The sequence below is a fragment of the Lactuca serriola genome, chromosome 5 (assembly GCF_051521515.1).
Source record: "Lactuca serriola cultivar US96UC23 chromosome 5, Lser_US96UC23_V15, whole genome shotgun sequence".
NCBI classification, from domain to species: Eukaryota; Viridiplantae; Streptophyta; class Magnoliopsida; order Asterales; family Asteraceae; genus Lactuca; species Lactuca serriola.
The window spans coordinates 193344448-193416536 of record NC_136412.1 but is presented as its reverse complement, the minus strand read 5'-3'; the positions used below and the strand labels follow the sequence as shown (position 1 = coordinate 193416536).

The window sequence follows — 72089 nt, the reverse complement described above, 5'->3', positions numbered from 1 at the left end:
AATGACTTCTCCCTTTCTTTTTTTAAAAATTCTTGGTAATCAAGAATAAAACGCAACAATCTCTTTTTAATCATATATTGAGCTTCTGTTTCCCTATGACAGAATTGTTGGTAGATATAAGATTGAACGCAGTGGAGACGTTAGAATCTGTGGCTAGGCTCGCTAAGCTCGTTGAAACACCGCCCCTAGCAAGATGTAACAAGAAGGACTTAGTGAGCCCCCTAAGTCCTTCTTGTTACATCCTTGACGAGATGAGAGGGAAAGAAAAGGGAGACTGTAATTGGTAAAACGATCCAGAATCTTTCCACAAAAACGATCCAGAATCTGATTCAATTTCCGGTGATTCAAGGCCCACCGACGACAAGTTCTCAATCTCCGGCGATTCAAACCCCATTCAAACAAACCACGACCCACTGATTTTCGCCGATTAAAGGTCCACCGTCTACCACCTACAACAACGTATACGACAATGGAGGCGATGGTAGTTGCGGAGAATATATGGTGGTTTCAGTGGTATGTGTCCTTAAATCACAACAAAAAAACAACAGAAACCTAGATCCAAGAAATCCAAATCAAAAAGGAAGTTGCAGGTGGTCGGGGATGGAGAACTCGACGGAGATGGAGACCTCGTCGGTGGGTCTTGAATCGTCGGTGATGGAAAATATCAGTGTCACAGTGTATCTAAATTTTCTGAAGATGATGAAATCAATAGCAATGAGTGATGATTTTGAAAAAAAAAGTTCTTGAAGGAAAGGTTAATTTGAAGAGAGATAAATGAGAGAAAAATTGTGAGAGTATGAGAAAAGACAGTTTCAAAAAAGAATATTTCAATATTAATTAAAGTTAGGTAGAACAGTGATTTCTCAATATTAATTAAAGTTAGGTAGAAAATTCATTGAAATAAATTAAACTAAATAATAATTAGCACCCTTTAAAAAAATATAATTTAATTAATTTTGAAAAAGAAAAAAAAAATATTACCATTCCCTATGAAATATTAAGATTTAAGTGCTAAGATAAAAAGATAACGATGGTGGACAAAAACATAATTGACAAGGTATTAGGAGTTTTACCTTTTCTGGCCGAATGACAAGAAAATAGCCATCAATTAAATATTAATATCTTTCCTCTACTTACTTCTCTCATTATCTGTAGATATAAATGGAGACCACAAATCACTTGAAAAAAACTCGATGGCAGCTTTTAATATCAAGATTTCTTCCAATTCAATGATCTTAATTTTTCCTCACGTACTTTTGAAGCCAATACCATAGACATTAATTTCAACTTTAAATTCTTGAACAAATGTCATTTATCTTTGTAGCCGTTACAATCCCCAGTGCATTAGATATTCATCAAATGTCTTTCAATCTCTTAGTATAAGCGTGGGATTTACTTCAACATGTCTCCATGATGTATGAATTCATATTTATGGACCAAGAGACTTGAATTGCTTCATTAATTACAAGAATCAATTGAATTCTTTCTCTTTTCATAAACCGAAGCTCATTTTTGTTTACCATACTTCGACTAAACATTGACTTGATATTCATGGAATGATTTATATTGTAACTAGGCGAATCCCTGCGTTTTGCGCGAGATTCGAATTATATAGTTAAAATAATAATTTTTACCAAATTATTATTTAATATTTCTACTTTGAAATAAAATGTTAGTAGTAAAACGAACATATAGTTAACATATTGGTTTTATTAAACATTATAGTTTAATTTTTAAGTCATTGTGATATATACAATTATGTGATAATTTTATAAACCGTTTAAAATTGTGTAAATTATATATCAAATGAATGATAATATAACGGGTAACAAAAATATGAACTGCAACTTTTAGTAACATAAAAATAAAAAAAACATCTATTATAACATTCGTATTAAAAAAGATATATATACAACGAATAATAAAAAATATGAAAAATAAACACTATAACTTTTAATAACATAAAAACACTAAAAAATCTATTATAACATTTATATTAACACTTCATATTTAAATCACAAATCTCTTCAAATACATTAATGTTTTTAATGAGCAAAACTTTACAATCTTATAAAAGAAATGAAAATAAAAAGTTATTAGTGATTACTAATTAATAATCATAAGTTAAAAAGTCTTGAGTTGTAACTAATAAATATACATAAATTAGAAAACTCTTGAGTTGTAGTGTGAGTTTCAAATGAATGCGGTACTTGGAAATGTATTATTATTATTATTATTATTATTATTATTATTATTATTATTATTATTATTATTATTATTATTATATTCGTCTAAATAATTGGTTTTGATACATCATTTTAATCCCTTCAATTATTAAACACAAAGATATTTAATTATAAATTTATAACATATATAAGTGCATATACATGTTAAACAAATCACATATAATATATATATATATATATATATATATATATATATTCGTAAATGTTATATGTAATTCTTGTCGTAGTAATATGGATAAATTACTTTCATATGAAGAACATATCTTGATAATACTATCATAATTACATATCAAATGTTCAAAATTATGTTATCTTTTAAATATTGTCTTTTAAATATGTTGTGTAGGATAACCCAACAAAAAAATATTAAAAAATAAACATAATCAAAATAGAAAAACTACAATCAAATAAATAAGAGCATTGGGTGGTTGAATATATAAATAAAGATGTTACATAAACATACATTTAAATCAAAAGAAAAAACTAATATTCGTCAACTTTGATCAAACAAAAAAACCTATATCCATTTTATGAATCTTCTTTCTTCATTTAACACCATTCAACCATAGAAACTTGATGACAATTCTTCACTAACCTACAATCAAAATATTTTTTTGAAAAAGAATAATTAGAAAGATATTCCAAGCAAAACATTGATGTTTGGAGAGTGACATTCAAGATTGAGTAATACACACAAATCACATATAAAGATTAAATGAGAAACTGAATATAAAGAAAGAATAGAAAAGTTTCATTTGTTTTGGTTGAAAGAAAAAAATCATATTACAATTACCATCGATGCGACATAACTTATTTCTTCAAATCATCATATTTGGATCGTGATCCTTCAACTATATGAAAACTTTGCAATCACAATATCTTCAAATCCTTCTTACATGTAAGATTTTATATGACACAAAAGACACAAAAGATTGGCCTTTTTGTAGTAAACTTTTCACTAAATGCTAATTTAACATAACATAAGTTAAAAAACTTTTGAGTGTTAAATCATAATTAAGAAAACTTTTGAGTTGCATTAGTTAAAAAGGGGGGTTTCAAATGAATGTGGTTTGAGAAAGTTAAAAAAGAGGGTTTCAAATGCATTAGATTCAAGAAAAAATGCTAGCTTTATAAGTATGTATGATAATCTCTAATGTCTCTCCTACATTGTATACCACAACTTTTATTAAAGAATTTTGAAATTTTACCTTTCTTGAGAGAGCAAAAAATATGTCGTCGACTTTATCTCACTCACTTCTTCAGCTTTAATAAATACTTTTAGTAACCCAACCTTGCTTGAAAGTTAGAAAGTTGCTTCTGTAAAACTTTTGATGTTCAGAAAGACTCTTCCTCTCCCCAAAGTGATTACTCCAAACAATGTCATCATTCAACATAATCTGAATTGTTGGAGTCTTATAGCATCTATTCATGGAGGTTAGAAACTTCATCAAATCTTTTATCCAAAGCTAAGATAATTGAACATATTTCTTCTTCCAAATTCTTCTTTCATCAAACTTTTCGTAACACATTTTTCGTACTTCTGTGCTTGTCTTTGTTTTAGATTCTGTAGATTTTCGTTTTGGAACCCAAATTTGCTTAGGTTTACCGTTCTTCTTTTTCTTGAACTTCATGTATCTTGGCTTAAAATACGAATTTCCAGTACATGAAGATATATACGGCTTTCTGAAACAGTTTTCACATCCCCTAGAAACCAATAATTTTCAATTGTGATACACTTTGTCTTCATTAATCACTGGTTTTCTGTAAGGTTTTGTCTCATCAAAAGAATTATTTGATCTGGATGAAATATCAGGAGGTACTGTCTTTGATGTATCACCAATATGAAGAACCTTAACAATATCTTATTTCTTTTCAGGTATATCATCATGAACTTTGGTGCATGAATCTTCAACAACATTTGAAGAACATGATTCATCAGCAACATCTTTCTCTTTCTTTGTTTCTGGGGATATTTTTAACCATTTTTACTTGGAGATTTTTTATATGAATCTTGAGCAGCATTAACACTTTCTTCTTCTTTTTTATGTTTCATTTTCATTTCATGTTCTTTATTTTTCACTATCAGATGGATTCCATTCAATTTACGTACCATAAGTGTATCACTCTCCATAGAATGCCACTTTTTGAACATGTCTTGTACACATACATCCTTAGTAATCAGACCATTCTTCATGAGATGATATATTTCATGAGCAGTAAATGTTTCAAACTCATGAAATCTTTGAATGGGCCATGCATCAGGAAAAATGTTTTCACAAAGAGTAAATGAAGCATCAAAAAAACATAGATCTGACATTATCTTCGATAAAACGGATTTATAAGATAATGAATGTAGATATGATGTGAGAAAATACGGATCTAAAAAAAAGTATTCAAAAACCCTTTAGATCTAGGATGTTTCTTCATAAGTTGTTCAGAGATCTGATGTAGATGTAGCAATTTTCGAGTATAGATCACAGAATAGCTAGAAGACTTACATCAGATTCGTGAAAAAGATTCAAATACGAAAACATGTCACCTCTAATCTTTAAAACTTGAAAGAATGGATGATTCCTCAAGATCAAGTTCTGATACCAATTATAGAACCCAAATTCACACAATATAAGATGACAATGCGGAAATTAATAACAGTAGATGAATCAATCTCAAATAAATAAAGACTCAGTGAAATATTTCTTCATTCATATATATATTATCATCGGGTCTGATTACAATGGAGAAAACTCACATGAAAAAGATGAACTCTCATTTTCTCTGTCAATGAGAAAAATGAAAATTAAAATAAAAAGGAGGTTATATCAAAACAAAAAATGACCTAAAATATTCATAGCCCTAGGGTTTAACATCTGAAAAACCCTAAAACTACTAGGTCAAAAATAAAAATTCATTTGTCAAACATTTTAATATCTAACGATATATATATATATATATATATATATATATATATATATATATATATATATATATATATATATGAGACAGTTCAGTTGAGACTCAAAACACAATAAAGATCTTGAGATTCAACAACAACCACGCATTTCTCATTTGTCGCGCTAACGAATTAGCATACCGGCAACAACGAGGTATGCCTAATCATAATAATTATACAACATAGAGGTATAATCATATATGATTTTACATGTTTATACATATATACTTAATCATAAATGTGTAACAATGTAAATTTTCAAAACAATTATTCATTTTTAAAACATACATTTTCTCATAAAATATTGTCAAAACATATTGTATCAAATGTTATCATCACAAAACATCTCCCCAGAATCTCAAACATAAACTCCAATGCATGTGTGTACGAATCATGTTGGCGCCTTCCCGCGCTCATCACTAGTACCTGAAACACATAACACAACAACTGTAAGCATAATTGCTTAGTGAGTTCCCCAAAATACTGCATACAACACATACGCCACTCGAGGCTATAATACGACCCTCCGGTCGATGTGTCTCAGCGGGACCCTCTAGTCCCGTAGCTCGTTGAACCCTCTGGTCCGGTCATAGCTCGTTGGGCCCTCCGGCCCGGTCTGTATCATTGGACCCTTTGGTCTGGTCTATAACATCATACAACATACATATAACACATAGCACATAATCTCATACATAACACATAAGAGCCTCTGGTCCACACAATATACCACTCTAGGTAACGTATAGTGAGAAGACTCACCTCGGTGTCTCGGTAAATATCTGACTCGGTAGGAATGTGATTTAGCCTCTGCCTAATCACATAAAGTAAATACTCTCATAAATACAACTGTACTCAGTCAACGGTCAAACTTTGACCCGACTCGTCGAGTGCACTAGGGCGACTCGGCGAGTCTACACATGTCCACTGACTCTCTTAGTCCCTCTATTGGCACGTCGAGTACTTCCCCTAACTCGATGAGTTCCGCCTGGCATGAATCGTGGGGCCACCACGACTCAACTCGCCGAGTCTTAAGAACAACTCGGCGAGTTCCAACTTGAACTCAGTCCCCCCTGACTCTCCCTGACTCACCGAGTTATTCCCCAACTCGGCAAGTCCACTCACTGAGTGATTTGTGGGCAACCTTCATACTACTCGCCGAGTCTGTTCTTCGGACTTGGCGAGTTCATGCCATGCACAAACTCCATACAACTCCTGAGGTCAGATCTGTTCCATACATTCATAGATCTGGCCTTCCCAAGCATGATAATCATGTAAAGTTCGGACCTTGACACTCATATAACATCTAAATGGTCCAAAATGGTGATTTAGCCCCAAAATGACATCCCAAGCTCATGGCTCCCAAAATGACTCATAAAGCTCCAAGGGTTAAGGCCTCTGGACCTCTTTGGGTCCAGATCCATAACTCAAACTCGAGAAGGGACCAAATGCTCCACTTAATCAACCTCTAAAAGGGTTAGAAAACCCTAACACTAAGAATCAACACCAAAACTGAAAAAGGTCCGAGAATAATACCTCAATACAATCTCTATGAGCTCAAAACCCACCAAAATCGCACCTCCTTCAGCCTCCTCTTGCCTTGGTCACTTCCTTCTTGCAAAAACACCCACAAAAGGATCAAGAATGGCCTCTCCTTCCTCACAAACGCTCTAGATCTCTTAGGGTTTCTCTCTGGGGGTTGGTGGCCGCAAATGACGGCCCTAAGGGCTTTTAAATAGGTCTCAAACCCTAGAAATTAGGGTTTCATTAAACAGCGTGGACTCGCCAAGTCCACTCGTGAACTCGCCGAGTCCAGCTGTGAACTCGCATACGAATCCGCGACCTTACTTGGCGAGTTTAGACGCCAACTCGTCGAGTCTCCCCACAACATTCAAAAATAAAAGAACAAAATATAATACCTGGGAACCCGGATGTTACAAAATGATTATACATATATGTTTGTTCACAGATTGAATAATCATATATGATTATAACGGTTGGTGGCAGAAGAGGTAGTGATGGCAGAGGTACCGATAGGATAAGTGATAGAGGTGGTAGTGGTGGGGTCGGCTGGTGGCAGAGGTGGTGATAGTTATGGTAGCAGTTATGGTTGTGGTGGTAGGGAAGATGGCAGATGTGAAAGGAACAAGCGGCGCTACATAATCATTTATGATTATGTACTGACCCGCCGCACCGATACACCGGAGGGTTAGAGCGATAGATATGAATTATATGGCTGAAGTTAAATCTCAAGATCTCTATTTTATTCTGAATCTCAACGGAACATACCCCCCGCCCTCTCTCTCTCTCTCTCTCTCTCTCTCTCTATATATATATATATATATATATATATATATATATATATATATATATATTAGCTCTTTTTTACTTAATGCTAGAAAGAACAAATTAATAAAGAAATTTGGGGAAACGAGTACTTCCACATATTAAGACATAAATTTTCACAATTTGTTTTTGACATTGTATATGAGTAGTTTTTTTTACTTAATTCCAGAAAGAATAAATTAATAAAGAAATTTGGGGAAATGAGTATTTCTTCTTAAGACATAAGTTTTCAAAATTTGTTTTTGACATTAATAGCCAATGCTTATGTGAAATAGAAATTGTTGGAACTTTGATTACAAAATTACAATGTGGGACTTATCCCACATTGGTGGAAGAGAAAACCTTCTCCCACCTTATATGTCTAGTCCCACTCATTTAATCAAATGGGTCAAGTAATGGGTTAAGCATATTGGGCTTGGGTTGTGGTGGTGGATTAGCCTAATTGGACTCAAAATGGGCTAATATCAAGAGAATATTTAATGGTCAAAAGATATTCTTTATTTTTATTAAATTCGTAATTACTGAATGATAGGTTTTGACAGTTATTTTCGGTTTTGACAGTTTCCAACTGTCATAACTAATACCTATAAATACTTGTTTCATTCATCTGTGAGGGGTTACAGAAATCATTTTCACACCACAAAATTCTCTTTCAAATTCGTTCTTCCAAAATATGATGAAGGGAACATAGGAATTTCGTCATATTCAAGATCACTTCTTGGATTGATAGTTGTATCCTCTTGACAGATCCCCACCAGGGAAATTTCTGTCTTAGGACACTGCATAGCAGGCCTCAATCTGTACAATTTCCTGATTATATCTCCTGAGTAATCTTAATACAAGTATGTTTTCTGTATATTGATTCTTATATTTTAGATACATTTGAATTTTGTTTGTTTTATTTCAATTAGAATTGTTGATTGTATACTTCTGTCATAACATTCTAAGACAGAAATCAAAAAGTGGAAGAATGGATCAACAATCCATCATCAAAACACATGTGGAAAAGCCTGAGAAATTCAAAGGCTCGGATTTTCGGAGATGGCAACAGAAGATGTTGTTTTATCTAACAACTCTTCATGTTTCCAATGTTCTCACTGATGATTCTCCCTCTCCTCCTACTGGTATGACCACTGCAGAAGGAACAACACCACTTAGTGAAGCCCAAATGGCAGAACATCAAAGGGCTGTGGAAACTTGGAACACAAATGAATATAATTGCAGAAATTATATTCTGAATGCCCTGGATGATTCTCTCTATGATATCTACTCTACCATGACTACTGCAAGAGAGATATGGGAATCACTAGAAAAGAAATACAAAACAGAAGTGGCATGTTCCAAGAAATTCGTGATTGGAAAGTTCATGAATTTCAAGATGGTGGATACCAAATCTGTCCTCAAACAAGTGGAGGAAATTCAAGTCATTGCACATGATCTTGAAGTTGAAGGTATGGGTATAAACTCTAACTTTCTTGTTGGTTCGATCATTGAAAAACTTCCTCCTTCTTGGAAGAATTTCAAATTATATCTTAAGCACTTAACTGATGACATGAGTTTTGAGCAACTTGTGTTGAGAATTCGTGTGGAAGAAGATAACAGATTGAATGAGAAGGCAGATGCAAATTCCTTGGAACCAAGTGCAAACTTTGTTGGAGAAGCAAGTACTTCAAGGACAAAGCACAACAACAAGAAAGGGAAGAAAGGCTCCAAAAACACTTCCAAAGATGGCAAAAATCACGGCCCTAACAAGAAGAATTTCAAGAAGAATTATGGTCCATGCTATGTTTATGGCAAAAATGGACACAAGGCCAAAGATTGCAGATTCAGGAGGGGTCAAGGAGGAAACAATGGAGGAAATAATGGAGGGAACAATGGAAACAATGGTGGTAATTCTGGTGGAGGAAATTCTGGTCAAGCCAACATGGTTGAATCACCAAATCAATTTGTTGTTGTGATTCAAACCAATATGGTTACCAATTGTGTGCATTGGTGGATTGATACTGGAGCCACAAGGCACATTTGCAACTCCCGTACCATGTTTTCCACATACCAGAAAGTCTCAGATTCTGAACCAATGTTAATGGGGAATGGCTCTACTGCAAAAGTTGAAGGAAAGGGAAAAGTGAAGCTACAACTGACTTCTGAAAAAGAACTTGTTTTAAGTGATGTCTTGCATGTTCCTGAAATTACTAAGAATTTGATTTCTGGTCCTATTCTTAGTAACAAAGGTTTCAAACTTGTATTTGAGTCTGATAAGTTTGTTCTCACCAAGGGTGGGGTGTATGTTGGAAAGGGATACCTTAGTGAGGGTCTCTTCAAAGTCATTGTATTACCTTTGTAGTATGGTGTTGAAACACCAAACAATGATGTAACCAATGTTAATGCTAATGCAATAATGGGCACTACTAACCCCTCTTCTATGTATATGCATGATCCTTCATTTTTGTGGCATTCTCGATTGGGACATGTCAATTTTTGCTCTATTCAAAGAATGGAAAAACTTGGCATGTTACCAAAATGTTCATTAGATAAAAACACAAAATGTGAGGTTTGTGTAGAATCAAAATTTTCACAACATCCTCATAAATCAGTTGAAAAAACTAATGAAATACTTGGCTTAATCCACTATGATTTATGTGACTTTAGAACAACACCTACAAGAGGATGAAAAAATTATTATATATCCTTTATTGATGATTGCAGCAAGTATTGTTATATTTATTTGTTAAATACCAAGGATGAAGCCTTGAATTCTTTTAAGAACTACAAGGCTGAAGTTGAAAATCAACTTGATAAAAAGATCAAAATTATAAGGTCTGATCGAGGAGGAGAATATGATTCCAAAGACTTTTCTGAATTTTGTTCTTTAAATGGTATTATACATCAAACAACTGCTCCATATACTCCACAACAAAATGGAGTTGCTGAAAGGAAGAATAGAACATTGAAAAACATGATAAATTCAATGTTAATAACTTCTAGAGCACCCCATAATTTGTGGGGAGAAGCATGTCTTGCAGCAAAGTCAATACTTAATAGAATTCCTCATAAAAAGAGTGACAAATCACCCTATCATATGTGGAAAGGGAGATTACCCTTTTACAAAAGGATGAAAGTGTGGGGTTGCCTGGCTAAGGTACAAGTACCTCTTCCAAAGAGGACTAAACTTGGACCAAAAACCATAGACTGCATCTATCTTGGCCCTGCCATGAATAGTGCAGCCTATAGGTTTCTTGTGTATAAATCACATGTTGATGAGATCCATAACCAAACCATCATGGAATCAGCAGAGGCTGAATTCTTTGAAAATATTTTTCCGTTTAAGGATAAAGGGAAAGAGGCTACCTGCTCTAGGAAAAGACCTCTAGATGATGGACTGAATGATACCATTCCAGACAAAAGTTTACAATCAAATGAAGAGAATTCTTCAAAGGTTCAAGAAGAGAACTTAGAACCTAGAAGAAGCAAACGGGGCAAAATAGCCAAAGATTTTGGACCTGATTACATGACCTATGTAGTGAATAAAGAACCACAAACTTATAAGGAAGCTATGGACTCCTCTGAAGCTCCTTACTGGAAAGAGGCAATCAAAAGTGAGATTGACTCCATTGTGCAAAATAACACTTGGAAATTGCTAGATTTGCCACCTGGGCAAAAACCAATTGGGCACAAATGGATATTCAAGAAGAAGTTTAGACCTATTGGTACCATTGAGAAGTACAAAGCTCGTTTAGTAGCTAAACGGTATCGTCAAAAAGAGGGTCAAGACTTCTTTGACACCTATTCACCTGTTACAAGAATTACATCAATTCGCACATTAGTAGCAATTGCAACCATTCACAATTTGGAAATACACCAAATGGATGTGAAAACTGCCTTCTTATATGGTGAACTAAATGAAGAGATATATATGAATCAACCTGAAGGGTTTGTGGTTAAAGGTCAAGAAAACAAAGTCTGTAAGTTAGTTAGATCACTTTATGGACTAAAACAGGCTCCAAAGCAATGGCATGAGAAGTTTGACAACACACTACTCTCTAATGGATTTAGAATTAATGAATGTGATAAATGTGTTTATGTCAAACAATACAAGAAATCTTGTGTCATCATATGCTTGTATGTGGATGATATGCTTATAATGGGTACTAATTTGGATGTGATCAATCAAACCAAGAAAATGCTACACTCCTCCTTTTCCATGAAGGACTTGGGAGTAGTAGATGTGATCCTTGGTGTAAGAGTTCAAAGAAGATCAGATGGTTATACTCTTACTCAGTCCCATTATATTGAAAGTGTACATAAGAAATTTGGACACTATGATGACAAGCCGGTAGTCACCCCTTTTGATCCTTCAAGTCATCTTAAGAAGAATAAAGGTGACAGTGTAGCTCAGTTAGAATATACTCAAGTTCTTGGCAGCTTAATGTATATTATGAATTGTACTCGACCATACTTGGCTTATAGTGTAAGTAGATTGAGCCGCTACTCCCACAATCCTGGGAAAGATCATTGGTATGCATTAGTGAGAGTGCTTAAATATTTAAAGCATACAATGAATTATGGATTTCATTACACGAGATATCCTCCTGTTCTTGAAGGGTATTGTGATGCAAATTGGATTTCCAATACTTCAGAGGCAAAATCCACAAGTGGATATGTGTTCACTCTTGGTGGAGCTGCTATCTCTTGGAAATCATCTAAGCAAACTGTGAATACTCGTTCTACAATGGAAGCAGAGTTTGTTGCTTTAGACAAAGCTGCTGAAGAAGCTGAATGGCTTAAAAGCTTCCTAGAAGGTATTCGTCTGTGGCCTCAACCTGTTACTGCCATTGGCATACATTGTGATAGTATGGCTGCTCTTACTAGAGCACAAAGTCAGATATACAATGGCAAGTTGAGACACATTAGGCGCAGACATATTACAATAAGAGACTTGCTGAAGAATGGAATCATTTCCAATAGTTACATAAAGTCAAAGGAAAATATAGCTGATCCCTTGACAAAAGGCCTTAGTAGAGAGCAAGTTCTCTTCACATCGAGGGGAATGGGCTTAAATCCAACACAATGAGTCACCACCTGGCGGAAACCTAACCTAGCAACATTGGAGATCCCATGGTCTAGGTTCAATAGGACAACTAGTTAGGGAAGACTCAAAGAAGCACTAACACAAAGGTATGCTCACTCCTATGATATTTATTTTGTGTTTTTCCGTTGATGTTATAGGGATGAATTCTTTATTCTTAATAATGCTGATAGCTTTTATAGTGGAATAAGTACGGATTGTTCCAGATTAGCATTACCTATGTGAGATGGATGTGAGGTCGCATCTTTGGGAGCTGATATGGTTAAAGCTCTCTAAAAGTCTCATGAAGAAAGGATCGTTCATGACCGAAATGAACACAACGGTAAGAAATGATCTATGCTTAGATATGATATGTGTGATACTTCTTGTTTTTTATTCTACTATAAAAAGTGGTTAGTTCAAGACTCTAGTTCACTACCCACAAAGTAGATCCAAGTAGTACTCACTATGAAAGGTTCAAGTTTTACAACACCTATTCAGATGCATGTCATATCTTACTTCCCTTATTTGAATATCAAAGTTCACTTATTTTCTATTCAAATGTGGGGTATTCTTGGAGTTTGAATAGAAAATGTGGGGTATTGTTGGAACTTTGATTACAAAATTACAATGTGGGACTTATCCCACATTGGTGAGAAAACCTTCTCCCACCTTATATGTCTAGTCCCACTCATTTAATCAAATGGGTCAAGTAATGGGTTAAGCATATTGGGCTTGGGTTGTGGTGGTGGATTAGCCTAATTGGACTCAAAATGGACTAATATCAAGAGAATATTTAATGGTCAAAAGATGGGCCTTGGGCCTTGGGGCTCTTGGGGTCTTCTTGATTAATTAAATAATTTTTAATTACGAAATTAATTTTTATTCTTTATTTTTATTAAATTCGTAATTACTGAATGACAGGTTTTGACAGTTATTTTCGGTTTTGACAGTTTCCAACTGTCATAACTAATACATATAAATACCTATTTCATTCATCTGTGAGGGGTTACAGAAATCATTTTCACACTACAAAATTCTCTTTCAAATTCGTTCTTCCAAAAGATGATGAAGGGAACATAGGAATTTCGTCAAATTCAAGATCACTTCTTGGATTGATAGTTGTATCCTCTTGACAGATCCCCACCAGGGAAATTTCTGTCTTAGGACACTGCATAGCAGGCCTCAATCTGTGCAATTTCTTGATTATATCTCATGAGTAATCTTAATACAAGTATGTTTTCTGTATATTGATTCTTATATTTTAGATACATTTGAATTTCGTTTGTTTTATTTCAATTAGAATTGTTGATTGTATACTTCTGTCATAACAGAAACAACTATTTCACATAGCTTTAGCTTGTGTTTTCAAATAAAAAGAAAAAGGGTTTATTTGATCGTTAAGTTCATCAAAGCACCTAGATTCGTAATAATCTGATGACCATGAAGAGACACATGAAAATGTTTATTTTACTTTTGATGTCTTTTAATTTTAAAATATCCAATATGTAAACATTTGATATATATTTGCAAGAAATACCAACATACTTTCTATGATACGTTATTTATAACATTTAATTTTTTTGTTCTTATTGTAGCATTAATTAACTATGACATTTTTATCCAATTAGAGCTTCCATAGCAATTCAATTTATAGCATATTGACTTTTCTCATAATTCCTTAATTAGACCCTACGGTGCACCAAGTACCACGGTGTGTGGTATGTTAGGTGGAACTGCCATGTGCGGGAAACACCTTACCAACCCCCCTTTGAAAACAATGGTATCCTTGCCGCACGAGATGGTTTTATCGCAACGTCTTTTTTTTTTTTGACCGTTGGAATTAATCCATTGGGTATTTTTATATTTTTTATTATTTATTTTTTTTTTTTAAAAATCCTTTAAATTAATACCTAGATCTCATTTTATAATAACACAACAAACATAAAACTCTCTCTATACTTTTCAAAAAAATATTTTAAAATGTCTTCATCTTTGTCCACTTCGTTCAATACGTTGGCGTTACGGAAAACGGAATTTATCGGAGACGTCATGCATACGACACTTGTTTATTTGCAAGAAAATTAAGGCGAAAGTTTGTGCCCAAAAACAAGAAATCCTCATTTATGGAGAAACCGTAAAGCTAGCACAATCAAGTTGTGAGCAACTACATTGTCGATGATGTAGTGTACGCGGAAAAATTTATTTGTCGGTTCCAGATGAGTAAAGATATTGTTTTTACACATTGTTGATGATATACAAAATTGATTTCCATATTTTTGGTGGCGGGTTGATAGAAGAGGTAAGCAAGGTTTCTCTACAATTAAAAAATGTGCAGCTACAATTCGTCAACTATTATTCGACATGGGACCAGACTTATGGGTGAGTATTTAAGGATGTCAGAGCGAAAGATGTGGGATTGCGTATACAAGTTTGTTAAAGTTGTAATTATCCTTTATCATGGTCGTTATTTACGCAAGCCTACAATTAGCGACATCAACCAAGTATATATAGCACATAAAAACAAGCATGTGTTCCCTGGAAATTCTTGGTACTCTAAATTGCATGCATTGGGGGTGGTTAATGTGCCCTGATGTGTGGCGCAGTCAGTTTATGCGAGGTGATCAAATGTAGCTGAAAATAATTTTAGAAGTAGTGGTATCGTATGGCCTTTGAATATGACATGCATTTTTTGGTCCATCGGGTGTCAACAACATCAGTGTTTTAGACCAATTGTCGATATTCAACGACATTTACCTTGATAAATTGTATGATTTGCTATTTCAAGTAAATGGGCCATCATACAAACATGGATATTACCTTACTGTTTGAATATACCCCGAGATAGTAATATTTGTGAAATCATTCTCATGACCAAATGATGACTAGTGATTAAAGTTTAAGGCGACACAAGAATCCAGTTGTTTGACGATATAGATGTCGAATCATAAATGTTTGAAGGAGATTTGGGAAATGATTATGATGATGTGGTGAGTGATGATGATTAGACGTCACCTATTATTAAACTAAGTTTCGATTATGTTTTTTTTTTAATTTAGTATGCATTTTGTTTAATTAAGGAAGTATTTTCCTTTTATTAATTTTATACAATTACATTTTATTCAATTATAAAAACAAATAAAAATATAAAAGTATGGTATGACACCCAATAGTTTTGTGGGTTGAGGGAAAAAATAAAGTGTAGATGATGTGTATACAAAAGTGTGACATGACACATACAGGCGTGAGTGGCCATTTTTTTGTCTTTAACAATACATATTTGGGAAAATTTCTTTTATATCATTCTAAACTTTAAGTATTACATCAATATCTTTGTAAATTTTGAAATTTCGTATTCGTTATTCTAAAACTATAATTTTACATTTATATCCAAACCCATATTTTAATTAAAATTAAACTCATTTAATATCAACAAACTTATCTAAAATTCAAAATTATATGCGATTGTACAAAAATACCCTCCCCCTTCCAGGTCTCTAAATTTGTATAATCGGTAACAAATATTCGAGTTTAATTTCATTTACAAACTGGTGAAGACAAACGATTCTTTCTCAAGTGCATGTGTTCTTCATTTCTTAAATAAAAATAATCGTTTAACCTTTATTCCTCAAGATTCTGATTTTATCACAAAATAAAGTCCTTCTCAGATCGATCTCCAATGCAGTGTGGGTTGGGGACACAATAGACTTCATGCTTAACTATTGATTTCTTTAACGTATGTTATGTAAGTTTTTCATGCTCAAGTAAAACGATTTTCATTTGTCTACCAAGTATTTTCTAGTACAGGTGAGCATATTAACCAAAAAATTGAATCAAAATCAAAGTAATCGAAACAATCAAAACAATGTTAACCGAACTATTACTAAAAAAGGTGGTGCGGTTTCTATTTTTGATTAACCAAATACATGTGGTTCGGTTATCGATTTTATCCAAACCGAACCACTAAAAACTGAAACGAACCAATTATATTAATAAATGTTTTTAATATTATAAAATAATAAATATATGGTATGTCATTATATTTGGAATTGAAAATTTAAACGGTAATTATTTGGAATTAAATGGGATACCTAACCTTCTATCATATTGACAAGGTTATAGGCACTGAATCGTTCACTTCTTTGTTTTTTTTAATAGCAATGTGCTTTATGTTTCTCAGTTTTTATAGCAAAGTATTTTTTATTGTTATCCCATTTTCAACTATTATGATTAACCAATATTAAGAATTAGCCAAAGTCAATACTAACCAATACCTAATGTCTACCAAAATGCATTAACCACACATTACGGTTTGGTTTTTGCTATAACAATGTATTTTATGTTTTTTAGTTTTTATATCAAAGTTTTTTTTTTTTAATTTTTATCTCATTTTCGACCAATATGATTAACCAATATTAATCATTAACCGCCAAAACTGTTAAGCAAAACCAATATCAATCAATGCCCAATGTCTACCAAAATGCATTAACCACGCATAACAGTTATGGTTCAGTTTTTGCTATAACAATGTACTTTATGTTTTTCTGTTTTTATAGCAAAGTATTTTTTTTATTGTTATCTCATTTTTGACCATTATGGTTAACTAATATTAACCATTATCCGACAAAATCGTTAACCAATACCCAATGTCTACCAAAATGCATTAACACACATAACGGTTATGGTTTGGTTTTTGCTAAATACCGAGTCAAATCACCCCATACACACCCCTATTTTCTAGAACGCCTCAATGAATTTATTGCTCTTGTGTTATCCCGATGATATGCTGGTTTGGAAACAACCAAACCTACAACAATAAAAGAAACAGAGGAAAATACCACATGAAAAATATATACCAACAACAATCACTCTCATAATGAGAAGAGAGTCAATAAAAAACCAATCTTAATTTCAGAATAAATGTGCAAGCCAATAAAACACCATGAAAATCCACCAAGGGCAAAAATGTCAACTAAGCCTCACGAGCCAATACTAAAATACCACCACGAACACAAGAGAGTGTAGGGACACCAACATCCATTTCAAACCTCATTGCTCAGTAAATGACATTAAAACTTCCAACTTTATCCAAAAGATTCTAAATTAGCCTCCAGTCGGTTATCCAAAACATTGCCTAACTATCGGAAATGCAACCAATAATAGGAATCACTTCACTCAAAAGTCAAAACAAAGGCAACAACCAACAAACAAAATAAGCAACATAACATCTGAAAAAGAGCCCAATGGTAATGTCAAAAAGCCCCCACAGTGCAGTAGAACTCCAGACGAACAAAAAAAGAACGGAAGAAACATCAAGTTAACACCCAAACCAACATCACACTTTGAACTCAAAAAGCGGTAAAATCGTGACTTTGCAGAATGATGAAGAAGACAAATTTGAGTTGACTCTTTGCAGAATGATATTGGATCTGGAAGAAACGATGCAGACGATCATGTCCTTATTTAATCAAATTAATACTAATTAAATTGGTTTAAATTTTTTAATAATATATTAATTTAATTTTAATTATAACCGGAGTCAGTTTTGGAAGAAACGGAGAATACTTACGATGATTTGGAGTCTTTGGAAAGCCCGGAATGTCAGGATCTTCAGGAGAAAAAGAGTCCAACTCAGGTTATTGATGACACTCAAACATTGGTCTTCTATTGGTTAAAACACAAGGGATCAATGGTGAATATTCGGCGGTATGATTGGATCGTATACCCTTTAGCTCTTTTATAATGACGTGTAGTTTTACTTCCTCCTACTTTTTCTTTCTCCTGTAATCTTTTTTTTGTTGGGCTCATCTAACTTCTTGCTAGGTGTGACTCCTTTATAAAATCGTTAGTCGTTTCAAAATAAACAAAACAAAACAAAACAAAACAAAACGTAATCACATTAACTTTATTCCTCTTTTAGAATGAAGTATACATAATTTTAAATTTTATAAGGACATTAATGTAATATTTAAAGTTTAATTTTAAAATTTACAAAGACATTAATTTAATATTTAAAGTTTAAGAGTATATGAATAAAATTTTCCATAAATATATATACCGACTATTTCTTTTAGTTGATAAAAATTATTAATAGGGTACCCAAAACCAATGATATTTTTGTGGTCACTAAACAAATCATTAATTGGATAAAAAGAATGACAAATTTCATTCCATCACTATTATAAAAATCATTAATTGATGTGGTTAAAATAATTAATCGATGTGGATATTGAACCGCACCAACAAATATTACATCAAAAAACACCCATATTTAATAGTGCGGTTATATAACCGCCCCAAAAAATGACAAAAACCGACCCATAAAATACCCACATTTAATGATGAAAGCCGCACCAAAAAATTATAGTCGCACCAATTAATAAACACACCAATTAAAAATGTCACAATTCCAGTAATTTCTTCGTTGTTTTTGATACCATGAATGTTAGACATACTCTATATTAGTATATTAGGGTATGGCCTCAATATTAGTTTATGATTGTAATAGGTTTTATATTTAAATATTATCTGCCCCAACCTATCTGCTACCCTATTGATCCTTAAAACACAGCCTCCTCTTTTTTATATTTCTTCTTGGTTCGATGGTGGCGTAAGTATCATGTGGTGATGGTTGTTGAAAGTGGCAGCTGGGGTGTAGTTTGTTCGAAGCCGGAACAAGTAAGAGGTTGGAGGTTCCCATGGTTAGAGGTTGTTTACGGTGGTGGGTTTGAGTTTAGAAGGTGCAAGGCTGAAACAAATGGTGCGTGAGGTTGTGATGGTGGCTTGAAGGTTAAGTGGTTTAGTCGGTTTTGAGGCGGAGGTCGGTGGTTCGTGGAGGTTGCGATGGGTGCTATCGGTGGTTGGATATCTTCGGCTGCAACAGGTGGCGACGATGGAGGGTGATGGCATGTGGTTTATGGTGGTGATGGTCTCTGGTTCTACCGATGATGGTTGAGAGTGGTTGTAACGTTCGTGTTTCTGGCTAAACATTAATATTATGATGTAATAGTTAAGGTCAACAATTGTAACCTATTTTGAAGTATTGAAGAGGATTTATTTGAGTATTATGTGATTTATGTGATTTATGTGATTTATATGCAATATATGTGCTTATAACGATGTAATAAAATAATAATAAAAAAATATGCATCAAAAATAAAATAATATATAGACCCAATATCTATGAAAATGTTGAAGTGGTCGTGATAAGGATTCCGGAGATATAAAGAACGTTGAAATACGATTTATAAGAAGAAGTTATGACTCGTCGAAGTTTTGCGACAAAACCGCCTATGACACTGTGTGTCTTAAAAAAAGAGTTTGCGATAAAATACTTATTAGCCGACAGAGTCTAAACAAAAGTTGTAGATCACGTCGCTACCTACGCATTAATCTAAAAACGTCAAAACCGGAGCTCATATGCGAAAGTTACGGAATTTAGAAGATAATTAAATTATAGGTTAAGATGCGAGGTGACACGTGGCATAATCCTGACCGTTGCTTCCTCACACCAAAATCATTATTTCCCTCTAAAATACCCCCTTAGCCCCCCCTTCCCTTACCTAGCACTTCCCAAGAGTTAGAGGCGAGTCCCGAAGCATGAGAAGTCTCCGAGAAGAAGATATTTAGGCTCAGAAGTTCTGCCCGCGCAAGACCTAGTTTCTTGCTAAACCCCCTTGTAAGTGAGTTATGGTTACCCTACTTTAAGTATAACTTATGTTTAAGTTCATTATCATTATTATGAACCTATAAAAAAGATTTATCAGTGATTCAAAGTCGTTATGCTGATTGATCTACTGATGGGAGAGGTGTTTAGAATGGTCATGTTGGGCTTGATTGTTGGATTTCAGAAAAGCTATATGCCAAAATGGTCCTGCCTCCAGACTGTCCCGCCTGGCTGATCATTACTTGATAGATCATTAAGTAGACTTTGAGTTAATGATAAATATAGACTAATAATTAGTTGCAATATATATTAGACTAAAATCTAGTAATAATGATACTAGGTTTCGTCGAAGGAAAAGAAAATTGTTAGAAGCGAAGCGCTGACCGAATTTGAAGTCGTCACTTTAACAAATGAGTGCATAGTTATTTTCATCTTACACGTAGATATGAAGTATTTAATATATATTACGTGCTATGTGTGCATATTATATGTGTTCTTGGTATCTATGTTGGATGAACAAAATATACATGTTTTATTCGATTTAAATAGTATATGTATTTTATACTTATAATTATGATAGGTAAAGATGGGTAGATGATATAGATGATGAAATAAATTATGAGAGACCTTGATGTTTATGTCACACCCCAAAACCATGAACGGCGGAAACGTTCTGGGGCGGAGGACGTCATGTACAGTATCACAACAATGAAAAGTAGTAAACAAGCAACAACATCATCCATTGCATTCATAATATAATTTTAATACAAGTGTTCTGATATGTCTAATAGACACTAAAGTATAAATCAAAATGAAAGATGAGTCTTGAACGAGCTCCGTCTTCTCTAAACCTTGCATCGGTACCTGTCTATCGTTGACCTGACGATACAAGTTATTTTGAAAGCGAGTATCAGCTTTAAAACTGGTGAGATCATAAGTATTTTAGTGTCTTAATTTGTAAGAATGTATTTGTACGAATGAAATGTAAGTATTTGTACGGGTATGAAATGTAAGTATTTGTATGTATATGAAATGTAAGTATTTGTACGTATATGAAATGTAGGTATTAAAACATTTTGAACATCCTAGAAAGCCCTATGCTTCCTATTGAGAGTAGCCTTCTACCACGGCATCTAGTATCTGTGTGTGTCTCCTGTAAGAGTGTGTATTTTCCCAAACCCGACTATCATTAACCAAAATATATCTTCTACATTACCGTGCATCGTGTGACTGTTCACGAAGTGAATGTAATGGGAAAATGAAATAGTATTATGGTGCAGTATCATATAACTACAACCGTACTAACTACTTTAAATCTATTGTAATTTAAGGTGACATGTGATCGACCTGTATCCTGCTACTGACTCTAGTAAAACGACGATGTAAGACGCCGTAAGAAATGACATTTGGCACCCGTAGACTTGCAAGTCCCACTGTAGCGAGCAGCAAGGTGTAGGATAGTCAATCCAGTATAGATCTATACGCAAACTCATACGCTCCCCAATTAAGGAGATTCGGGGTACAAAAACGGTCATGGCAGGAAGTGCCATGACCCGCTTAATGGTTCACATAACTGCATGAAAGTACATGTAACGAATGTGCAAATCGTAAAGTGTACTCTTTCTCTGTCTAGCCTGTATGTACTGTAATGTTATGCGTGTGCTAGCTGTAATGTGTGTTCTCTCTCTGTCTAGCATGTATAGTAATGTACTGTAATGTTGTGCGTGTGCTAGCTGTAATGTGTGTTCTCTCTTTGTCTAGCATGTATAGTAATGTACTGTGTGTACTAGCTGTAACGTGTGTTCTCTCTCTGTCTAGCATGTATAGTAATGTACTATGTGTACTAGCTGTAATGTGTGTTCTCTCTCTGTCTAGCAAGTATTGACTCATGAATGAACTGACTCATGGTATGATTTCGCGTTCTAGTAATAGTTCTAGTATCTTCCTGAACTACCCTTATGGTAGCTTACTAGTAATGTAACTGGTACGTATGAACGTGGATGTATACCCTTGCTACCCAAGGGTATTGAACTGACTGGAAGAACCTTTATGACTATATATGTACACATGATACATAACTAATATTTAAACGACCTTCGGACGGATACCCGATACCTTACCAGACCACATCCCAACGGGGAAAAGGAAATAAAGCGGGCTAACCTTCCTAAGTCCTTTAAACATTAGTTATCTAACTATACATATATAAGCATGCAATTGACAATGTAAAAGCATAAATGAAGTTTTGGAAAACCATCTGAAGTAAACTATTTGGTAAAACAGTTAAAGGAGTAATAAATCACTTTGTATGCTACTTATTAATCACCTGTGATTAATATAATAACTAGCATGTTTCAACTTGTATCCCCCCCCCCCCACATAAAAACATTTAAATCATTGATTAAAGGGGTATAAACTCACCTGAATATGGTGGTTTGGATGAACTAAACGATGTAGGATTGCTAAATGTCAAGTGAAAACTTGTACACACCCAAGGATCCTAGTTAACATATAATCACACATATATGTACCCAATTAGTCTTAAACTACTAATTGAAAATGTTAAGACCCCCTAGAACATGCTAAACACCTTATATAAGTGTTATAAGCCCTAAGGATTGCATCTAAGTTGTTGTAGGACAAGGCTAGTGGGTTTAGGGTTCCAAAGGACCCCCTTCTTGAGTTTACTCCCTAAAGACCAACAGCCCTTGAGTTTACGGTGGTAAACCCTTGAGTTTACGGCCGTAAACTCATGTCTTCTTGACCATGAGTTGTTTTGAAGTCTTGTGAGTCCCTTGAAGCATTTCTACACTGGAGTATAAGCCTATGGAAGTGTTTGTCGCATCAAAACACCTCTAAATGGAGTTTACGCCCCATGGAAAATTATTCCATGTGTTTACGGTCTTAAACACATATAATCTAAGGTCCTTTGACGTTTTCAAGTCCCAAACATATCAATAAACAAATCTAGACTAGTTTCCTAAGCTTGTGAAGGGATTAGGGCCATTTTTACACACCTTTGGGGTATTTACGGTTTTGGGAGATCCCCAAACCGTAAACACATATAAATGAGGGATTTTGGTGGTTTTCATGTGCTAAACACATCAAGGAAGGATTCTAAGTTAATACCCAAGGCTTAGGATAAGATAAAGCACACTTTGGCACCCTAAATAGGGTTTACAGTCTAAGGTGTTCTTGGACCGTAAACACCTTTGATCTTGGTGTTCTTGGGGTGTTTTCTAGTCCTACCTACATTAGGGTACGAGTCTAGGCTAGTTTTATTGTAAAGGGAAGGGACTAGGGCACTCATTTGTCCCTTAAAGAAGGGTTTACGGTCCAAGATGTTCTTGGGCCGTAAACTCTTTGATCTTGATGTCTTCATACGATTTCTAGGTTATTAGACACATAACAAGCTCTATAATACACTTAGATAGAAGTACTCATGATTTGGAATGAAAGGCCGAAGATCTGTGAGAGAGAATTTGGCTTTTCTCTAGTTGGAAATGGAACAAAATGAATAAATATGGTTAAGGACCATATATATACCCCTGGGGTTTTTGGTAGAAAATATTTTATTCAGGTAGCGAACTCTAATATCATAGATTTTTGGAATAATAGAGTTGCACAAAACCCTAGTGCATCCTCTCTCCTGATATCTCTTTAAGTGTAAATCCTGACATACTCAAACTTATACTAAAAGTCTGAAAATTTACTGCAACTGTTCTAACTTTATTGACTTGGTATTGTTTATACAGAATAGAAATTTCGGGTTGTCACAATTTAAGCTGATTCAGTCATTTAGTGGAGTATAGATGACGATTACGGTCTATTCTAGACAGTCCAGTAGAGCGCTGGCAGGCTCGCAACATGTAGGTGTTTTTGAAATGCGTGTTCACCAGGTGTACTCTATCTCCCTCATGGTTGCCTTTTTGACATATATTGCTGAGGAATCACTCGAGCAGTGTTGTCCATCCCGATGATAATCCTTAGGCTAGGTCCCTTAAATTAGATGCTTTAGGGATAGAACGTGAGGATAATGCGAACGGGTTGTTAGTCTATATATTATTAGCCTGCTTGTTTATGGGCCCTTTTGTCTTTAGCCCATTAGGGTTTCTATCTAGCTAGTATTTATATCCGCTTTATTCCTTGTAGTCTTTATGCTTTTCTCTGAGAACCCTTGTAATTTCTCTTTGTTATAATCATATGACAATGTTATCATGGTATCAGAGCAGAGGTTTGATATGTTGTTAGAAGTCTTTGTAGCAGTCATCTATGGCGAGGTATTTGTTCTCTTTTTGATGCGTTGATTCGTTGCTACTGTTGATTCATTGTTGTTGTTGGTTCGTTGCTACTGTTGGTTCGTTGCTGCTGTTGGTTTGTAATTGATGTTGATTCGTTATTCAAGTGATTGCTTCTGCTGGTTTGTTACTCCTTTCATTCTCAGATTGTTATATTGTCATTGTGGTTATTCATTCACTATCAACATGACTGGAAAGGATGATTTCCTTCAGTCAGCCAGTACTCGTTTGGATGGAAAGAATTATACGTATTGGAGTTACGTTATGAAGAACTTCCTTCGTGGGAAGAATATGTGGGGCTATGTCACTGGGACTAAAGCCAAACCCTCAATGCCTCAAATTGAGAATTTTGATATGTTGTTTGATGCTTAGGAGACCGATAACTCCAAGGTTATTACTTGGATCAATAACTCTGTTACTCAGTCCATTGGTATGCAGTTGGCTAAGTATGACACAACAAAGGAAGTTTGGAATCACTTGGAGAGACTGTATACTCAGTCCAATTTTGCTAAACAATACCAGTTGGAATATGATATTTGGGCCCTTCAACAGAATGACCAGAGCATTCAAGATTTCTATGCTGCTATGTCTGATCTTCGGGATCAATTGGCTCTTACTTAATCTAAAGAGTTAAAAGATTTTGAGCCTTACATGGCTAGGAGGGAAGAACAACGCTTGGTTCAGTTCTTGATGGCCTTGCGTTCTGATTTTGAAGGTCTTCGTGGAGCAATTCTTCATTGCTCTCCTCTTCCTTCAGTTGATTCATTTGTCCATGAGTTAATTGCACAAGAGACTCGTATCAAGTCCCATGTAGATAAAGGGTTTAAAGCAACCTCTACTTCTACTCCTGCTCCTGCTGTGCTTGCTGTCTCCTCCAGTCAGTCTCGACAAACTTCAAGAGTCGCTTATGATGAGTGTGCATTCTGCAAACAAAAGAATCATTGGAAAGCTTAATGTCCATTGTTAGTCAACAAGGGTAAATCTGGTCAACCTCAATCATGGAAAAAAAATAGGTCTGGTCAATAGAAGTTTCTGTTGAGTTCCTCTGGTACTCCTCCATGGACCCCTCGTCCTCCACAGTTTGTTGTTGCTACTGTTCCACCAGTTGACACAGAATCTGTTGGACATATGCTACCATCTGCATTGGATCCCAAGGTGTTTGAGAGCTTTAGACAGTATTTGGCTTCTAATCCCACTGCCATCTCTGCATCTATGTCTCATTCTGGTCCTTCTCCATCTGGTACTTCAGGTATTCCCTCATCTTTGTGGATTTTAGATTCTGGTGCAACCCATCATATGACTCCCATTTGTCATCATTTTCTTCTTTGTCGCAAGTGTCATCTATTCTGTTAAGTCTGCTAGTGATACATCTATGCTAATTGAGGATGTTGGGTTTATCTCTATTTCTCATATCACTCTTCCTTATATTTATTACATTCCCAAACTTACTTTGAACCTTGCCTCATTCAGTCAGTTATGCAAGTCTGGTAACTGGGTGTTCTTTTCAGATTATGTCTGTGTTATACAGGATCAACACACCCATAAGGTGATTGGCATCGGCCATAGGGTGGGGGAACTATATGTCTTGGAGGTCCTCAAAGTATCTGTTGTTGCTACTTCCAGCATTGATTTATCTTCTTTTCGTTTGAGTCCTTTGTCATCCGAGTTTTATCTTTGACATTCTCGTTTGGGACATGTGTCTGTATCACGTTTGAATTTCTTAGCATTTAGTGGTGTTTTGGGTCATTTAAACTCTTGTGATATTTCTGATTGTAGTGGTTGCAAACTAGCAAAATTTTCTACTTTACCCTTCAATAAAAGTATGTCTTGTTCTACTGCTCCTTTTGATATTATTCATTCTGATGTGTGGGGTCTTGCACCAGTATCCACAAAGGGTGGGTCAACCTATTATATATCTTGTATAGATGATTATACTTGATATACATGGGTTTATCTTATGAAGCGCATATCTAATTCTTTGATATTTACAACAATTTTAGAGCTCTTGTTAAAACTCAACATTCGGCTATGATTAAGTGCTTCAGGTGTGACTTAGCGGGTGAATATACCACTAATGATTTCACTCAGTCACTTGCTTCTGATGGTACCATACACTAGTCTTCGTGTACTGACACACCTTAGCAAAACGGTGTGGCATAACGAAAACATTGTCATATTGTTGAGACTGCCTGCTCATTGCTCCTGTCTGCGCAGGTCCCTAGTGTCTTTTGGGGAGAAGCAATCCTAACTGTTGTGTATGTGATTAATCGTATCCCTACTTCATTGAATTTAGGAATATCTCCTTTTGAGAAGTTGTATGGTCATCGACTAGACTACTATTCCTTACAAGTTTTTGGATGTACTTCTTTTGTTCTTCGTCCTCATGTTGAAAGGAACAAGTTGGGGCCGAAATCTGCTATTTGTGTATTTTTGGGGTATGGTATTGGTCAGAAAGGATACTGTTTCTATGATCCTGTGAGTCATAAGTTAAATGTTTCCCGGCACGTTACTTTTTTTGGAACATATTCATTTCTACTCGATTCCTGCTACAACCCACAATGTAACAAAGTTTGATCTTCTGCGTATTGATCCTTTTAATTAAGATATAGAGGCTTAAGACTCATCTATGCCACATGATCCCTCGGCTCATGACACACCCACTTCTTCAGAGGGTGCCTTGACTCCACCTGTTCCTGAGCCTGGTCCTTCGATTATTGAAGTTGAGGATCCACCTCCACCACCACCCCTCAGGAGATCTTCTCGTCCTGTCAAGTCTACCAAGCTACCAAATTTTTCTTACTCTACATATTCAGGACCGTTTGCTTCATTTATAGCAAGCATCCATCATTTGTCTGAACCTGAATCATATAGAGAAGCTGTTTCAGATCCTCTTTGGTAGAATGCTATGGCTGAAGAACTCACTGCTCTTCATCAGACTCATACATGGGATTTGGTTTCTCTTCCTCCTGGGAAACATACGATAGGTTGTCGTTGGGTGTACAAGATAAAAACAAAAGATGATGGTTCTGTTGAACGATATAAGGCTAGACTTCTAGCAAAAGGGTATTCCCAACAGTATGGTTTTGACTACAAGGAGACATTTGCCCCAGTTGCAAAGATGACGACAGTTCGTACTATGATTGCAGTTGCATCCGTTCGACAGTGGAAGATCTTTCAAATGGATGTCAAGAATGCCTTTTTGAATGCTGACCTTCATGAAGAGGTTATATGACCCCTCCTCCAGGAATTCAACACCGACCGGGCAAGGTTTTTCGGCTTCGCAAAGCTTTGTATGGGCTCAAGCAAGCCCCTCGTGCTTGGTTTGAGAAATTCTCCATAGTGATTACCTCTCTTGGATTTGTCCAGAGTAATCACGATTCCGCTCTGTTCGTTAGATGCTCGAGTGCAGGACGGATTCTTCTGTCCTTATATGTGGATGACATGATTATTACAGGTGATGACCATGGTGGTATTGAGTCTTTGAAGCATGATCTAGCTCGTCGATTTGCTATGAAGGATTTAGGCTTGCTGCGTTATTTCTTGGGTATTGAGGTCGCTCAGTCTAAGAAAGGGTATCTTCTTCCCAGACTAAATATATATATCTGACTTGTTTACACGGGCGGGACTTTCTGACAATCGGACTGTTCATACCCCTCTTGAAACCAATGCACGATACTCTCATACTGATGGTGTTCCTTTTTCTAATCCGAATCTTTATTGCACTGTGGTGGGAAGTTTGGTTTATCTCACAGTCACTCGTCCAGATATTGCCCATGTTGTTCATGTTGTCAGTCAGTTTGTTACTGCACCTACCTCTATTCATTGGGGAGTTGTTCTTCGTATTCTGAGATATCTTCGTGGCACTCAGTTTCAGACTCTCTTGTTTCCCTCGACGTTTTCTCTTGAGTTACGTGCCTATAGTGATGCTGATTGGGATGGTGATCGTTATGATCGTAAGTCTACCACTGGATTTTGTGTATTTCTTGGAGAGTCTCTTATTTCATGGAAGAGCAAGAAACAGGATGTTGTGTCTAGATCTTCCACAGAGGCTGAATATCGTGCTATGGCTGTAACTACATGCGAGATTATCTGATTACGGTGGCTGCTTGCGGATATGGGAGTTTACATTTCTTCACCTACTCCCTTGCATTGTGATAATAAAAATGTGATGTAAATTGCGAAGAATTCTGTTTTTCATGAGCGGACGAAGCACATTGATATTGATTGTCATTTTACTCGTCATCACCTACAGCTTGGGACCATTTCGCTTCCATTTGTTTCATCAACCTTGCAACTTGCGGATATTTTTACGAAGGCTTTATCAGCTTCTCGGTTTTGGTTCTTATGTGACAAACTCTCAATGCTTATTGTTGCGGCATTGTGAGTTTGAGGGGGGATGTTAGTCTATATATTATTAGCCTGCTTGTTTATGGGCCCTTTTGTCTTTAGTCCATTAGGGTTTCTGTCTAGCTAGTATTTATATCCATTTTATTCCTTGTAGTCTTTATGCTTTTCTAGGAGAACCCTTGTAATTTCTCTTTGTTATAATCATATGCAAATGTTATCATGGGTAATTGGGTTGAATGATTTGATAAAATTAATGAACTTAATTATTGTGGGTTGAAAACCCTATGTGCTCATCATGCTCCCAAGCCTGACGCACTCAGTTTCTCGTAATACAGGTAGTGGCAATAGAGCACAAGAGTGATGATCTGATGAAAGAACAATAGATTATAGATCATTAGAATAATAGATGTTATAAGGTCTGTACTATTTATGTTTATTCTTATGTATTGTATTGACAATGATATCCCAGCGTTTTTAATATAATGAAAACATATTTCTTCGGAAATGCTTTGATAATTTACTTATCATATTTTTGGGAACAAACTCGGCAACATTATTCTTAAAAAAGATACTCTGATTTTCAAATAAAGCATAAACAAATCGGTCTTTTCTGGCCATGAAATTGAGGATGTCACAATGGTCTCGGTGGTGTACTGGCGATTTAAGATGAAGATGATGTAGGGAAGGTTTACAAAAAAACAAATTGTATCTACTACTCTACTGAAAAATAAAAAAGTGAAGGAGTTGTGGTTTCCATGAGTGTGTGCTTAAATTTATATTAAAATAGAGGGAAGATTTGGAAGGGATATCTGTAAATTTGAAGGATCCAGCACGAAATGAAAATTTTGAACGAAAGGAAAAATTCGAACGAAATTTTCAGAAAGAAAATTAAATGAGGCGGTTTCACATAGGGGTGTTCACGGGGCGGTTCGGATCATATAATAATAAAATTATGATCCATCACAACAGGGTGGGTACCTTGCTAGCACTAACGATACCTGAACCGAATTGTTAATAAAATCGAACCGAACCAAACTGTATAAAGGCAGGTAACCACGGTTTCACAGGTATCCATTAAATTTAAAAAATAATAATCAATCAAAATTACAAACTCCATTTCAAACAATTATTTTCTGAAAATAAAAACTCATAAAAGGATGAGTCTAATATGTCTATTTGTACGCATTGGCTTAATTCACTCCTAACCTCTCGTAAATAACCCATAATGAAAACAGCCTGTCTGATAAGGCTGTACAAGGGGAAGGGCTTTGATAAGAAAGAGTTTGAGGGTGTCCCGTTTAGTTATACTTTCTAATAAACCAACTCTTTAATATTATAAAACCAATCATCAGTTCTGGATTTACGTAGACACGATGGTGCAAACTACAATCAGTTATTGACATAAGGAAATTTAATATTTATTAATTCTTGTGTTTTTCGGCATGTGACCTCAAACTTCAATCAGTTCTGGATTTTTCTTTTTCTTTATGTTTTGTACTTTTCTCCTTGTATCGTCTTGATGTGAGGTGTTTTTAATATATTTGTCGATTAAAAAAACATACCTCAAACTAATTCTTTGGATACGAAGGATAAATAATTTGATATCATAAAACCAACTTCACTTCTACATTTATGTACGCATAACAAAACATAGTATATTCAAATTCCAGTCATTGGGTATCCGCGGATACCTAAATATCCAAACCGAAACCGACCGGTAGGTACTCAGTTTTTCTAGTTTCCGTTTTTTCAGTTTCCGTTTTCTCGGATTCGGTTTCGGGTTGGCCGGATCGGCTCGGTTTTTCGGTTTTTTTGCACACTCCTAGTTTCACATGATTAAATGGGGCGGTTTTTATTGATTTAATAGTGCAGTTTATAATTCGCACCAGTAAATATGTTTTTAATGCTTTCTAGGAAAACCGTACCAACAAATGGATTAAATGATACGATTCATTGATTTATTGACGCAGAAGTGTTTTAATGATACGGTTTTAGGCTACCACCACTCCAAAAACAAAAAATCAATCGCACCAAAAAATAGGCTCTATACTAGTGCATAGTAACTACATTTAATGACAAATATATTTTAGTCTAAATAGTGACTACTTATATATTTTAGTCTCTAATCTAGTTTGAGGGCAGACCTATAGTAACGACTAAAGTTTTAGTCACCAAATTATTTAGTGACAACTCCTTTTATTGTAGTGGCCACTTGGTTTTTGTCACTAATTATCATTATTTGTAGCGATGAGAGTTCATTTAAAGTATGTGACATCACCAATCCGTCTTCTTTTAGAGTTAGCCTCTGCTCGGTTCTCTTATAGTTTTAGTAAGACATAAGAAACTACAATTCTAATCACGTTTATTTGTGACATGAAAACAACTTGTCGTTTTGTGTAAAATGCTAACGTTTTAAGACTCTCATTTATCCTTTTTGGGCCTCCATTTACTCATTTAGTATACAAGTAAGGAAAGTGTCGGTTCCCATAAAGGGGACGTGTATACTTTGGAAAATGGATTATTATAAAACTAAAAAATTGTGGAAAATATAGTACCAACTACAAACCCTGTAAATTTAATAATTAGCAATCGCAAGATTTTTTTCACCAAATTAATCAAGTTATGACTTCACTCTTTTTACAGTAAGATTTCGCTTATGTTATTTATTTATTTTTTTTTTGGTAAGGAACTACAATTCATGTTATTACAACAAAATTTAGGTATTTTTTCTGAAACTATTTCATCTATTAAAACAAAACAAAACAAAAAATAAAAATTAGTGATTGGTTTTCAGTAGGACCAAAGTTGAACAATGTATTTTCCGTAAGTTTGTGGTAGAATAAACGTTTTTCTTGTTAACCAACTTTTAGTTTTTTGTATTAAAAGTATTATTTGAAACTTTATTCCACTTTTATATCGGTGTGGAGGATATAAGATTATTACCACGCACAACTAATAAAAACTTTGAGCTCTGAACATTGTTTTCTGTTAACATTTTTCTTTTTTTCTTTTTTTGCATAGAAATTAACCACAATGAAACAAGAGCCACATTATCCTCGTCAAACTTGTAACGTCTTTAACAAGTTCACATGTCTGGTATTGCTGGCTGTGTTTCTTCTGGTAGTTGTGGTATTGCTTGGTGTATTTCTTCTAGTAGTTCCTTCTACCGAGGTTGTTCCCTCCGAGGATACGGAGTCTAGGTTCCTGGTTAAAACACTGCCAGGTTTTCTTGGTGATCTTCCTATCACACTCGAAACTGGGTAAGTCTATGCGTTAGTTTAATTTCATGTTTTTTGCTTTTATATATATATATATATATATATATATATATATATATATATATATATATATATATATATATAGAGAGAGAGAGAGAGAGAGAGAGAGAGAGAGAGAGACTTGAATAAACTAACTCTTAAAACAATATGAATCTTCTTCTAGTTACATTGGGGTAGGAGACTCCGAAGACGTGCAATTATTTTACTATTTCATTGAGTCCGAGGGAAACCCAGAGAAGGACCCTCTAATGCTTATGCTATCAGGAGGGCCTGGTTGTTCTGGTCTTGCTAAGGTTTTAGCGGAAACAGGTATTTCTAAAATGTGTAACCGTTTGTTTCTTTTTCTTTCAAGTGGGTTAACAAAATTGTATTGATTCTTGGGTCATGTGTACCTTTTATACACTTCTACAAGCTCAACATAATTGATAACGAAGTTTTAGTAGTAAATTTTTGTCTATACCTCACTTTACTATTCACTTCCTACCTTAGAAAATTAATAAACCTTTACTGTTAAAAACAACTCTTAAGCCACCAAAAATAATAACAAAAAAGCACACACAATAGCTTTGAGACTTTGTTAGTACCGTTTATAACTTCTTGATTTTACATCAACAATGTGTACTATGCCATATGTTTTTTTTTTATTTAACACGTTCATGGTTGTGTCTATAGGACCATTCACTTTCAACTATGCAAGTTCCTCTTCGAAGAAGCCAATCCTGGAGATAAATCCGTACAGTTGGACAAAGGTCTCTAACTATATATAATTGTGCTTTTACTTGTTTTGCATACAATCCTTAGTTTAAACTATACCAGCACTTGACTATAAACAAAAAGTTTTTATTCCTAAAAATACGTTTTTGAGGACATAAAGATTATATGAACTTTGATGATTATTTTTTGGAATACTAATAGAATTTAAGCTCATATGTAAGAGAGATCTATGAATTAGATATGACTTCTATTTTGAATGGGTTTTGAATGTTGTATGTAGTGTTCTTTATATATAAATGGATAAGGATTATATTTGTATTTTATGTTTTACAGTCTACTTGATATTAGAAATTCAATGAGTACAAGTTTTTGATATAATAAAATTAATTTTACAATTTAGGTTGGAAGCATAATATCTCTTGATCAACCTGCTGGTACTGGATTCTCCTATGCAGAAACTTCCGATGCTTACACAACAAACGATACATTATCAGCAATTCAGGTTTACGAGTTTTTGAGGAAGGTAAGATTACAAAGTCATTGGTTACAAATTTAGAACTTATCTTGTAAATATATGATGCAAATGACACATTTAATGTCATCCAATCATCAATTTCAAGTATATTGTAGTTTGTCTATTATAAATACAAACTAATATGAGTGTTTGCTTGTTGTGTCTATTTCAATAGTGGCTTATGGATCATCCAAATTTTCTCAAGAATCCATTATATGTTTGTGGTGATTCCTATGCTGGCTTAGTGGTTCCGATGATTGTTGAAGAAATATATAACGGTATTCTTTAGTACATGAAGTTCTTTCTATAGAAATAGCTTTGGGAAATAGAATTATGTTTCAAAAACATCTTGCAATCGTGTTGTTTTTGGAAGTTTCAATATATACAATGGCCCAATAATTAATCTTCTTTTGACTAATTAAATTAAGTCTATCTTAGATCATTTGTCTTAAGATGCCATGTTTTCAACATTTTGTTTCCTACTTTTATAGGTAATGAAGTTGGAGAAGGGTTGCATATGAACATCAATGTAAAAATAGATTAATCATTTGGATAAGTCAAATTTCATATTTATCATACATTTTGTAGCATGAAATTGATTTTCCTCGATTTGATCACCATAGTGATTGAAAATGTTTACATATTTTTCATGGATCACTGAATTTGATATCTTTTTTCTAACTTAGGGATATGTAATTGGTAATGCTGTAACAGACACAAATGATGAATACAATTCGCGAATTCCATTTGCTCATCGCTTAGCACTCTTATCTGATGAAATCTACATGGTAAATAAGTGCATTTGAAATGTCCAATAATACATTAATTTACAAATATATTATTTTCATAAAATTGCATTATGTTCACGAATTTAGTTGTATATTTTTGTAGTCTGCTAAAGAGAATTGCTTTGGAGAGTACTTGAATGTAGATCCTAACAATACTCTCTGTATAAATGATCTTCAAGTGGTAGATAAGGTACATGATCTTGACTTTAACTTGAGTTTTGTGTTGATTAAACATCCAGAAAATGTCAACATTTAAAATATCTTTTTGGCCTACCCCTCTTTTGTGTCCATATATGATTTCACTTCTTTTAGGATTAACACTCCATACATTTCCTATATTTAACTGTATCGTTTAGATGTATATTATGGTTATCTTTTCTATTAAAGTTGGCTTTAGTGTTTTGTAGAAGATAATAAAAAAGTAATAGTTTAATGTACTTCCCTTTCAACATGTAGTTTATCTTTAATTTATTAAGCATTTTGGGTCGGCTGTTTTTGGTCCTTTATTGCTTGATTTTTTCCACAATAGAATCGATTTTTCATTTACTAAAATTTTCATTAAAAACACATAATCATACATATTATTTTATCCATATATTTTCTAAAAAGTGGCATAAGAGACAAGTTGGTGTATTCCTAAAGTATATGCCAAGAATGACTATAATGAGGTTGTTATCTTCTAAACTTGAAGGTCAATGTGATCAAAATACTGAGAAGGAATATATTATTGCCTTATACTATTCTCATGAAGATTACTACTTGTTGTGATCACTAAAAATGTAGGTATAAGGAGTATAGATTGCAATTCAAAAGACAAAAGTTCAAGGAACAAAACTATCAAATGGTTGTTATGGACATTTACCTCTCAATTTAGATGATGTTATTTTAAAGTTAGTTTAGAAGGATATGACTAAGGAAGCGTAGGAAACGCATGCGATGACGCATATCATAGAAGATTGAGTAATGAAGCTTAAAGTGCAAACCTTGAAAAGTGACTTTGAAGTGATATGGATGAAAGATGGTGAGTCCATGAAAGATTTAGCCATGAGATTGAATATCGGATTAAATACAGTTATAGTTGGTATTTGATATGATAAAATATGTAGGAGATTAAAGTGGTGACGAAGTTTCTTTGAGACAACCCACTGTGATTTATGCAAATTATGGCATCGATTGACTAATCTAAGAACATTAAAAATATGACAATGGAAGAGGTTGTAGGTCAACTCAAAACCCATGAAGATAGACTTCAAGGTTATCGAGAATGAGAGGATAAGTCTTCTATATTTCCCCCACATGTTGAGTAAGAATATTGATCTAAGAAAATAAACAAGGGAGACTTACTAAACAATTCAAAAGAAAAAAGAGGAATGCCAAGGAAGAGGTTAAGGTTGTGGTCATGACTCCAATTCAAATAAAAATGACAACATTTATTCTAGAAAGAATAAAGGAAAAATCAAATGTTTTGTTTATGAAAATTTGGTCATTTAGCATCGGAATGCCTAAACTAACTGCAAGGTGGGGATACGAACTTCACTCAAACCAATAAAATGTAACACATTTTGAATATTGATCAGAGTTCATGATCAAAGGCTACTCAAAGTTCTAAGAGATCATGTGAAATTCTTTAATGGTTTGTCCGTCGATTTTTTACAACAAGGGTCAGTTTATATGATTGTATAATCGTCAAGAAGAGGATCATTAATGAGGTATATTTAATTCCGAGTCTTACAAGTGGTATTATTAGACTTAAACAAATTATGAAGGGGGACCTAAGTCATTATATATGGGATGGTATTAAGAGTGTTCGATAGAAATAATACTATACTTTTTAGGATCAAAAGATCCCCAAATCGATTATATAAACCCCTTTTGAAAACGGATTGATTGGCATGTTTAGAGGCTCAATATGAGATTCTTTGGTCATGGAGTTCAAGACATGATCTTGTTAACTTCTTATCCTCAAACAAATTATATGAGAAAAATACGACATTTAAAGTTCCAAAGGCCAAACACTTAAACTCGCTATGTGAAGGTGTGCACTTGCAAACAAAAACTCAGATTCATTTACCGGTCAAGAGGTTTTTTAGGATAAAAAAACCTTCCAAACTTATTTACATTGATTTATATGGACCAATTAGAGGCAGGTCTATTGAAGGGAGTGATATTATCTACTTTTGGTATACAATTGTAGCTAGTGGATGTGGGTTTACATGTGATCAAGAAAGTTCTGAATTGATAAATGCTCTCAAATGATGCAAGTCAATGATTGAAAGTTATGATCTATGAGATAAAGACGCTTCACATTAACCAGGGGAGATTTTACTATAAAATGTTTCACATTTTTTATGAAGAAAATAACATTAAAAGGTGAATCATAACACTGCATTATCTAAACAAAATGGAGTTGTTGAGAGGAAAAATCAAACCATAATAAACATAGAACGAAGTCTTCTCTAAGGAAGAATGTTAGACATGCACTTACTATTCTTAAAGGTTTACCAACAAAAACATTTCCTAACATCACCCTATATGAAGTATGGTTTGGCTTGTTTTTGCTAATCTTGTAGGTGATCACTTAAATAAGCACAATTTTCTAAGCAGTGATAAGGTATTTTGAAGTTGAATATGAAACAAGAGTCAAAAGTTTTTTATCTACAAGACTTGAAGTTGTGAGTTTGTGTTGTTTTTATGAAAAACAATGTTTGGATTGGCGAATAAATGTTTAGTTATGAGGGATCTTACAAGGCCACAAAGGTACACAATAGAAGCAATAAAAACAATAACCTCATAAGCCAAAACCAAATCCATGTTCAACTAGATTTATTACAATTAAAATAAACAAGAAGAATCTAGAAACATATACCCTTATAGTCTCTCGTAACCTTTTTCTAATACTATTGGAGAGAGTATGTGTGCTAAGAGCCTAACATGGAGCTCCTATTTCATAGTCAAACCCAAGATAAGATTCAGCAAAGCTTTTGACTCCTTCAAATCCAGCAAACACCATGAACATCGAATGTAGAAACTGAGTTTGTCGAGTATATGTCGCGTATTAAGACTGACATGCAAAGTCGATGTCAAACTTGGGAGGTTTCGATACAATTTTAGTGTTAGCCAAATTTAGGTATATAATCAATGAAAAATCCATCATAAATTTGGTACCTAAAACCTGTATAGTATATATAGGGGTGAGATTAGGGTTTCCATAAAGTGATTGTTTGGTTACTAAGAAACTATCATACACTTTACACCCTTAAAGTTTTACTAGTTTCTATTAATTTATTAATCTCTAATAAATTAACAAACTAAATCCTTTTTTATTTATCTCTTGTTAATTATTGATTAAATCTTTCTTATGTGTAACGAAAAGGACCCTACTATTAATATTAATATTACAAACTTGTTGTGAATGTGGGCACAATCTTCCAATAACTCCTAATTACACAAGTCACCAACATTATATGGTCCAATTTCACAATTAATAAGTAAAGAGTATGTCATCTAATGCACCTAGTATACTCACAACTCGAAGTTGTGATACAACCCTTAGATAAGTTATCAAATATTCATTTGCTATTCATGATATCTATATAAACATAAGACATGGAAAAATGTCATTCTCAAATGTTCAAGCTTATATGTTTCCCGATAGAGACTTGTGTCGACTACAACAAACAGCACAATTGATCCATTATCAGTTCAGTATGAGCACGACCATGCATTTTGACATCAACACCAAATCATCGAGGGGTCTAAAGATATAGACTTATCATGTTAAGGTATAAGGACCAAATAAATTTTGAGTACATAGATTTCGCTTGTTCCTCATGTCATACCTGGTCAATCCCTGTATAGCTGCCAGTTACGAACAACATTAAGGAGAAACCAATACATAACAAATTGTAGGACAAAAACCTCATGAATCTTTGTTTAAAGAATACATGATATTACCATCTTAAAATTACTCGTGAGAGAATCCATGAAGTAATCTATAAGTATGGGTCACTTCAATACTTGAAATCTTCATTTAAGTACTCATGAGTATTGGTCACAATCTTATGTTATCTCTATCTCCATAAATAATCTAGCATGCTCCATGACAATCTTACATCACTGCATATTTCCAAAAATAGAACCGAGTGTGGAAGTTTGAATAAATTAATATTTTGGAAGTGACTCAAAACATGCAAAAGATGAACATAAAGTGTCATTTTAACCCCTCCATTTTGAAATCTATATAATATCACTTTCAACCCCCCCCCCCCCTCCCCAATTTTCTAAATGTTCCTGTTTATCCCCCATAGTATACAAAATCTGATTTTCCTTAATAACCTTTGTTCGTTAACATATAAAAACTAATTTATTTCTTGCTTATGTTTTATATATGTGTCGGTATAAATTCGAGGTGGTCGAAATTTCGACATAAATTTGGAACTTTCGTTCGTTAACTAAAAAAATAAAGTTACTTTCATTTTTTATGTATGTGTCTGTATAAATTCGAGTTTTTCTATGTTTCGATGAAAAAAATTATGTTTTCCCGCTTATTTTAATGTAAGTTTTCTACGTATGAATCGGGTCACATATAACATGTTTTCGATTATTTGAACTTCCGTTCGTAAAATTTTAGAAATTAAAAATTTTACTTATTTTTATGTACTTTTCAGTATAAATTTGAATTTCTTTACGTTTCGACGTAAAAGAGAACCCAATTTTTTTTATTGGAACAACAAATCTAATCTATTATTAAACAACTCATCAATTCTATTTATGTCCATGACGAGAGTAAAACCCTCGATTTCAATGAGGGTGGACAACACCTGATACCGCTCGGCTACAAGCCCCTTGGTAAAAAGACCCCATTAGTGTGGTGCTCTAAACGGTTCCATAACTCAAAACATGCAAAAGATGAACATAAAGTGTCATTTTGGTTCCATAACTCTAAACGGTTCTTTTAATTTACTCCGATATGAGTGGGGCTTTCCGAGAGCTTCGTTGATGCTGGAAGAAATTATTTGAATTTATTGCGACAAAATGTGGCCTATGCTTTATTGGTCCCACAACTCTAACATTGTGATTTCTCCTTGTTTTTGTTCATAATCTGGTCGAAGCATGCGGATATTTCTTCTCTAATTAGACAATTTCAATAACCACATACTTCTGTTTTGCGCAGAGGCCGGACCCAACTGAGTCAATTCAGCCATCCTGTGGAATTCATGGATGCTTTGAGCAATTTAGTCGAACTCTTTTTTATGATTCTCCCTTAGCTTCCTTCGCCAATCTTGGATGGAACTAAAATTTTGAAATTTAGACAACATAGTAACAAAAGGGGAAAGATTTTTCTAACATGCATCGCCAGCTCTCATTTTCCTCATGTAACCAACTGTCTTTCAGTTATCAAGCCCATTGGGTCAGCTCCCGTTAGCCCTTTGTAGGCATGAGCATTTGGACCTTTTGGATCGGGCCTAACCGGCTACGAACCAGACCGATTTGTTAGTAAATAAGCCAACACCGGACCAGGTTTACGAATTAAACATAAAATTGTGTAATATGCTGTGTTGTAAAAATCGCATAAAATTATAGAAAAATCTAGTGCAAATGAAGTCGATGTCATTTAAAAGATAAAAGAGTGTTTTATTTCTTATGTAGATGTAGAAGTTAGAAACTGATTTTGAGTGTAAAAGGTTAAAAAAAATTCTTTGAACATTGGGCTGGAAATGTCATTGTTGCTAAAATCCAATAGTTGTATTGTCTAAATCGTTTAAAACTATAGAAAAACAGTGAATGTGAGGTCGGTTCCATTTATAAGATATAAGAGTCTATTTTATTTTTTGTTTAAAAGTCAAAAACTGAGTTTGAGTGTAAAATAATAAAAAAAAAAAAAAAAAAAAAAAGAAATTGTTTAAACATAGTGCTCGAAAATGTCATTGTTGTTGAAATTTGATGGTTGTTGTATTGTAAAAATCATATAAAATCATAGAAAATCCATTGAACATGAGGGCAGTATCATCTGAAAGACCTTTCTTCATCCCATAGTCCCTTGTTTCCTCTATTCTTCCGCAACAAAATCTGTTTTTTGTCCATAGATTTGAGCACTAAAAACACAGCAACATACATGCTCTTTTATCTTTTTATTTCTAACATATTATCGTTTCTTTGATCATTTTTTTTTGTAGCATATTATTGTTGATTAATAATGTCATATTTTAAATATGTAGGCAGTATGTTTGATGCTTTCTTATTTTTAATATACAGTGCCTTGAAAGAATTAAAATGGAGCACGTTTTAGAGCCGAACTGTGACACTTCAATTGCCGTAAAAGGGTGTCCTGTATAGCTCTCTCTCTCTCTCTCTCTCTCTCTCTCTCTCTCTCTCTCTCTCTCTCATTTAGCAAAATGATTTTTTGAATGATAAACTATGCAATTTTTTTTTCAATTATTATGGTTTTTCATGTGAAGTATATGTAATGATCATGTTGAAAGCTAGTATCATTCGATGATTCGACCACTCTTGAGTATTATGATTTTCAAGATTAATATCGTCTATTTATACTTCTCGTAGGATAACAAATCAGAGTACTTAAGTGCATGGGCTAATAGGAGAGATGTGCAAAAGGCTCTTCACATCCGTGAGGTTTTGTAGTTCACATTTTCAATGAGTTATATATATGCATATTCATCTTGATTATGTAGATATATAATAATTAATCTCATGACCTCGATCATAACCAGGAGTCTAAAGACGCCAAGTGGGTGGCATGCAATGAAAGCTTGAAATTTTATTATGACAAGGAACCCATATCATACACGCACAATGTCTTGAGTAATGTTGCCTATCATCGACAACTTGCTAGTAAAAACTGTCGAGCTCTTGTATATAGGTCTTACCCTCCGTTAATTTTATTTCATAGTTTTTATCTATATCTTAATATCTACTATCTCTCTTCTAGAGTCAATTTTTGGTTGACCTTATCCATGCATGCATGTGGTACTTAGAGAAATTGCGAGCAAACAAACATCCTTTACATTTTGGCTTTTTTTCTTTCTATGTTCGAGCAGTGGAGATCATGACATGGTTGTTCCCTATTTGAGTACATTAAACTGGATTAAATCGCTCAATTTCTTAGTCGTGAATGCTTGGAGGCCCTGGTTTGTTGACGATCAAGTAGCCGGGTTAGTTGTGTTTTCATTAGAGCTATATATCATCATTGGTGGTGGCAGCCACTTTAAGTGGGGTGCATGGCCCCACTTCGAGGTGGGTCCCACCACATTTACTACCATAAAGCCTTCAAAAAAAATCTGATTCTTACTAAAAAGTCATTCCTTGACACCCACGTTTACATCAAATACACTTACTTTTCTATAAATAACCCATTTTTTATTAAATTTCACAATTTTATACTTGCATGTATTTTTTTATCAATAATAGACCCTTGTTAGATTTTCTTCTGGATCCACCACTGTATATCATCAAAATAAATGCGAAAAATAGTAATATTTCAATACTATTTTGATACTCTTTTTTATTATAGATACACCAAGAAGTATTCGTACCATGATTACAACTTGACATTTGCTACTGTAAAGGTGAGAAATCTTCCCCACAAACTTCTCCGGACATGGTGCTATTCTCTGTCTCATGAAAACGGTTATCTTTTACTTTGTAATGATGTTGACTATTTAGTCTCTTCCTATCAAAGGATTTTTGGCCTAGTGGTATCAGGGTATGTAGAAAATGTGTCTGACGACCCTCCCCAAGTGGTTGAGGGGTCGAAAAATATATAGAATTAAGAGTAAGATTAGAGGGTCATGTATGTTTATTGTTCAAAACATATTAATCTCTTCCTAATATAGACTTATAAACATCTTAATAAAAAAGTGTTGCAATTTTAATGAGGTAAAAGAAGTATTCATGTTATGATCATGATGGTTGATTTTTTTTTTGTATCTAAAGGGAGGAGCTCACACAGTTCCAGATAATAAACCTAAAGAAAGTTTAAGCATGCTTACGAAGTGGCTGGTTGATGACGCTTTGTGAGTAACAGTTGCAGGGTTTGATGTTTGTTTCTTATCTTGTACGCATCCTTTTGCATTTCTTATATACTTTCTATAACTCAGGTTCAGTGGATATTGTAACTTGTTCATATGATTGTTTGTCATACAATCATTCTTCAATAACTGTTGAACACACTTACATAATTTTGTGAGATATATAGTCTATAGTAGTCCTACTTATAAGACATCACTTTCAGCATAGGTGAAGGATTTGATTTTTGATTACTGTAAATAAAATTTAAGTCCTATGTAAAAGTTAAACAGCTGCTTGATTTGAAGAATTTTAGGTTCATTTGTTGTTTTCTATACTACTGGCAAAATTTGACCCAACTTGAAAATAAAGGGTCGGGTTGAAATTTCAACCGGTTTTGTTAATGCGTCAACCCATTCAACATGTATATTTATTTATGATGGATTAAGCTAGTGTGTGACATCCCCATTTTTACGGCCAGAAAAGACCGATTTTGTTTATGCTTTATAAAAATCAGAGTACCTCTTTTAATAAAAATGTTGCGGAATTTGTTCCCAGTAAAACATGATAAATACGTTATCAAAACATTTCCGAAGAAAAGTATTTTTATTCATTTTAAAACATTTGGGATGTCATCGTCAATACAAAAACATAAGCATAAACAGAACTTACATTCAGTATCACTAGTGATTTATATCTCCTTAATCTCTCAGTGTAATGTGACTTCATATCAACACCTGTGATATAAATAAACTGAGTGGGTCAGGTTGGGAAACCTGGTGCGTACATAGGGTTTTCAACCCACAATAATATAATTATTATGTTTAAACAATCAAACAATCAACCCAATTACCCATCTCCATTATCTTCTTTACTCTTAAGGATCTATCCTAAGAGTCATCTATCCTGCATTCGTTTATTCCGAAGTCCCTTGCTTCCAGGGTTATAGGCCTGGCACTAAATCCATAGCTGCCAATGCTCGTTCGTAAAGCACTAGTTCCATAGTTGCTATAGTTTATTCATCGCGTACTAAATCCATAGCTACCAGTGTTTATCAAATTGGTACTAAGTCCATAGCTACCAATTCCTAACAGGTACTAAGTCCATAGCTACCAGTGTTTATCTAGTAGGTACTAAGTCCATAGCTACCAATTCCTAACAGGTACTAAGTCCATAGCTACCAGTGTTTGTCCAATAGGCACTAAGTCCATAGCTGCCGATGTTATTTATTAGGCACTAAGTCTATAGATGCTTATGTTTAATCACATCATCTTTTATCTCTCATCATTCATCTACCCATGTCATACCCAACATATTTGTATATATAAAATATGTATACAGTTTAAATCATTTAAAACATGTATAAAAACGTTCATCCAGCATAGACAACAAGTATTCAAATAATATGCACACATAGCACGTAGTTTATATAAAATACTTCATATCTATGTGTAAGATGAAAGTAACTATGCACTCACCTGAGAAGGTGGTGACTCGGTACTCGGACAGCGCTTCGTTTACTTTAAAATAATTTCCTTCGACGAAACCTAGTATTATTACCACTAGATAATAGTCTAATATGTACCGTGACTAATTATTAGTCTTATTATTATTATATAAGCGTTTAAACAATACTTTCCAACCACTATGTACAGACAGGGGTCAGACATAAAACACCGGAGGGCAGGACCATTTTGGCGTATAGCACTTCTGAAATCCAACAACCCTATGCGGTCCTTTAAACTAGATTTCACGTACCGCAAGTAGTTAAAAAGATATTATAACGGCACTTATATAAGTCATAATAATAGCTCAAATATTTATTATAAATTTATAATAACAATACTAATTTTAAATATAAACTATATTTAAAATAGGGTAAGCATAACTTACTTACAATGGGATTTTAGCTAGGAGTCGGGTTCTGCAGGGGCAGAACTTCGTCGCTGAATCTTTCTAAAAAAGATTCGTGCAGCGCTTCAGCGCTCACCTTACTATACTAAAACTACATAAAGAGAAGTCGAATCACGAGGGACCGAAATGCTCGGGGGATAAGGAGAGAAAGACTCTTGAATCAAGAGAATGGTGCAAGAAATATGAGAGCCCAAGCCTCTTATTTATAGTAATTGAATTTACAAAAACTACCCTCCATAATTACTTAATGACCTTATAGTTATATAAACAACTAAACACCCCTTTATAATACTATTTTAAATAGATTTAACGATATTTATACTAAACTAATGTCGAAAGAACTCAACATTAGTCTTATAATGACCGCATCGTCGATACCTTTCTAATGATATATATATATATATATATATATATATATATATATATATATATATGTGTGTGTGTGTGTGTGTGTGTACGTATATATGATTTATACTTTATTTTAATACGTAAATATGCTATTATAATTTGTAACTTGTTCATACGAACTCCATTTTGACGTTCTTTATATCCACGCGTAGGTGGAGACGTACTCTACAACTTTCGTTTAGACTCCGTCAGCTAATTTTGACTTTATTTTTAAAGTTATATTTTTAACAGGTCGGGACAGGATTGATCCGTTAAAATCTCATAACTTCTTTATCCGATGTCCATTTTCGTCTGTCTTTTTATCGTTACGCTACTAATAATGAGATCTTCGATTCTCGTTTAGATTGTGTCGGCTAAAAACCGCTTGATCTAATACTCGAACTTCGGACTGTACACCGCTAAGCCGTAACTTCGAAAAATCATAACTCCTCATAAGAAGTCAGATTTGGGCGTTCATTTTATGGACGCTCTCAGGTTAACATATTCTACGACTTTCATTTAGATTACTATGGCTAAAAGAAGCTCTATCATAAATTCACTATTTACGTCTTCGCGGTGCCGTGCTGGTTCGTCGCTAAACTTCGACGGGTTATAACTTCTTCGTTATAACTCGGATTTCAGCGCTCCTTATATGTACGGAACCCTTGAGACATATTCTACAACTTGGTTAAGATTATTTATTCTAAATAATCTTGTGTCGAAAAGTCGTTTTCGACCCCTATTATCTTTAAATTGACTAGCCCAGATCTACGGGCGTTACATAGTGACTAATATATTCAAGTTGTGTCGGATTTCCTATGGAATTTTTCGCTAGCTTATTGACAGAAATCCATCGGTAATGTCAGTAAAACGGTCGTTTAAAATATATAAAATAAATTATGAAAATACATTTTTTTTACCCACAATGTAGACAAGATCTAATGCAATAAATAAGAAATCCACTTTTACAATTTCAACCACAAATATAATAAACATAAATTTAAAATTCTCCAACACATTCCACAAACATATTCAACATATAAAGTCTTCAAAAAGTAACTAAAACAACAAACATAAACCTACCATGAGTTAAGTGAATTGTCGGGTGGGTTACTAAATTACCTCGTACATTTATTCATTTGTGCTTGAATCCTGTGTTTGTTGCAAATCTTTTGGTTCTTTTCATTCCACTTACCTTTCCCTTATGATACATGCTTTGAAATCAACATGTTTACCTCTCTTTGAATTTGAGCTTGCAAGTGTCATATCAAAATAATGTAGGCAATGCACTTTATATACACAATAGCGGCATATTTATATTTTTTTTATTCATCATAGAAACATTCATTATTTTTAACCTACAATAGCAACTTACTTTACTTTTTATCAATATACGGAATTACTTAATTTTTTATCCACAAAAGCAACATATTATCGTTTTTTATCCATAATAGAAAAATATTTTAATTTTATCGATAATAGCAATGTACTTTAGGTTGTAGGAAATAGTACACTTTTCTATGAGTACTAGTAGGTCATGTTGGAATTCTAAGCATGAGATTGAGTTGAATATCTCAATCCGATTAATTGAAAATCATGAACCCAACACAAATTGATTCATTGTTGGCTCTAGTTTTGAGCTTATATATACAAATGGTTTCACATCACATGTATATAGTTATTTCAAGAATTAATGGTCTACAAATACTAGCTATTATTTCATATATATATATATATATATATATATATATATATATATATATATATATATATAAAAGACAAAACTTCACAAATGGTCCTAATTATTTTCAACTTTTGGAGTAAACTTTGCACTCATTGGTCCTTTTCGACAAAACTTAGCACACTAATGGTCCTTGTGACTAACTTTGTAAACAAATTTTGTTAAATGTTTATGAAATGAAAAAAAATACCCTGATCTCCTATACATTTCCCTTCTCCATCTCTCAACATTCAAGACCACTAGCATGACTACCAACAACCCACCACCTCCGCCCACCTACTGTCACCCCCACCATCTGTCTACTATCACCGCCACCCCCAACATCAAACACCACCACCTCCGACATCAAATTTCATCTCCACTATTGTCATTGACCATCAACACCTCCAAATTAATTGTATCTTGCACCACTACTCACGACATCAAAATCAAAATTGCATTGGTTGGTTTCTGGTGAGAGTCCATAGCTCACATCACCATGAATCCATTCTCAGCAAGAACACCATGATGAATTATTTGAAAAATCTAGGTAAAAGAGTCTTTCCATTTGACCAATCCAAGAAGGGATGACTCCAGTCAACTGATTCCATGACAAATCAATAACTTCAAGTTTTGAACAATTGAGTAACTAGGGTGGGATTTGGCCTGTGACATCTGGATCTTTGAGGTATGAATTTTTAAAGCAATTTATGAATTTTTAGATGGATACGATGTGGTGGAGTTGTCACCACGACGTGGCATGACCCGCATGAGTCGCATAGTTCATTTAGATGTCATAACGTGACACTATATTGGTCATAATGTGACATCTAGGCATGGACATACCCCAATTTTTCTGGTTAGGCATTATTTAAAGGAAGTGGGGTCCAGGGTTTCATCCACCCTCAGCCTCTATCACCTTCTAACCCCTTGAAGCAAAACCTAATCCACTATCCTCCATTTTTAGCTCATTTTAGTGTTCTTGGTGGAAAGAGCATCTTGGCGAGCTTAAAGATTTCATTTGAGTATCTCCTGGACCTTTTTGAGTAATCAAGTTCCAATCGTTATGCATTAAGCTTCAGCATCTATGCTTTTCGTCCCTTTTCTCCTCATTGGGGAAAGTTTGGATGGATGGATTCAATACAATTGGCAACTTTTTGAATCCATGCATGTGATTTTGGTTCCATTTTCATCATTTTAACCTAAAATGAACTCAAGACATGCATTGAACATGAATGTCTATAAAGCATCGATTTTAATAATGTTTTTGGAGTAAGAAAGCCCTCAAAAAAGTTAGAAAGGGTGGATTAAAGGATTAGAGGCTTAATGCGTTAAGCTGCCCCAATGTAATTTTCATGACGTCCATATGGACCCACGATGTGACAACGGGAGATCATCGAACGTTTTGGACAGAATCTTTCACGACGTGGTGGCATGACAATCATGACGTGACAATAGCATTGATCGTGATTGAGTTGGATCATGACAGAGATTTTAATCAAGCTTGAGTTCGTTCTCCACGACATGACCATGGATTGATCATGACATGGAAGTCGGCTAATGTTGACTTTGACAGTTCATGTTTTGACCATGTTGAATTTTGGTCAAATTGCTAGTTTTAGATTGTAGACTAAGGTGTGACCTTGTATGATTTGATAAGTAGGTTGTAGCACCTATTTCGTGACATTTAGTTATGGTTTTCTGACTTCGTAAGTGAGGTGATTCTTTTCACTATACTATGTAGGATGTTAGTGGTCTTATGATACTGGCATGGAAGACCATGGGGGTACCCCATGGTAATTATATGAAATACCATGGGGGTAGCCCATGACACTTGGATATAATGTTGGATTAGGTGTTTAAGTTCATAACTATTTCTGGAATGTACTTGACCCGATTAGCATGGTCCATTTGGGTTGCATGGCATCATGCATTTGGATAGACTAAAATGAGAGAAATAACACTTATAGTTATTAATATATTATAAGTTCTAATATATTAATAATATTATTTAATTAGTATTGATCAAGAATTAATTTGGAATTAATTAAGTGATCAAAAGGAGACTAATTAAATAGATGAGTTGATTGTGTAAATCATCCATACTTATATAGTGGGCTAATGCTTCATGGATTATCAAGTTGGGCTAAAACCCATAGGATGCTACATGGTGTTTATAGAACCCATGGGTCATGGAAATGAAAAGTCGTGACAATTAGGGATTACATGGTGTAACCCTAATTGTAACACACTATATAAGCTTCATGTTCTTCACCAAAATCGGCCACTAAGACATACAAGTGAGGGCTAGCCGATTTCTAAGTGTTCTTCATTTCTCTTTAAGTTATTCCAAGTGCATTTGGTGTTGTGTGAGACATTTAAGGCATCACACTTGAGGTTCTAGGCTCACAAGGTTTTCAAGAAATCCAATCTACTACAAGGTATGTTTTCTTGCTTACTTTTATGTTTAAAAGTTCCCCATGTATGCTAGATAGGATATAAACCTTGGAAAAACAAATTTTGCATGTATCATAGTAAAACATAGATCCAAGGTTTCTAGGGTTGCATGTACACCATAAGAGTGTTAGAATGCTCAAAATCCTTCAGTGGTATCAGAGCCTAGGCTTGTTTGTTTGATACTTGATGCAAAATTGTGAAAAAAAAAAAAAAACTCAATTTTTCTGCACTCTACAGCATGAACTCGCCGAGTCCAGGGGGGACTCGACGAGTCCATGAGTAAACTCATCCTACTCGTTGATTAGGTTCGTGCACTCGATGAGTAGGAGCCAAATAATGTAGTTTTTCAAGTTTTGCTGTTGGAAATGGACTAGAAACATTACCCTAAACTGTTTTGGTGCTATAAAACTTGTTTTAGATGGTGTAATGGTTGTTCTAATCCATTTACAATGGATAATATCAAAAATTCATGTTTATATGTGTTCATATGTTCTTGAAATTTTGATAGGAATATTCATGTTCTTATGAGTTCTTGATCTTTATGTGTTTTAATGGAATCCATAATTTATCCTCAAGTTATGGATTACCAAAAGTTACACTTTTAAAGACCATTAAAGAAACACATAGGTTACATAAAATGAAAAGTCACTCATTTTATTAAAACATTAACTCATAAGTTATAAAATGAAAAGTTTTGTAAAGTTACAAAACTTGTCCTCAAGGTTTGGAACATGTAAAGTCACTTTTAAAACTTTAGTAACAACCCCTAGAATCTTAAAAGTTAAAATTCAACCCTTATACTTTATAATATTATAAGTTTAATAATAATTATATATGTATAAGAAAACGTCGTTTTACCATTAGTAGGCCTCATTCACGAAGCCGATCTATAAGAGGGGGTATAAGGTTGTTGCCTATAAAATGGCAGCTTAATAGGTGTCCATTCTCACCCACCGCTTCCTTGATCGGTGGAGGGTTGTTAGTCGAACGAGTAAGACAAAGACTTTAAATATTCATTAAAAGTATGATGAATATAAAGTAACTAAATGTTTTTATAAATTCCCAATCTTAGTTACTTTAGGAAAACATGAATAAGGTGTTAACCCATGAAATTACACTTTGCACTTTAATTAAGTCGTTAGTGGAGCGTGTGTGGTTAACCGACACACTAACTTGGACTTAACAAGGTAGGAAAAGGGTAACTTAATATTTATCATAGTATCGGTGGAGCGCATGTGGTTAACCGGCACATCAATTGAGGGGTAAATATTAAGGGTACCAAGTAATTTGCATGGTTACTTCACACCTTGTTTTGTGATCCTCAGCATCCTAGTCACAAAACCTGAAGGGCACACTCGAGATTGAAACATGCCATTGAAAAGTTCAAAGAATCTCAAAGAGTCTAGGAGTTTCAAAACCAATTAAAACCTAATAATTTATTCCATTTTTCATGGTGGAAATTAGTGAATCGACATTCACCTACCATCAAATATTTTATAGCTTGGATTACGGCATCCCTCTTCTAAGTTAGAAAATATTGTGTTGGGTCCTAGCCTTAATATTACATTTGGATGTTTTATGAAGGACTGTCCTTATATCTAATCTAAACTTGTCTTTCTTCTTTTTCAGATGTCTTCCAACAATGTTGCTTTTGGATCAAACCCTACCTGCTCTTTCTCTCTCATGAACCTTTATGGGGGAGTCATCTTTTATGGATCCAACTTTATGGATTGGATCAGGAACATCAAGATGGTCACTCGGTATAAGGACAAAGAATATGTCCTCGACAAGGAGCTTAAAGAACTTGAGCCGTCTGCTACTCCTGAGGAGATCATTGAATATCAGGCCCATGAAAGAGATGCTACCAAAGTGGCAGGCATCATGTTGGCCACTACGACAGCCGAGCTCCAAAATTCCTACGAGGACTACTATCCTTTTGAGATGCACCAGGATTTAATGGACCGCTACCATCAGAGTGCTCGTCAAGAGCGATATGAAATCATATCCTCTATGATAACAACCCGAATGAAGGATGGTGAACCCATCACGGGCCACATGCAGAAAATGCAAAGGAAATCATTTTTCACTCCTTACCTTCATGTTATGATCAATTCCGTATGACATACCACATGAACAAGGAGGAAGTTACACTCAGCAAATTTCAAGGACTTTTGAAGACCACAAAAAGTGGTCTTAAAGGTAAGTCGGGTGTTACCACTCCTACTCCTACCACGGCCTCTGCCTTGGCAATCGGGCAAGGCAAAGGAAAAAAGAGGAAGAGCCCTTCGAAGGGCACCAAGGGGAAGACCCTTGATGGCTCCTCTTCAAGTGGAACCACGAAAGGTTTGGTCACTCCTTCTGCTAACCCTAAAGAGCCTGAATGCTTCTATTGCCATGAAAAGTCGCATTAGAAGCGAAACTGCCCAAAGTACCAACAAGATGTGAAGGATGGGAAAGTTAAGCCCAACCATGCAGGTACATACACTATATTGTCTAATAATTCACCCCATTCTAATTCATGGGTCCTTGATATAGGTTGCGATATTCACATATGTATTGATTTTCAGGGACTAAAAAGAAGTGAGAATGTGGAGCATGGGAAGATAAACTTGATCATGGGGAATTGGAAAGCTTCACCTGTCACCAAGATTGAAGTTTATTCTTTGTTGTTAAGTAGTGGATTAGTATTAGATTTGAATAAGTGTTTTTACTCGTCTGAAATGGCGAGAAATATTATTTCCTTTCATGGTTTGTACAAACAAGGTTTTACCTTTTCATTTGATAATGATAGTGGTGGTATTAATGCTTTCTTTAATAATGTTTTTTATTTTAAAGTATTACCTTGTGATGGTGTATATGAAACTGTGTCAGTTGTTGATAACCTAGGAAATAATGTATTGTGTATTGATTCTTCCACTAGCTTGGATAAAGCATCTTTTATGGCATTGTCGTCTTGGACATGTAAGCAAGAAACGCATAGGCCAACTCCAAAAGGATGGGGTCTTGGAGTCGTTTGACCTAAAGTCAAATGATAGTTGTGAATCTTGTTTGCTTGGGAAAATGACAAAGTCACCCTTCACTTGTACTTGGGTAGGGGTGAGGGTTTGTTGGACCTCATACACACTGATGTGTGTGGACCCTTTAGAACCGCCACAAGAGATGCTAACGGCTTCTATGTAACTTTTACAGATGATTTTAGTTGATATGGATATGTCTACTTAATCAATCATAAGTCAGAGACCTTTGAAAGATTCAAAGAGTTCAAGCAGGAAGTGGAGAATTAGTTGGGCAGGAACATTAAGATGCTTTGATCCGATCGAGGTGGTGAGTATCTTAGTACAGAGTCCCTTGACTGTCTTAAGGAATGCGGGATTATTTCACAATTGACACCTCCCAGAACACCACAGCTTAATGGTGTGGTTGAGAGGCGCAATCGAACCTTGTTAGACATGGTTCGTTCCATGATGAGTCGAGCTTCGCTACTAATCTCGTTTTGGGGGTATGCCTTAGAGATTGTCGCCCATATTCTTAATCTAGTCCCTACAAGGAAGCTTGTCAAAACACCTCATGAGATGTGGACCGGAAAAGTTCCTAATCTGGACCACATCAAGATTTGGGGTTGCGAGGCTTTTGTGAGGTGCGAGTCTCACGATAAGCTCGAACCTCGAAGTGAGAGGTATATTTTCATCGGCTACCCACAAAAATCCTTTGGTTATCTCTTCTACAGACCTAGTGATAATGTGGTCTTTGTAACAAGGAGAGGAGTCTTTCGCGAGAGAGAATTCATGAGCCAAGGAAACAGTGGGAGGCAAATTAACCTTGAAGAAAATCAAGAGTCAAGTGGTGAAGGAACCTCAAACCCTAGCAATCAACATGAGGAGGAAACTCTTGTTGATCTAACAGAAGAATTTGTACCTATGAGGCATTCCACGAGAGTTAGGAATGCACCTGAGCATTACTATGGTTTCCATATTACTGCGGAAGGTGATACACTTATCAGTGATAGCACACTGGTAAGTTTGGATGAACCTAACAACTACAACGGAAGCCATGGCAGGCCATGAGGCTGCTAAATGGAAAGAGGCTATGGACAAAGAGATACAATCTATGTATGAAAATCAAGTTTGGAACTTGGTTGACAATGTACCAGGTCGCAAGACAGTCGGGTGCAAATGGATCTTCAAGAAGAAGACCGACATGGGATGGTAATGTACACCCTTATAAGGTGCGACTGGTTGCAAAGGGCTTTTCTCAAACTCCGGGAGTTGATTATAATGAGAGCTTTTCACTAGTAGCGAAGATTAAATCTATTAGGGTTATGTTAGCCATTGTTGCATTTCATGATTATGAAATATGGCAAATAGATGTCAAACTGCTTTCCTTAATGGAAAGTTGGCTGAGGATGTTTACATGAGTCAGCTAGAGGGTTTTGTCAGTACAGAGTACCCTAATAGAGTGTGTAATCTTGAGAAATCCATTTATGGATTAAAGCAAGCACCTCGCAGATGGAAACTTTGCTTTGATGAGAAAGTCAAAGAGTTTGGCTTTTCGAGGAGTGCAGATGAATCTTGTGTATATGTCAAGGCTAGTGGGAGTATAATCAGTTTTTTGGTACTGTATGTGGATGACATACTACTCATAGGAAATGACATCCCAACTCTGCAGGAAGTGAAGTCCTGGCTTGGGAAGTGTTTCGCTATGAAGGACCTTAAAGAAGCTGACGATATCCTAGGGGTAAGGATTTTGAGAGACAGGAGTAAAAGACTAATTGGACTTAGTTAGAGTACCTACTTAGAGAAGGTGTTGATCAGATTCAGCATGCAGAATTCCAAGAAAGGATAGTTACCCATCCAGAGTAACGCCAGACCGAGTAAAACTCAGAGTCCAAGTACAGAGGCTGAGATATCAGCAATGAGTCGAGTACCGTATGCTTTCGTTGTAGGCTTGATCATGTATGATATGACTTGTACTCGTCCTGATGTGGCCTTTGCATTGAGCATGGTCAGCAGATATCAGGGGAACCCTGACAAGGCTCACTAGACTGCGGTAAAGAACATTCTCAAGTACCTGCGGAGGACTAAGGACTGGGTCATTACCCTTGGTAGGAGTGATGACTTAAGAGTATTGGGGTATAATGATGCTAGCTTTCAGACTGATAGGGATAATTTCCGCTCTCAGTCGGGTTGGGTCTTTACCTTAAACGGAGGAGCTATTTCTTGGAAAAGTTCCAAGCAGGAGTCAGTAGCTGATTCAACTTGCGAATCAGAGTATATAGCAGCAAGCAAGGCAACGAAGGAGGCTATATGGCTAAAGAACTTCATTGGAGACCTTGGAGTTGTACCAGCTATAAAGGAGCCTATAGAGATTTTCTGTGATAGTGAAAGTGTAGTTGCCTTAGCAAAGGAACCAAGGGATCACGGGAGATCCAGACACATCGACAGAAATTACCATTTCATCAGACATCGAATAGAAGAAGGACTCCTCGTGGCAAAGAGGGTATCATCGGATGAGAACCTGGCAGATCCCCTCACGAAGGGACTGGGCAGGGTTAAGCATCTTCAGCATGCAAGGAGAATAGGGCTAAAGGATGATATTAGTCTTAATAGTTAAATAGCTTTGAAGTGTGTAAAGTGTAATTTACATTTGACGATGAATAAAAGTTGTATTTATTTATGGGTAAAGTGTTGTTATCCTTTGTCAGTCATTTACTATCATTTGATCTTGCATGTTTTGACTTCCAGAATAATTATGTTATGTTATTTTATATTATTCAAATTCTCCACAGTCGGTCATGTTGGAAGTAGATATCAATTAAGACTGTCATGGGTTGTCTTGTAGAGGTCTAAGATGTTGGACATAGCTACACCACTCATGAGTGCTCATAAGTTATGATCATTGGATTCAACCCACGCTCACTGGTATCACTTCATGGAATTTATCTCAAGTGATCGTGAGACAGGAATATCATATAAGTCTTCAAACCTAGAGATATGACTTATTGCCTATGAGTTGGTTATACATTGATTATACGAAAGCGCATTGGTAACTTGATGTTATAAAACGTGCCTTTGTGTATGATTCAACAAGTAGTAGAACAAGCATATGAGTCGAAGTTTATCTGTTCCTTCTTGGATTAAAAGAGATATCTGGGCCCCTCGATGATTTTGTGTTGACCCATGTATCGGGCCCGGTCAGAACTAAGTTGATGTGTTCAATTAAGTTCTTTGTCAAACAAATCAGGAATCAAGAAACAAACTGTTGGATAATAAGTAAGACATTGTTCCAGGTATTTTTCCGGCCGATATCTAGAACAGAGGATTATATGATCACTTATCTTAAATGACGTATCATCATCATCTCAGTTCCGCGAGACCTTGAAAGAGCGACGATTGTTGATCGGTTCCTGAAATCATTATTGCAATTATAGTTATTAGACTTATCCAAGTGGGAGACTGTTAGATTAGGTGTCTAAGTTCATAATTATTTCTGGAATGTACTTGACCCGATTAGCATGGTCCATTTGGGTTGCATGGCATCATGCATTTAGATAGACTAAAAGGAGAGAAATAACACTTATGGTTATTAATATATTATAAGGTCTAATATATTAATAATATTATTTAATTAGTATCGATCAAGAATTAATTTGGAGTTAATTAAGTGATCAAAAGGAGACTAATTAAATAGATGGGTTGATTATGTAAATCATCCATACTTATATAGTGGGCTAATGCTTCATGGATTATCAAGTTGGGATAAAACCCATAGGATGCTCCATGGTGTTTATAGAACCCATGGGTCATGGAAATGAGAAATCGTGACAATTAGGGATTACATGGTGTAACCCTAATTGTAACACACTATATAAGTTTCATGTTCTTCACCAAAATCGGCCACTAAGACATACAAGTGAGGGCTAGCCGATTTCTAAGTGTTCTTCATTTCTCTCTAAGTTATTCCAAGTGCATTTGGTGTTGTGTGAGACATTTGAGGCATCACACTTGAGGTGCTAGGCTCACAAGGTTTTCAAGGAATCCAATCTACTACAAGGTACGTTTTCTTGCTTACTTTTATGTTTAAAAGTTCCCCATGTATGCTAGATAGGATATAAACCTTGGAATAACAAATTTTGCATGTATCATAGTAAAACATAGATCCAAGGTTTCTAGGGTTGCATGTACACCATAGGAGTGTTAGAATGCTCAAAACCCTTCATATATGACCATGGGGGTAACTCATGGCATTTCAAGGGAAGACCAATTGGGTAGCCCATGGCACCTGGATATTAGCCCATGGGAGTAGCCCATGGCCTTTTGAGGGAAGACCATGGAGGTAGCCTATGACACTGGGATATAAGAGCATGGGGGTAGCCCATGGCATTTCGAAGGAAGACCATGGGGGTATGCCATGAAATTTCAAAGTAAGATCATGGGGTAGCCCATGGAAAATGTATGTATGGTATATCGTATTCTGCGGAACTCACAAAGTTTTATGCTTACGGTTTATGTTTAAAATGCTTTCAGGTACTTCCAGTTCCAATGGGAAAGGGACCAGATTGATCGCATTGTATCCGTGGAGGCTTATTCCGCATTGATTATTATGATTTCAGTCTGATGTTTGAGAGATACATTTTACTATGATTGTTTTAAAAAATTTACAAGTTGGTATCAGAACTTTGGTTTGAGGGATTCAGGCCGTAGAGACTTATTGTTGTGATAATATCAAAGCTTAGATAGTGGTCTTGGTTACGAAGGTTTGTAAATGACAAAACTGGACAAGTTATGTGAGAGCATTAAGGATGAAGTTTATGTTCTTATGAATGCTACTCGAACTCTAGTTGAAGATGTCAGTTCCTTCCATTAAGAAGTCGCTTACAAGGTTTTCACGAAAAATTATCGAAGTTTGATTTTCCATCAACAACTTTGATCTCTTCAAAGAAAATTTCTGCTATGGTTTCTTTGGTAGAATCATGTTTCAAGACCGAACTTGTACCCATACTTGATTTGGTTGTTCGATTACCAACCAATGATCCATGTCCGTCTGCAAACGTGTCACAAGAATGAGAAAGGAAGGTTGGTTCATCGAAAGATAATAGGGAAGATAAAGGAAATGTAGTTGGAAAGGTGATCTCAACTCAAATCCCAACTTCTCTACCACTGAAAGCCATCATGACAACTTCAGCAATAATTGCTACATCAAACGTCGAAGTAGATATGTCAAAGTTGTAACCAAAGAAAGGTTTAAACATTAGTGAAGGAGCTTTAGGTTCTTAAAGAGCCAAACCTATTACAACTTCTAATTCTAAAGACAAGGGAAAAAGTGTTCATGTTCGACCCACGGCTAAAGAAAAGAAGAAGCTTCAAGAGCTTAAGTTAGAACGAATGAAGTAATTGAACATCATAATGAGGATGAGAGCCAGTGATCCACCTGGTCTTAACAACGGTGATCCTAACAAGGTCTGGTCTTATGAAATGATCGAAAATGCAACTTTTGGCAAAGCAAGTGATTTTGATAAATAACCAAGAAAAAGTTATTCCATTGAAGATTCAGACTTCAATCAACTGGATTTTCCAATTAGTCATTCGATGTTTATCTTTCCTCGGTTCAAGATTTGTAAAAACTATAAGGATGCTAATGAGTTTAAGAAGTTGAAGATTCGTTTTCATGCAGTACTTGGGAAGAATAAAGAATATGTGTGGTCTCTGGTGAATATTGTCAAGATTGTATCGATAACTCCTTGCATTTTGTTCAAAGGAGTATTGCAAAACTATTGATATCGTGTTGTCAGGGAAAAAACATATTATTTAACTTCACCATTTATGACTTTACATTGATGAATCTTAATGATCTCATTAGGATTACGAATATTTTGGGTGATCTGAGCAAATCCCAAATTCAAGACAAAGCTTCATACATCATTAGATATAGTCGCATCAAAATTTTATAGAATGTTATTTTTCTCATCTAGAACTAACAAATATTGATCTCTCCATTGTCTTCAACAGGAATTTGAAAGTTCCTAAGGTGTTTTTGATAGGAAAAACAAATGTTGATGATTTTGAAGATGGAGAAACTATTCATAAACCATTGGGAGTTGTTTTCCAAGGCAAGAATAAGTAGGGAGACAAAACAAAATTCTTGTTCCGTACTGAAGATGTAGAAAGATATTTTAATCAATATCTTTCTAGTATCCTTCTTCACATCAAAAATTGCATGAAGAACTTGAATGAAGATCGAGGTGAGATAAAGAAAATCATTGTGTGGTACATTGAGATATGAAGAGTTTTGGTGCAGGCAATAAAGACATTACCTTTAGTCTAAAGATTTGGTATTTGATCACAAAGGGGAGAATGTAGAGACTTATAGTTGTGATAATATAGAAGCTTAGATAGTGGTCTTGGTTACGAATTTTTGTAAATGAAAAAGGTCCACAAGACTTCGTTATGTATGTATTTTACTCGGCACATTTGTAGGTTCACTTTCAGTGTCGAAGTCCTAGTTTATTTTTTGTATCCGTGACTATCCTATAAATAGAGTAGGTACATAAGTGTGTTGTAATTTTTTCATTCTTATGTATTGAGCTCTCTCTCTCTCTCTCTCTCTCTCTCTCTACACTTATACTCATTCCAGATAATTGAGCTGAAAAAAAGATCTTATTTAGATTTTTGTGTTCAATTAACTCTGACTTACATTATGATTGATTGAAACTTTGTTCAAACATCCTTTCAGTTGATATCAGAGAAGGAATCAACATATTATTTGAAGAATCTCGTTCATGTTTTCATCTTATTGAAGCTTTTGCTCAGATTCAATCATTCCGCAAGTGAAAACATTATTCTTCGCTCGATCATTGTGATTTAACTATTCTGCAATCTCTTTATCAATCGTTTTGTATCTGATTTCTTTCTTTTTAAAGTTTATCCTCTTTTACTCTATTAAATGGCGAATATGAATGTCAACACCGTGATGAACTATGCCAATCTGCTAGGATCTGCTACAAAGGTTCCAATGTTACTTCTAGATTATTATCATCAATGGGTGGATTGTATGGAAGATTAATCGATGATGATCTGTGGAGATTTGTTAGTCTTGGTCCTTATCGTGTCGATCATCTTCAAGCCGTTGGAAATGTTGGTGTTGTTGAATATATGATTGCTCAAGGAAACAAGCAGAAGGAAAATGATAAGATAAGTGAATTACGTGGAGCTTTGCCGCCAGTTGTTTACAACTATATTCGAGGTTGCAAATTTGTGAAAAAAAAATTGGGAAACATTGAAGGAGAAATTCCAAGGGAATGAGTGAGCCAATAAAAGCTCAGTGACTCAATGCTTATCGGAGTTAGTCGACTTCAAGCAAAAGGAGAGTGAATCTATTGAAGCCTATTATGATCAGCTTAATGAGCTCATTTACAAGTGTAACAGATATGGTATTATTTGTACCACTCTCGAGTTTAACATTACTGTCATCCTAGGCCTAAAGAAGGAATGGAAGAATATTTTCCTGATGCTTAAGACTCATGAGAACTTCGATACTTACTCCCTGTTGAATATCTACAACATTCAGAAAGCTCACGAGTCTAAGGTGAAGGAGATAAATGAAGAAAATAGTAAGATGAACTTTGGAGATCCAATGAAACTTGTCTCAAAAATAAATGGGAAGGAAGATGATTATAATGGAGAAGCTGAGGAGAATGAAGAAGGTTTCTTGTTGAATTAAGATGACGAAGTTGTTTCCAATTACTCAAATAATAGGGTCAAGAAATTTTATAAGAAGCCGATCAGTGGAAACTTCAATAACAGTTTTGTGAAGAAGTCAATGTCATGTTCTAGTGTTAGTCTAAATGGTGTTAAAAGGAAGAAAGAGATGAAAGTAGAAAAAAAATGAAAATTGAGAAGAAGCTTAAAGGAGATTTTGGTTACAACTGTAACTATTGTAACAGACAGAATCATCTTACTCATGATTGCATGCTAAGAAAGCAAGAAAAGAAGAAAGAGAAATTAAAAGATGAGGCCTACTGTCCAATGAAGATAGAGGAACTTCGTGCAAAATCCCATAATCTCTCCTTGGTTGTGAAGGATTCAAATGATGATGATGGAACTTATCAAATTCGGTCTTTGAGGCTCCAATGACGAAGAGATGTGTCATCCTACTAATGGTGTCATGTATGTGAAGCATGTGATTTATCATTCGAGTGGAAAGGGCGTGCTTGGTGAGTTCCAGGAGGACGGTGATTTGACGAATTAAAGAATGAGAATGGAGAAGGAAGAGGAGATGAGAGTGAAGATGAGAAAGAGATTATAGATGGAAGAAGTTTTGTGACGACTGCTTCAAAGTCTCTCGTGACTAAGAAGGTACATGATCTTCTTAATACTCTTAACGTTCCTTTAAATTCTTACAATTCCATTTTATTTGATTTTGATGATACATGTTCTTACATAAATCATATGTTGCTTTCTATAAGTAGAGAAATGGAGAAGAATAGGGCATTACATTATGAAGCAAGAAATAAGTTGTGGAAGAAGAAAACTATGATAGAAAGCCTTGATTTAAAACTGACAAATGTGATGGTAGATAGAGACTCATTAAGAATGGGTAATAGTTTACTTTTGAAACAAACGAAAATTTATTGTAATACAGCTAATAGGTTCTATGGTAAACTAACTGATCCTTATCATTCATCTGAAATCTATAAGGAACAACATGTAAAATTACTCCCTTTCGTTAACTTTAAACGTGACTTAGTTGATGAAACCACATGATTATGAGAGTAAGGTTGAGAATTATGACAAAGTTCCTAATGATTCTTATGCATGTGGTGTTGTTAATATTGATGAATGTTTGGATGATAATGATTTAGTTGATATCATGAATCATACTTTGACTAAAAACGAACAAATGAAAATTTTGAACAAAACTGAGAATTCATTACAAAGTACTCAACAAAATTTTGTTGATATCGGAGATGATTTTGACAATATTTGTAAAATTGAGAAAGTGGGATGTGTAGATTGCTCAAAATTGTCTACCAATAAAATCACTTCGTTACCTAAATGCAAAGAAAATGATGATTTAAAATCGAAGCTAAACAGTGATTCATCTTCGACAACCAAAACTGACGATTCTCAAGAATCTGAGATTGTCCAATACATAACGAACAATGAAAGTGAAATTGATGATGATTCATATGAAAAGGAAATTCCACGAGTTGTTGAAGCTCAAGTGTTTAAGGATTTAAAGGAATTCACAAAAAAATTTAAAGAAAAAGAAAAATATTTTCTTGAACAAAACTCAGTTCGTTATCCATAATTTCTAGATTTTCCAAACGAAGTTTTCGTTACAAAAATAAATAGAGACAAAGTTGATCCAAAATTGAATGTAATGGTGAAAGAAAAAAATTCAAAAGTAACAGATAAAGGTTTTTATTTAAATAAAAATGTTGAGGAAAATGGTTTGAATCAGAGATCAAAAAATTTTCAACATCAAAAGAGTCAAAAATCTTTTTCGAAACAAAATAAAAATAACAAAAATGTTGTTTAGTTTGTGAAAACGGCTAAGTTGGATGTTGAAAGTGAATTAGAGAAAAGTTGTGATAAGTCTTCACAAGATGATTTGAAAAATCAAAAGGTGGCGACTCAAACATTCAAAAATGATGATGAAAAATCTGTTTCAAAATAAGAATTTTCCAAAATGAAAGTTCAAAAAAAGTTTATTGGAAGAAAAGAAGAGATTTTCAAAAGAAAAGAAAATTACAACAAAAATCACCACTGGCACAATAAAAGAAGTTTTTCTCAAAAATCTAAAATTCATGTTTCAAATGAACCATCAAAAATTGTTCACAAAGATGTTGAGAACAAAAATCTTAATGATTTTTTTTTTTCAATTTCAAAGGTTGATCAAAGTTCAAAAATGAAACAAGTTCAAAATGATCAAAACCATGTTTAAAGAAGTGTACAAAATAATTTTCCTCAAAATCATGTTCATAAAAATGTTCAAAGGAATTTTTCACAAAATCATACAAGTTTTCAAAAAGAATTTCATTTTGGATATCAAAATCACTTTCAACAAAAATTAGAAAAACGTTTTTGCAAACGAATTTTTCAAACCCAACAAATGTTGTGAAGAAAAATGTACCATTCAAACCTGATGGTCCACATTTTCCAAATCCTGATTCAAGGCACAATCCAATTTTGAAAACTCAAACTCCATGTGATGTTTATTTTGTCCTAAATTATTTACGCATGTGAAAAACTAATTTATCAACCACACATAATAATTATATAAAATAAACAACACAAACATGCATAAAAAGATATGTGCATAAACATAACCAAATAATGATATTTTTTTAGCCAACGAAAAAGATGCCAAGTCCATTCCTAAAGGGACATTTAAGAGGACCAAAAATATTCTTGTAATGTTGTTGAAGAAGCTCCCACTTGAGTAAACACCAATTACTTGCAAGGATTGGAAAAACTTCTTGAAGGCTAAAATTCATAAATTGTCACTAAAAGTCCAACATCCATTTGTAAACAGCATTACTGATTTTTTCAAAAAACTGAAAATCCTACACACCTTTTAAACTCGAAAATTGCTCTTTTATCTTCAAAAAAAATTTGCAACTTCATTTTTTGTTACATTTTTGTAGAAATAAATTAGTTCTAGAAACTAATCTATTACTTTACAAAAATAAACAAGAACAACTAATCTATTTAATTTATTACATACCATATGAATAAATAAATTATAACAACCATTTTATAAAACAACCAACACAACAAACACAATGGTCATTGGCTAGTTTATGCACATCATATACATCAACATACACATAAAACAACCTTTGTTTTTCTGAGACAACTTTAAATGACCAAAGATGCATGAGATTTTTGTCATATAAAATAACAAATATAAAGTTTTCATAGAAAATATGTATGAACTTATTTTTTTTATACAAAAACAAGTTATCCATATTCTCCAAAAACTAAGATTTCCAAAAATAAAAAAATAAAAATAATAAAACTAACCAAACTTGCAAGGTGGCTCTTATACCAATTGTTGGGTTTTAGTTCAAAAATACTTTCATAAACTAGAAAAATTATACCTAACAGTGATCTTCTTGCAAGTTATAGAAAGATTTAAACACCAACCAAAGAAAGGATGAAGAAATAGCAACCTTTATTGTTCTTTGAATCCTCAAGGGGAGGATAGGAAGTTGATGAAGATGCTAGTCCATAAACTCTTAATAACTCTTAAGCTTTAGTATCAAAATATGAACCAAAAAGAGTAAGGAATTACAAGTAAACTTCAAGGCAAGAATAAAAGATGAGAGAGTCTCATCTCTGTGTGTGTGTGTGTGTTATGTTTTTTTTGTGTATCGAATCCAAGACCAAATGAAATCCTCAAGTCTTGTATTTATAGTAGAAACATTACCCTACTTTTTGAATATACTAACCAAAAGACCATGCCCTTATTTAAATAATCACAGAGCCATTCTCTCATTTAAATAATCAAAAATTCATAATCTTATTTAAATATTTAAAGATTCATTCTCTCATTTAAATAATCAAAAAGCCATAATCTTCCTTTTTTTATTCTTATTTTATAAATAATAAAAGGAAGAAGGTAAAAGCTTTATATTTTATAAAACAAGTTTATAAAATATAAAGTTTAACTTTTTGGTAAAAGACAAAAGAATTTGTCTAGTCCAAAATGTTGTGCATGACTTATTAATTTATACCATATGAATTATATATAATGTTACTTGCTAATGAAAATTATTATTTCCTAGAAATATATAACTTCCAATTTAATTATAAGATTTTATTGAATATTTAATAAAACTGATTTCTAATAAATAATCAATTGTATCAAGTTGTTTTTAGTGTTACCCATTAGTGTCATATGTTAATTAGCAATATCACTTTAATATGACTCTTGAGCATACTAGACATTTCAGTCATGCGGCTGGGTAGGGTTGTTTCAAGTGCGACCAGACGGGGCACTTTAGTAGGAATTGAAAGTAAGGGCCAATATTGATATGTTTCTATTGTAACTAGATTGTCACAAAAAGCAAGACTGTCCGAGCTTATCTGGTTGAGCAACGAGGGCTCCTGCTCTAGCCACCCTGAGGATCATTGATGGTCGTCCAGTCAAGGTGGAGTCCCCTGTGGTAAGGATTCGAGCTTTCCAGTTGACATCGGAGGAGGCTAGATCATAATAGGATGTTGTTACTGGTATGTATTTTTTGTTCTACCTTTTTGTTGCTTTCCTTTTATGTTCTTATTATTATGATTATGATTAGGTATTTTCCTGTTCAATGTTATACCTACTCTAGTACTGTTTGATTCAGGAGCTATTCGGTCATTTGTTTCTCTTGCGTTCAATAATAATTTTGATGTCGCTCTGGGAGCATTGAATCGCTCTTTGGTAATGGAGATCATTAATGATCACATGGTGAGAGCATTAAGGTTTTATCGTGATTGTGTGTTGGAGATGTTCTGGGTATGGTTTCCACTTCATCTCATTGCCATTCCCTTGGGATAGATGAAGGTTCTATTGGGTATGCATTGTCTTATTCGGTTTGGGGCTATGATTAATTACGAGCGTCAGTTGGTGCGAGTTTAAACCTCAAGTGGGGGAGATTTGATTATTCATGGTGAGGGCGTGCAGGTTGGCCCAACCTTCTGTTCAGTTGTGAGGGATAAGAGGTGCTTGTAGCATGGGTGTACTAGGTTTTTAGCATATGTGGTGGATACTCGAGGTGAGAAGAATAAGACTATTTTGGATGTGTTAGTGATTTGGGATTTTCTCGATGAATTACCCAAGGATTTATCGTGAGTGCCTCCCGAGAGGCAGGAAGAGTTCAAGATTGACTTGATTCAAGGTGTGGCTCCGATAACCAAGACACCTTATTATCTCGCACCTCCAGAGATGTAGGAGTTGTCAACTCAGCTTTAGGAGTTGTTGGAGAAGAACTTTATCTATTCGTCTTAGGGAGAATCTATCTTGTTTGTCAAAAAGAATGACGCTCAGGATGTGCATAGACTATTGGGAGCTTAATAAGATCACGATAAAAAACTTTTACCCGCTATCGAGGATCGACAATTTATTTGATCAGCTTCAGGGTGCATCTTGGTCTTCCAAGATTAAAATAGGTCAGGTTATCATCAAATGAGGATGTGCAGAAGACGTTTTATAGAACTCTTTGTGGACATTACGAGTTTATGGAGATGCCATTTGGGCTCACTAATACACCGACAACATTCATGGATTTGATGAACCGGGTATGTAGACAGTTGCTTAGTTGGTATGTGATTATGTTCATTGATGACATTCTAGTCTACTCTAAGATCAAGGAGTATTATATTGAGCATATACAAGAGGTTCTTGAGGTTTTGAGGTGGGAGAGGTTGTATGCCAAATTCTCCAAATGTGAGTTTCGATTATGTGAGGTCCAATTCTTGGTTCGCATCGTCAACCAAAATGGTATCTTGGTCAATCCGGATAAAATCAAGGTAGTGATGCAATGGGTGGTTCCGAGGTCTCCATCTGAGATTTATAGTTTCCTTGGGCTAGTTGGTTTGTAGTATTTCTGACGTGTTTAACAAAAAAACAGTGTTAGTTTTCATGGGGGGCTAAGCAGCAGGCAACATTTGAGATTCAGAGGCAGAAATTATATGAGACACCGCTATTGAACCTTCCTGATGATGTAGAGGACTTTGTGGTTTACTGTTATGCTTTAATTATGGGTCTGGGTGATGTGATTATATAGAGGGGTCATATGATTGCTTACACTTTGAGGCAGTTGAAGCCTCATGAGGAAAATTATCCGACTCACAACTTAGAGCTGGGGGTAGTGGTCTTTTCCCTCAAGATTTAGCGTCACTATTTGTGTAGGGTCTGGTGTACCATCTACACGGACCATAAAAGTTTGAGATATCTTATGGATCAGCCAAATCTAAACATGAGACAGTGTAGGTGGCTTGATGTGGTTGAGGATTTTGATTGCGAGATTTGTATCATCTGGGTAAGGCCAATGTTGTAGCTAATGCCCTTAGTCGCAAGACGAATAGCGCTCCTATCCAAGATATGTATTTGAGGATGAATATTGCTACCCTATTGTTGGAACTGATTAAGGAGGCGTTGGCTAAGGAAATTAAGGAAGAAAATTAGAAAAGCGAGATGGTGGTTGATCGGTTTTTAGTTTTTCATATCAATAGTCGGGGGTTATTGTTATCTAGGAGGGTTCCTCGGCGGAGAAGTTGGTTGATATCTACGTTCGAGAGATAGTCCCTTTCCATAGCATGCCAGGTTATGTGGTTTCTAACAGAGATGTGAGGTATACTTATAGGTTCTGTAAACGATTTCATGAGAATATAGACATGTGACTTCACTTCAATACATCATATCACCCCTCAAACTAATGGGCGGAGTGAGAAGACGATTTAGATACTTGAGGACATGTTGAGAGCTTGTATTATCTACTTTGGTAGGAGTTGGGATTCATGTATTCCATTAGCAAAGTTTTCTTACAACAATAGTTTCCACTCTAGCATTAGTGTACCTCCTTTAGAGCTTCTTTATGGGAGGAAATGTCGGACCCCAATTTGTTGGGGTGAAGTTGGTTGGAGAGTTATGGCGAGCACGAAGGTGGTGCTTAAGACTACCAAGCTTATCCAACAGGTTCGAGAGAGACTTTACACAGCTCAAAGCCAATAGAAAATCTATGTAGATAGGTTTTGCTCTGAGTTAGAGTTTTAGGTGGGAGATATGGTTCTACTGAAAGTGTCACCATGGAAAGGTATCATCCCTTGTAAGAAGAGGGGAAAGTTGGGTCCTATGTTTATTAGACCATTCAGGATACTTGCTCGTATGGGCAAGGTTGCCTATCGGTTGGATCTGCCCGAGGAGCTTAGTCAGATCCACAATACTTTTCACATTTTTCAGCTGAGAAAGTGCATTACATATGCGACACCAGTGGTACCATTGGATGATATTCATGTGGACAAACGCTTGAACTATATGGAGAGGTTGGTCGCAATTTTGGATAGGAAGACGATGACCTTATGTTACAAGGTGGTTGGTCTAGTGAAGGTGTAGTGGCAGCACCATAAGGGTTCGGGGTGGACGTAGGTGGTAGAGGTGGAGATGTGGGGTCATTATCTGGAGTTATTTATAGCAATGGATTTCGAGGATGAAATATGATTCAAGTAGGGGAGAATTGTAATATCTAATTTTTAGGTATTCTTGTAAGTTAGAATTTGGAATTTATGAGTTGTAAGGATTTTCTCTAGGTGGCGACATGAGACGTTGAGGGTCATGGCATGAGCTTTAATGAGACTCGAGGCATGAAGGGCCTATTGGGCCAAAACCTAAAAGCCTTAGGATTTGGGCCTATTTTAAGTGCATATTTCCCTGGGGTTTCATCATTTACGAGGTTCCACTCTAGAAAACATCCTCTTTTCCTAACCCAAGCTTCCTTCATGCCTTGTAACCGCATTTTCTTCTTTGGTGTGAAGTTTTAAAGAAAAAGTGTGCTGTTGGTGATTGATTGAATCAAGCCACTGAAGTTTCTACCATCTTAGCATCTTACATATCTCTTTAAGTTTCCTAGATTCAATCTTTTTGTCTATTACATGTCAGATCTAGGCTTGTGGTGGTTTTGCTCTCATTTTGGTCCCTTAAAATTGGTGTTCTTGGATTTTGAAGAGCTCCATAACTCATTAGTGATGTTTTAATGCTTCCGAAACCTTCTTGTTGGATAAAAAGTGTCATACATGTGCTAACCTTGAGCCATGCACTTGGTTTTGCATTTTTGGGAATTCTTGGACATAGGGTTTAGACTTGTGCTTGATTAGGCCTTGATGATGAATAAAGTTGTAAACTTTATCCATTAGGACCATTATGAGATTCAGATCTGAAGGATTAGACTTTTTGAATTGAGAGATTAAGTCCTTAAAAAGTAGATTATTAAGCCAGTTTCACAGTGCAACAGGTTTTGGAACTCGTTGCGCAAGATTTAGGCAAAAGCACAACTATTTTGTCACGTTGTGGTAGCGGTACGATGGTTCAATGGTCTCGACTTAACTGTTGACTTTGACCAGTTTGACTTTTAGTCAAATTAGAGATCTTGAGTTGTAGACTAAGATTTAGCCTCTGATTGGTTAAGTGGTTCGAGTACCTGATTCGCTGGATTTCAAATAGTTGGATTCAGTTCTTTGATTCAGGTGAGTTTTCTCATTATATTATGTAGGACACTAGGACCATTGTATGCTAGACTGGTTGGGTCTTGTTGATTGCATGTATGCTTACAATTTTTGTTACGCAAGGCAGGTTGGGTTGAAACAGACCTATCACAGTAGCGTATGGATATTTTGTGTTGTGTGTGGTATTTTTGGGAACTCACTAAGTTTTGTGCTTACGATTTGAAGTTTAAAAATTTTCAGGTTGTTCTGGTAGCAAAGGGAGGGGAGCGGTTTGATTGCATTGTATCTGCTGATATTTATATTTATGGAAATTCCGCACCTTTGATTTTTATCATCTTTTGGTACTCTTATTTGTTGATGGTTTATCAAACTAAAAACATATGGTTGTTTATTATCTTATGAATGAGATTGGAATATTGGTTTGATTTTAAAAATGAAAACTTTGGGTTGAAATTTGGGACTTTACAATAACATAAAAGATTTATGAGGTAGCATGAAATATTTTAAAAAATCACCCTTTAAATTTTTTAGAATTTAAGTATTTCTGTTAGTTTGTCATTTATAGTATTTCTTTTCATTTTAATTGTCATTTTAGGATTTAATTTATGTTTTATTTTATTGTGGCTTTTAATGTAAATCTTATGTTTTGTTTTATTTTAAATTTTCTAATATAATTAATAATAATAATAGTGATTAGTCAAGTGGGTTAGGAAAGATGGGTTCAACACATCAATCTGCTAGCAAATGAAAAGATATGCACAGAAAAATAAAAGAGTGTAATATTATTTCCACCCACAAAATAAATATTTAGGAGGCCCGAGTTTCAGACGAAGACATGTTAAACATCACAAAAAATGAGTATTGCGAACACGATAAAATGAAAGATTTTTACCACAAGGCTGCATGAAATTAAAAATTTAAAAAAAAAAACACTTTTTTAGAATTTAAATATTTCTTTCAGTTTGTGGTTTGTAGTATATCTTTTCATTTTAATTGTGGTTTTAGGATTTAATTTATGTTTTATTTTATTGTGGTTTTGAAGTTAAATCTTATGTTTTATTTTCTTTTTAATTTTCTAATTTAACTAATAATAATAGTGATGAGACAAGTGGGTTAGAAAAAATAAGTTTTTATTTGTTGTAGGTTGAAAAAAAAAAAAAAAAAAAAAAAAAAAAAACCCTGATATGAACCGATATGGCAAATAGGTTGAGTGGGAGGAGGATGGATACCCTCCACCCTAAATACCAAACTCTCACCTCCTCTACCATCACCGTTCTCGGCTACCACCACCACCACTTACAACATGTCGCCATCAACACCTTCATCACCACCCACCGCTTCCTCTTTTTCTCTCCCTCACTTTATATGCGTCTTCAAATACTCGTTGTACCTTCACCACCATCGCACCACTGCTATCACATGTCAACTCCAAAGTCACCTCCAAACTTCATTGATACCACTATTCTAGATCTATGGCAGTGATCTATATATATGCGACCATCATTCTAATTCTGAAAATAAATTTCCTTTTATCAAATCATTAACTAATATTTTTTTTTTCTTGGGGTTCATTTATTAACATTTTAATTAGTTTTACCTTAAAATTAGTAAAATTAAGGAAGCACCAGATCTTCGTTTTATTTTCCCTTCATTTATTGATTTTTTACTTCAAAAAATTTTATGTAGATGAAGACGTGGTTGTATAAAGCTTGCATTACTTGTTAGACTGACTTTTTGAGCTCATTTTTCGTTAATTTCCATAGTAGATTTTAATCCTTTCTTTTCTCTCCCAAACCATTTCTCACACTACACTATCAACATTTCAAACATGAACAATGCCACTCAAAATCTAAACATTTCTCACACTACACTATCACCATTTCAAGATTCTAATCTCCAGTTACAAAAAACTGGTGTAGATCAATAATCAAATCAAATTCCAGATATTTACAAAATAATATGCATCTGTTTTTGCTGCTCAAGCCAGCTGCAGCTGTTTTTGCTTTGACTTAGATTCTGCTACCTTCCCATGTATCTTCTCATACTCCTGTTTAAGTTCCTCCAAACGCTTCGATACCTTAAAACATCACAAACATATAAACATTATAAACACTTCATTAAAAAAAATGTATAATAAGTACCTTAAATGAGTAGGCCAATGGAAGCAATGTATCTGGATTCATTGCATCATCAGGGAAGTTACGAAGAGCATGTATAAGCTTCTCAAATGGTAATTTCACCAAGTCATCATGACAATATTTGAGTAGAGCTAAGCCAACTTTGAAAACAATCTTAACACCCTGAACATACAAAAGCTAGTTACTTTATATTATATTTCCTTTTTCGAAAAAAAATTACATAAATGCCACTGACACTGACACTGACCTCGTAAAGAAAAACATCCCAAATTCGAAGAGCCAGATGAAAAGGGAAAGAATAGGAGAAAACGGTAATAAACCACTGGCTTCCATACATACTTGGATTTATCATTTCTTCTGTAAAATGTTCGCCTAATTTTGGCATATACTCCCTCATCAAACGATCAAACTGAAACAAATATTGTTGAACCAGTGGCAATCCCTCCTGCATACAGTTGCAGATTGAGTCAGATCTGACTGAGTCAATGCCTGATTGAGCCTCTTACCAGATCCTAGTAAGAGGCATATCAAACAACCCCTAATTATTTATTTATTAATAAAATTTAGTAAAGAGGAAGTGAAGTTACCAAATATAATCCTTCCATTGGAGCATGAACAGCTCCTTTGAGTAACGCCACCACTAGCCAAAATGCATCTTCTTCACTCATGTAAAGCAGCAAAAGCCCAGCTAAATATCCCATTCCCTGAATGAAAATTTTTAACCATTTTGTGAGTCTTGTGAAAAATGGCTAGAGATGTAATGTAAAGTAATGTGAATTTGTGAATTTGTGAATCACCTGTACATATCCGACCTCTCTGTCGTACACAGAGTAGGCCTTTAAAACATTGTAAAGTGATCTTTGACCAGGTCCATGTCGTTGTTGGTAGAACACATGTGATGGAAAAGTACGCGATATATCGCGTATTATATCTAACTCGGAAGCTGATGTCTCATATATCACTAGTTGCTTAAGAAGAAGAAGAAGAAAATAAGACCTTAAGTTATAAGAAGGAAAAATAGAAGAAGATTTGAGAAAATTAAAGGAATAGAATACTTCGTATACACCAGGGTTCATGAGCAAGAGGTCCCGGCTTCCAGAGATCAATTGCCAGACAAGACCCCTCAAACAATCAGGGATTCCTTTTCGTATACGCCTTTTAACAACGTGTGGTTTCCTTCTTACATAATGCTTCCAATCACTACCTCCAACACCAATCATTTTCCTCCATTTTCTAACTCGTTTTTGTTCCCTGTTTTAAATTAATTTGTATCTATCTATAAGTTTTAAACGTAGCACGTGTTGTAACAGATTGTTTTTTATTCATATTTTCCATACAACAAACTAACTAACCATTGAACAATATCATTTTTGATATGAACAAGATCAAGGTTGTGTTTGGTGCGCTACAACTAACTTATTTTTCGAGCTTTTTTAAGTTGTCATGTTTAGTAAGCCAAAAAGTAGCTTTTTAAAAAGTTATTTAGGTTATCTTTGGTGTTCTAGCTGAAAAGCTAATTGTTAGATGATAAAAAATAATGCTTGGTAAAAGTAAAACTAACTAATAAGCTAACTGAAATACATAAAATGACATAAATAGGCATTTAAAAGAATATGTTTTTGAGTAAATTACACGAATGGTCCCTATGGTTTAGGGTAATTTGCGCATTTGGTCTCTAACTTATTTTTTAATTCAAAAGGTCCATATTGTTTGTTTTTGTTACGCGCTTGGTCCCTGTCTTACCTAAAAAGACCATTTTGCCTTTGATTTTTTAATTTATTTAAATAAATACACCCCCACCCCCACCCCCTGATCTTATCTTACCTACATCACTATTTTTCCCTATTTAAATAATAGTCTTTTTAGGTAAGACAGAGACCAAGCGTGTAACAAAAACAAACACTAAGGACCTTCCGAGTTAAAAAATTAAGTTAGGGAGCAAACGCTTAGATTACCCCAAACCATAGGGACCATTCGTGTAATTTACTCTATGTTTTTTATAAATACTTAAGGGTATATTTGTAAAATTTTAAA

At 34.7% G+C, this 72089-nt stretch overlaps 2 protein-coding genes across 3 annotated transcripts in view; one reads left to right on the top strand and one right to left on the bottom strand.

Moving 5' to 3' along the window:
- Positions 1-31871: 31871 nt before the first annotated feature.
- On the top strand, positions 31872-42446 carry LOC145053431 (serine carboxypeptidase-like 13). Of its 2 annotated transcripts, XM_079001477.1 has the most exons (14): positions 31872-32175; positions 32357-32502; positions 32866-32942; positions 33308-33430; positions 33597-33699; positions 33913-33950; positions 34108-34209; positions 34313-34399; positions 40465-40539; positions 40771-40842; positions 40941-41089; positions 41268-41381; positions 41741-41795; positions 42163-42446. In XM_079001477.1, the coding sequence occupies exons 1-14, from the start codon at positions 31949-31951 to the stop codon at positions 42244-42246; spliced, it is 1452 nt and encodes a 483-aa protein (XP_078857603.1). In that variant the 5' UTR covers positions 31872-31948; the 3' UTR covers positions 42247-42446. The 2 variants fall into 2 exon arrangements, with proteins under 2 accessions (XP_078857603.1, XP_078857604.1); XM_079001478.1 differs by lacking the exon at positions 33913-33950 and having other exon boundaries at positions 34136-34209.
- Positions 42447-69737: 27291 nt separating this feature from the next.
- Positions 69738-72089, bottom strand: part of LOC145053429 (uncharacterized) — a 4130-nt gene continuing 1778 nt past the window's right edge. Inside the window, exons 3-8 of the mRNA XM_079001476.1 lie at positions 71111-71306; positions 70853-71023; positions 70643-70759; positions 70303-70500; positions 70059-70217; positions 69738-69994 (exon numbers count right to left, since the gene is read on the bottom strand). Coding sequence (XP_078857602.1) covers positions 69896-69994; positions 70059-70217; positions 70303-70500; positions 70643-70759; positions 70853-71023; positions 71111-71306 — 940 coding nt within the window. The 3' untranslated portion in view covers positions 69738-69895. The remainder of the gene's footprint in view (positions 69995-70058; positions 70218-70302; positions 70501-70642; positions 70760-70852; positions 71024-71110; positions 71307-72089) is intronic.

What these genes read in the sequence shown, in the direction of transcription:
- LOC145053431 (XM_079001477.1), top strand. Translation starts at nt 31,949, where the DNA reads ATGAAACAAGAGCCACATTATCCTCGTCAAACTTGTAACGTCTTTAAC. An exon ending in TTTACGAGTTTTTGAGGAAG is followed by an intron (nt 33,431 to 33,596) that starts GTAAGATTACAA and finishes CTATTTCAATAG; the next exon opens with TGGCTTATGGATCATCCAAA. An exon ending in TGTCGAGCTCTTGTATATAG is followed by an intron (nt 41,090 to 41,267) that starts GTCTTACCCTCC and finishes ATGTTCGAGCAG; the next exon opens with TGGAGATCATGACATGGTTG.